At 36.8% G+C, this 72,089-nt stretch overlaps 4 protein-coding genes across 5 annotated transcripts; 1 reads left to right on the forward strand and 3 right to left on the reverse strand.

The window, feature by feature from the left end:
• Window positions 1–349: 349 nt before the first annotated feature.
• On the forward strand, window positions 350–22,107 carry syt14a (synaptotagmin XIVa). 2 transcript variants are annotated; one of them, XM_041813386.1, is made up of 9 exons: window positions 368–385; window positions 2,770–2,817; window positions 7,036–7,188; window positions 9,449–9,676; window positions 9,806–10,077; window positions 10,164–10,610; window positions 15,326–15,515; window positions 18,443–18,499; window positions 21,423–22,107. In XM_041813386.1, exons 1-9 carry the CDS (start codon window positions 373–375, stop codon window positions 21,734–21,736), a joined length of 1,722 nt encoding a protein of 573 aa, XP_041669320.1. In that variant the 5' UTR covers window positions 368–372; the 3' UTR covers window positions 21,737–22,107. The 2 variants fall into 2 exon arrangements, with proteins under 2 accessions (XP_041669321.1, XP_041669320.1); XM_041813387.1 differs by lacking the exon at window positions 18,443–18,499 and having other exon boundaries at window positions 350–385.
• A 9,104-nt stretch (window positions 22,108–31,211) lies between these two features.
• Window positions 31,212–40,329, reverse strand: gnmt (glycine N-methyltransferase). The gene is made up of 6 exons (XM_041813091.1): window positions 39,967–40,329; window positions 38,217–38,344; window positions 37,952–38,065; window positions 37,674–37,816; window positions 35,060–35,181; window positions 31,212–32,680 (listed from the first exon to the last, which is right to left on the reverse strand). The coding sequence occupies exons 1-6, from the start codon at window positions 40,170–40,172 to the stop codon at window positions 32,509–32,511; spliced, it is 885 nt and encodes a 294-aa protein (XP_041669025.1). The 5' UTR covers window positions 40,173–40,329; the 3' UTR covers window positions 31,212–32,508.
• A 14,217-nt stretch (window positions 40,330–54,546) lies between these two features.
• LOC121526764 (complement component C1q receptor) lies at window positions 54,547–57,277 on the reverse strand. The gene has a single exon (XM_041813489.1). It carries the CDS (start codon window positions 56,065–56,067, stop codon window positions 54,907–54,909), a length of 1,161 nt encoding a protein of 386 aa, XP_041669423.1. The 5' UTR covers window positions 56,068–57,277; the 3' UTR covers window positions 54,547–54,906.
• Window positions 57,278–57,588: 311 nt separating this feature from the next.
• On the reverse strand, window positions 57,589–59,510 carry LOC121526763 (complement component C1q receptor). The gene has a single exon (XM_041813488.1). It carries the CDS (start codon window positions 59,503–59,505, stop codon window positions 57,793–57,795), a length of 1,713 nt encoding a protein of 570 aa, XP_041669422.1. The 5' UTR covers window positions 59,506–59,510; the 3' UTR covers window positions 57,589–57,792.
• Window positions 59,511–72,089: the final 12,579 nt, after the last annotated feature.

Genomic DNA, 72,089 nt, shown 5'->3' on the forward strand with positions numbered 1-72,089 from the left:
GAAGACAGCTACTCTTAATGCTCTTCAGATGAGGCTGAACATTCAGCTTTGGGGCCCCCTAGTGGCTGGTGGGGCCCTGTGCATTTGCATAGTCCGCATATAGCTAGAAACAGCTCTGTATATATAAATATATATATATCTACAGAGAGGGGAGGATTGATTTATTTAAAGAAAAACCACCCCAGAAAACGGTGCTTAAACCCTTCTTTTTGTCTATGTGTGCAGGTGCCTGTTTCTACTGAGCTCACTTCAGTCTATCGTCATACATTCGGTTTCCTTAACGACTCCTATGGACTGTACCACCCTAGCTCATCCCAAAGCCCCCCCCCCCCCTTTACCAGCCGCTTTGGTACAGGCCAAAAACAGATCATCATGGCGATTGATGGTAAGTTGGACCATCACGTCCGTCTATTCCGTACTGTCCTAAAAATAATGCTGCGTGTGATTTCTAGAGAACGATGCGTGCTTTACTGTCAGATAGTGAATTTGATGTCACGCTTCTTTGTGAGATTTCAGACGTAAATGTCTCCCGAAGTGGCGTTTGAGAATTGCGTTTTTAGGAGGTTTCTGAGAGGAGAGCTCCTCTATTTCTGCTCTGGTTTGATTTCTAACAGAGACTGGAGGCGTGGGCTCATTGCTGCTTAATGAAAGCACAGTTCTGCTCAGTGTTTCTGTCAGAGACGGCTGACTGCCGTCTGTTTCCATTCTGTTCAGTCTCATCTGTGGCTTAGAGAGGTTCATACAGTCAGGGGCGTCAAATAAAAACACAAGGGGGTGGGTGGGGGTGGAGTGGGCTCTGAAAATGGGAAGAATGATGCCATTTTCTGCATTTTACCCATAAACAAAAACACAAGGTGCATTCATGCTCAATCAGTGAGGGGAGAACTCCAGAATAAAAGCTACAATAACACATTCTGTTTGCATAAGCTGAGGGTTATCAGATCACTTAGTTTCCATTTCAGGATCCTAACCAGTTAACAAAATCATTCAAACAGCTCTGTTTTAGTTAGATCATCACTGCCATTACCACGTTTATGTCATTGTTATTTATAGAATAACACCTGTATCTGATGAAGATGACCATCACATCCTCAGTACAGGCCTGAGAACAAGTCAGAGGTTTTAATGGCTTTGGGGGTAAAATAATAAAGGAATATCTTAAACCACCCAGCAGTAGTTTCAAATACTAGTCAGGCTTGACCAGTTTTAACACGAGTGGTGACTTCATCTAACACAAGGATGTCAAACTCAAGGCCCGGGGGCCAAATCCAGCCCGTGGTACAGTTATAGCCGGCCCATCAGATTAGATCCTATTCTTATTATAACTGGCCCTAAAATATGAGGTCTGCAGATTTCCTCCAGTATAAAAATGTAAACTTAACCTTGATGATATCAAACATCCCTAAGTCATAAACATGTAAAAAAAAAAAAAAAATAAATAAATATATATATATATATATATATATATATATATAAAGAGTAAAAAAAATTAGAAAAAACAACTGTGGGAAATTCATTTTTGTTTTCATTTCATATTTTCAATTTGCATAGCACAATTAGGACTTCTATCTGTTATTTGGACTATTATCTTATATTTTGAGCTTTTACATTTATTATTTGGACTTTTAGATAATATTTAGGCTTTTTCAATTTATTATTTTGATTTTTTTAATCTCATTTTGACCTCTTAAATTTATTATTTGGACTTTTAGATAATAGTGAGCCTTTCTCAGTTTCTTATTTTGATTATTTATCTCAGATTTTGACCTTTTAGGTTCATAATTTTAAATTTCAAGTCATATTTTGGCCTTAAAAACATGATTGTGACTTTCTTTTTTATATATTTGCCTTTTAAAAGCATTATCTTAGCATCTAATTTCATATTTTGACCTTTTGCACTAATAAGTTTGACTTTTTCTCTCAGATTTTGAGCCTTTTAATATCATTTTGACTTTTAAATCTCTAAATTATTAATCATTTGTGCTTATTTTCTCTCCATAATGTATAACTGGTGAAAATGAGGTTGACTGTCTGGTTTAATGTGGACCGTGTTAGGCCCTTATGTAGTCCTGAATCCAGAATCCGCCCCCTGCTGTGACTGAGTTTGACACGTCACTGCTGTGATGTGTTTCCAAGGTCCTCTTCTATAAAGTTGAAACATATTTAACATATTTCAGACATATTTAAATGTGTTTTAATTAGGGCTGGGCAATTAACTGCAAATTAGATTAAATCTTAATATGGCCTGCTGCAATTCTCAAATCGCAGACAGTGAAATATTTCTTTAACCTGAACTTAATCAAAATGCTGATTTAATACAATTTTTTTGCAGCAGAGATTTTTTGTTCTACACATTATACATATACGCAAGTGTTTATTTTTCAGAATAGTTTACAAAAATCCTACTTGTCCTGTTCATGAATATGATTTTCTTAATGAAAATGAGAATAACACAAATAATGATCATTCCCTCAGTGTAGAAATAAATGTCAAATAAGCGTTATGAGCCAAATCATTCATAGAATATTCAAATCTTCCATCCCTAGTTTAATGTATCTAACATTGTGTTGGTTATAATATAGGATGATTTATTGCTTGAATTTGTTGAAAAATACAAAAGATGAGGAACCTAAAATAATCACATGTCAAATTGCAATACTGGGGAAAAAATCCCAATGAGATCATTTTTCCAAATGGTTCAGCCCTAGTTTTAATGCTTGTTTTGTTTTTCTTCACCTTTATCAAAGCATTGCTTCATTGTCTTTCCAGGCGGTGAGCGAAACTGTGGAGTGCATGAACTGGTCTGCGTCAGAAAAGGTAGGACCAATCAGATGTCTGGAAAATTGACCTTTAGCCTTTTATGGCTCCTTCACTCTGCCTTCATCACCATTTATCATAATTAATGCCCTCTGTCTTCTTTTCCACCATTTTGAAGTTATATTATCCTTTTTTTAAATCAAGTACAGGCAATAAATGACAGAAAATTAGACTAAACACGACACGAACACTGACGAGAAAAGAACAATACAGACACCAAACAACATTAACACTGAGGAAAACACTTTGAAACTATTAAAAATCATTTAACAACATAAAAGAATCCCTTCAATAAATCTGTAAACCATCCATAATTTTGGCATGGGTATCAGAACATACAATACTGTTATACACTATATTGCCAAAAGTATTCACTCACCCATCCAAATCATGTAAATCAGGTGTTCCAGTCACTTCCATGTCCACAGGTGTATAAAATCATCACCTAGGCATGCAGACTGTTTCTACAAACATCAGTGAAAGAATGGCTCGCTCTCAGGAGCTCAGTGAATTCCAGCGTGGTACTGTGATAGGATGCCACCTGTGCAACAAGTCCAGTGGTGAAATTTCCTGGCTCCTAAATATTCCACAGTCAACTGTCAGTGGTATTAGAACAAAGTGGAAGCCATTGGGAACCGCAGCACCTCAGCCACCAAGTGGTAGGCCACGTAAAATGACGGAGCGGGGTCAGAGGATGCTGAGGTCATAGTGCACAGAGGTCACTGAATTTCTGCAGAGTCAATGGCTACAGACCTCAAAACTTCATGTGGCCTTCAGATTAGCTCAAGAACAGTGGTAGAGAGCTTCATGAATGGGTTTCCATGGTAACAGCTGCATCCAAGCCGTACATCACCAAGTGCAATGCAAAGCGTGGATGCAGTGGTGTAAAGCACGCCACCACTGGACTCTAGAGCAGTGGAGACGCCTTCTCTGGAGTGACCAATCGTGCTTCTCCATCTGGCAATCTGATGGACCAGTCTGGGTTTGGCGGTTGCCAGGAGAACGGTACTTGTCTGACTGCATTGTGCCAAGTGTAAAGTTTGGTGGAGGGGGGATTATGATGTGGGCTTGTTTTTCAGGAGCTGGGCTTGGCCCCTTAGTTCCAGTGAAAGGAACTCTGAATGCTTCAGCATACCAAGAGATTCTGGACAATTCCATGCTCCCAACTCTGTGGGAACAGTTTGGGGATGGCCCCTTCCTGTTCCAACATGACTGTGCACCAGTGCACAAAGCAAGGTCCATAAAGACATGGAGGAGAGAGTTTGGTGTGGATCAACTTGACTGGCCTGCACAGAGTCCTGACCTCAACCCCATAGAACACCTTTGGGATGAATTAGAGCGGAGACTGAGAGCCAGACCTTCTGGTCCAACATCAGTGTGTGACCTCACAAATGTGCTTCTGGAAGAATGGTCAGAAATTCCCATAAACACACTCCTAAACCTTGTGGAAAGCCTTCCCAGAAGAGTTGAAGCTGTTATAAGTGCAAAGAGTGGACCACCATCATATTAAACCCTATGGATTAAGAATGGGATGTCACTGAAGTTCATATGAGAGTCAAGGCAGGTGAGCAAATACTTTTGGCAATATAGTGTATTAAAACAAAATAGCACCTCAAGTATTGTGGATTTAATCCCACTTTCCACTAAAAATATTTGTTCTCAGCTCATTTGAGCTCCCTGTATGTTTAAAGGGTGTTCAGCATTCATACGTTCATCAGGAGTGATTAAGGTCAAAGGTTAGAGCATTATTGTTTCTTTATGGTAATCATTCACGCTTTGTTGGCACTTTCAGTGAACTTTCAGCCACTGCAGCGTCTCCTAGCAGCCACGGTGATGTAGAATAAGTTCAGCACTGCTCCTTAATGTCTTATTTCATCCCAGATCAGAGATAGTGCTGTCCAATAAATTGAGTCTCAATTTCAGTCACAATTTTGGCCAGATTTCTGTTTTTTTCACATCGTTATTTTCTCATTTATTGTTTGTTTTTTAAAGTGTTTAACACATGCGATGCATATTTTTTAATAAATATATTCATAATATTAATAGTCATAAAATACACTGATATTTCATGCATACTTTGATGATGTGGCCTTCTTGTGCGCCGCTGTAGCACCATGCTTACTTCTGTGACAAATTAGAACTCTTGACAGTCCAAAATGTGGAAATCTTTTAAGTCCACTTTCTTCCCATTGTCAAAAACCTTTTCTTTTTGCAGATTTATAAAGATTTATAAAACAAGTACAGAGAGAAGACCTCTGTCAGAAGCTAACAGTAGTTCATTAGTCACTTTCAGCGCTATGGGGGGTCTAAATCTTCATTGAAAGTCCTGAAGTCAACTGCTGTTTTGTAGAGAGACGTTTAAATGATTAGCCAGTACTTTCTCAAGGATCTTAGCAATAAAAGGAGGATTATGGGTCCATAATTAGCTAAGGTGACTGATTAAAAAAATGCAATATTTCTTATTAGAGTACTCGATTAACGCCAGAAGAATCGATAGAGTACTCGATTACAAAAATAATCGATTGCTGCGGCCCTAGTTTTTAGTGGAGGTTTGATTACAGCGACTTTAAAGACCGCAGCGTATATCCTGCCAGTATTGATCAATTACAGAAAACAGGTGTTAGCCAGAGAAAAGGTTTCCTGAAGCTTGGCTGGGATAGGGTCTGAAAAACAGGTTGATCATTTGGACAAAAAAGACATTTAAACTTTGTTCTTGGACGATTAAACAGTGAGAAACAGTCGACGTAGATGTTTGGTTTTTAAATCAAAGTTACTGTACCAGAGATCGAGGATGATTGTGCATCTAGGTCAGAGAAGAAGCTACTTAGAGTTTGTCTCTATTTTGTTTTAATCATTAAACTGTCCTTGAAATCATCACAGCTAAGAGTTGAATGAATGCAGGGTTCAGTGGAGGTGTGACTGTCTGTCAGCCTGGCTACAGCGCTGATTGTTTTTATTCTTTTCAACTAGAGTCAAGGCAGCTGCAGGGCATTCCTGCAGTTATTATGATTATTATTCCAAGTACACACCATTCTCCTGTCTTATTACCACAAGAGTACCATATTCTGAGTTGAACCAAGATGCTCCTTTAAATCGATTAAACCCTCCTGCATTCTTAAAAACAGTGTAACACCATGTGTAAAAACTACCCTCCAATAAAGACTGCCACAAAAAGATTATGTACGAATGTATCGTTCCATTTATGGTTTCCATTGTATAAATACTTTAAGTCCTCACCATGTATACTGAAAATTATGTTTCAAAATTTTAACCTCATAAATGCCAGTTTTTGTGATGAGAACTTGATTTTTTTGTCAAAACAAAAAAACACAAAAAGTGAATTATTTTCCATCACATATATGCAAAATTGATTTATTTGGGTGGAATTATCTGAGCCGGGAGTGTCAAAGATTGGCGTAAAGATTGATTTTTAACCATTTATAATATTTGTGTAGTATCTGATTGTATAAAAAGTGTGACACCCATGTCCCTAAGGGTAAAAAATACCCTCTGCCATGGAAAAATATATGTATTAATGTATCATTTCAATTTTTTTTGTCTAAAAACATAAAGTATGTTCAGTCCTCACCATTTATAATGAATATTTTTTCTGTTTCAACATTTTTATGCCAGTTTTTGTGATTAGTACTCAATTATTTTTCAAAAAATGTGTTCAAGCAAAAGCTATAATCTCTGTATGTGAAACTTCAGTTACTTTTAGCTTTTTTGTAGCAAGGTGAACTTGCACTATGTAATTTGTGTTGTCTCTATCAAATAAACTTGATAAATAGAATAAAAGAAAGAATTCAAAAAATGTGTTTATAATGGGAGTAGATGGGGTAAAAATACCCTTAGAGACACAGGGGGGTTAAATGGTGTCCCATTATTTTGAAGTGTCAGGTTTCATCATAAAAGTATGATTTAATCAAGTCACCACCACCACCACCACCACTACCACACACACACACACACACCCACACACACACAAACACACACACACAATTGAACAATTTTTGAATTCATCTGGAATGCATTTAATTCTTATCACAGCATAATGTTTAGGACCATAATCATTACCATGATCATCAGTGTAATTTAGAAGCTACAGTCATGTTAGCCGTACTCTTAATGGTTTACTAAAGAGATAAAATAATTTGCCATTCGTTCATTGTTTTCCAAAATGCCCAACAGCACCTGTCTGGTTGAATTTCTTTTCAGTGTCTCCAGAGTTGGTAGGGTTTCTGACAACAATAGGACTCTTCCTCGCACTCATGACCCTCCTCTTCTGGTATCTCAACAAGAAGCTGGCACTGGAGAATCCAGGACGACTGAAGTGTCTCAATGACTTCAGGAAGGAAAATGAGCTGGGAAGTAAGCGGAGCATTCTCTTGATTTTTTTTTCTCGCTGCACATTTTACCAGAATAATCTTTATAACATCGTCAGTCAGGGAAGAAACGGGAGGAAGAATTGGCCCTGACATTTTTGGCTTGAAGCGACCTTCACAATAGTAACTGCAGACATCATTCACTGTCAGACCAAACAGCTGAAACATGTTAAAAAATGAGTTGTGTTAACTTAAAAATCCAAAATACCTATTTCAATTCTACTCAAATGATTTTTTTTTTTTTTTTTTTTTGTGCTTATAGATTTGTACATTGTGGGGACAAAATACAGAATGTATATCTATTACCATGTGAGGAAGCAAACATACAAAAGAAAAACAAAAAGAAAAAGATCATAACAAGACAAGACTAAGGCTGAATCCCAACTCTCCCCTTAACCCTCAATCTTAACCCTTTAGTCTCAAAATGCACGTTCCCGCGAACTGCGAGGGCTGTCCCAGTTTGAGGGTCAAGTTTGAGGCGTTATCTCCCTCCGTCCTGAGACGTTCCTGGAGCTCCCTTGGTATTGAGGCTTATCACTCAAAGAAAGATGGCGGCGAATGCGGAAAAGAAACCAAGCTACAAATGTAAATTTCTTTGTTAATAGAGATCTAAAAATTATGAAAACCACTCCAATATCTTAGTTTAATGATATTTTATGGATTATTTGCCTTTTTGTAGTGTAACATTTACTTTTATTTTTATGATTGTAAGCCGGTGTTCTGCTATTTTTTGCTACCCATCAAAAATTGCTACTTTGTGGTTCTGCACATGTGCATGCATGTGCCCTACGCCGTCAGCGTCACGCCCAGGGGGGTTAGGGTAGTCTATAGGCGTAGTGCATAGGTAGCAAAATCTGACAAGGGAGCAAACTATGTCAGAACACCATTTACCGTGCAGTCGCGGACAAGCCTACGAGTTACAGCTGGTGTCTGGTGTTAGCTAATGGCTGTGTTATATGGTGACTTTCAGCTGAATATGTCCGTGGTTGTGGTGTTTATACATGGTATTTGGTTGAATATTAACATGTTCTCGCTCTTGGGTGTCCCATTTCTAAGTCACAGATGGCCCTTACGCTTGGTTTAGAGGGCGAGTTAAGACTTGAAGGTTAAGATTTGAGGGTTAAGGGGAGAAATGGGATTCAGCCTAAGTGAACGAGACCTAATACTTGAGGCAAACAAAACAGGAAAGTCAGACAGGACTGATATGACTAAACCAAAAGGATAATGAAAATAAAATGAACTTGTAATACAGGCTGTACTGTGATTCAAATAGAGTTGTTACTAAAAAGAAGGGGGGACATAAAAATGTTTATTCTTGATGATAAGAAAGAAGAGAAATAGGAATTCTAATAATAACAATCAACCACTCAAACAGGGGTGTCAATCTCAATCACAGAGGGGGCAGGCTTCTGAATTAAGGTCTAACCTGAGGGCCTAACAGGGTCCACATTTAAACAAACTTTCAACCTAGTTTTCACCAGTAATACATTATGGGGGAAAAATAAGTACTGATGATAAATGGTTTTAAGATTTAAAAAGTCAAAATGATGTTAAAAGGCTCAAAATCTGAAATAAAAAGTCAAACTTATTAGTGCTAAAGGTCAAAACACAAACTTAGATGTTTGTGTATGTGCATGTGCACATGCCCAAACATGTGCATGTGTGTAATGTACTTTATATTCTGAATGAAATATTCTAGCATCTGTTTTACAACCCTGCTATGTACATATCTGTATATATCTGTGTATGCTTATATTATGTACAAGGATGTGTCTATTGTTGGAAGTAGGAAATAAGAACATCAAATTGTCATCAAAGAAGATACTGCCTTGAACATAGCAGTTTTCATTTTCTACACTGCCTTACTTGTTACTTGTTTTTTTTTTCCATTGTTTATTTTAATCTTAACCATTATCACTACTGGTTAATAGTTATGACTATTTATGGTGAGGTTTAATTTAAAGTCCTTCTTGGGTTTCCTTACCTCACCAGTACAATCTCTTGTGTACTTTCCTTGGGAAAAATGTACATAAATCGGAAATTGTAATTTTTTTTCTTGTACAAACATAAATAAATAAAAGATAATGCTTTTAAAAGGCAAGTATGTAAAAAAGAAAGTCACAATCATGTTTTTAAGGCCAAAATATGACTTGAAATTTAAAATTGTGAATTTTAAAGGTCAAAACGGTTGCTGGCAAACTGACCTTTTTGCAAAGTAATCATCTCAACTGTCTCTATTTGAACAGACAAGGCTCACTCTGATGCCGATCTTCACGGTTCAACCTCGGACAGTGAGGATGAACTCATTTCTCAGTATCAAGAAGCAGTCAGCCGTTCCCAAGGCCTCAGAGTAGGAGCAATGGTGGCTTCTACTGTGAAACATGCAGATGGTTTTCGCTGGCATTGCCATCTGAAATACAGCCCTCTGACTGCTGATTATGACGGCTACAGCAGTGAAGCTTCAGTCTACAGTGGTACGTTTTACAGCAGTGCATTTGTTTCATTGGCTAGAATTCCTGTTTAGAGAAGAGAAACAATATGTTTCTGTATTTTGAGATCTTAGCCATTGCTATTGATAACATCTATCTATTATCTGCATCTAGCTAACTGCATTCAGAGGATGAGACAAACTCCCCCGCTGGATGAGCTTCAACCACCTCCTTATCAAGATGAGAACGGCTCTCCCAGGATGTCCTGCACACTGTCAGACCTAGGAGATGCAAAGTGTTATCTATCCCATACCAGTGGAAGTCCCCACCTTTCCTTTGGCAAATGCCCGAGTGAAGGAAGCGATGGTCTTGAGACCGACAGTTACCTTAACAAGGGCTATGAAGAAGATGCACCCAGTGACAGTACGGCTGTCCTCAGCCCAGAGGTAAACACTGAACAGTTAGAAGAGATGTGTTTGAAGTGCATATGTTTGTGCTTGCTAAGCATTGAACATCTTCTTGGTCTCCTTAGGACTTATCAGCCCATGGATCAGCTGCTCAGCTACTGAAAGGCTATGATCTGGATCCACTTGACAAATACGGCACTCTGGATGTCATGTTTGACTATGACTGTGAAGACCAGCAGCTAGCAGTGACCATCATGGCGATATCAGATCTACCCACCGTAAAGCACACCAGAAACATCTCCTGGCAGGTCCATCTAGTGCTCCTGCCCACCAAGAAGCAGAGGGCAAAGACGGGAATCCAGAGAGGCCCGTGCCCAGTCTTCACAGAAACCTTCCTGTTTAGCAATGTGGAGTCAGAGATGATAAGCAATTATGCCATCCGATTCCGTCTTTACAGTGTGCAGCGGGTGAAAAAAGAGGTGTTTGGGGAAAAGCTCTTCCATCTCACCAAACTCAACCTTCAAGGCAGAATTTCTGTGCCAGTTATATTAGACCCCTTCTGTGCTCTCCTGGTAAGTGGGATCAAGCAGGTATGGCTCTCAAGTTTTTTTTTTTTTTTTTACTAAACTTTTGTTCTTTGACTGGTATTCCATCTGTTTGGAAAGCATTTTTACAATGAGGTTATACAGTCATAGACGAAAGTATTGCCACCCCTGGAATTTTTCCAGAAAATACACCATTTCTCCCAGAAATTGTTGTAATTACAAATGTTTTTGGTATACATGTGTTTATTGTCTTTATGTGCATTGGAACAACACAAAAAATCTGAAGAAAAAAGACAAAATTGACATAATTATACACAAAACTCAAAAAATCAAGGTTGCACACCCTTGGGAAAAAATAACTGAAACCAATCTCTTCCTCTAACCATCAACAAGCTTCTTACTCCTCTCAGCTGGAATTTTGGACCACTCATTTTTTGCAAACTGCTCCAGGTCTCTCAGATTTGAAGGGTGCTTCTTCAACAGCAGTTCTGAGATCTCTCCATAGGTGTTCAATGGGATTTAGATCTGGACTCATTGCTGGCCTCTTCAGAACTCTCCAGCTTTGTCTCCAACCATTTCTTGGTGCTTTCTGAGGTATGTTTGGGGTCATTGTCCTGCTGGAACACCCATGACCTCTGACCCAGACCCAGCTTTCTGACACTAGGCCCTACATTGCGGCCCAAAATCTTTTGATAGTCTCCAGATTTCATGATTCCTTGCACACAGTCAAGGCACCCAGTGCCAGAGGCAGCAAAATAACCCCAAAACATCTTTGAACCTCCACCATGTTTGACTGTAGGTACTGTGTTCTTTTCTTTGTAGGCCTCATTCTGTTTTCTGTAAACAGTAGAATGACGTGCTTTTCAAAAAAGCTCTACCTTAGTCTCATCTGTCCACTAAATGTTCTCCCAGAAGAATTGAGGCTTACTCAGGGACATTTTTGCAAACTCCAGTCTGGCTTTTTTATGTCTCTTTGTCAGTTTGTCAGGGTTCTCCTGGGTCTCCTGCCATAGCGCTTCATCTCATTCAGATGACCACGTATGGTCCCAGCTGACACTTTTGCACCCTGAGTCTGCAGGACAGCCTGAATCTGTGTGGAAGTTGACTGAGGATGTTTATCCACCATTCCAACTATCCTGCGTTGCATTCTTTTGTCAGTTTTTCTCTTCCGTCCACGTCCAGGGAGATTAGCCACAGCTCCATGGTTATAAACTTCTTGATTATATTACACACAGTGGACAAAGGAATCTCAGGATCTCTGGAGATGGCCTTTAACCTTGAGATTGTTTTTTGCTTCTTAAGTCCTCAGACAGTTCTGGGCTCTTCTTTCTCTCCTCCATGCTTGGTGTGACACACACAGACACACAACACAAAGGTTGAGTCAACTTTTAGACATTCTAACTGGCTTCAGGTGTGATTTCTAGATTGCAGCTCCTGTTACTGCCACAGGTGAGTTTAAATGAGCATCACATGCTGGAAATCAAATGCTTTACCCACAGTTTTAAAAGGGGGACAATCATCATTTTTTGAGTTTTGAGTAAAATTATGTCAATTTTGTCTTTTTTCTTCTGATTCTTTGTGTTGTTCAAATGCACATAAAGGAAATAAACATGTGTACACCAAAAACATTTGTAATTGCAACAATTTCTGGGAGAAATGGTGAATTTTCTGGAAAAATTCCAGGGGTGCCGATACTTTCGTCCATGACTGTACATTAGGAACAGATTTAACACATGTCAAACCTACTTTAAACGTCATTTCTTACTCAGAAGCGTCAGCTGACCGTTGGGACGTGTCCTTAGGTGTGGTCAACCTGATGGAACCTGGGAAGAACAGCATATAAGGACACGTCACAGCGGTCAGCTGATGCTTCTGAGGAAGACTGCAGATGACAGTCAAAACATGTCAGGGTAAAAAAAAACATCTCATACAATTAGTTGTCTGAAAAAAGAAACACAAGAATAACATTCAGAATAAGAAAACAAAATGAATTTGCTGGATTTAGTGTCAATATTGCATCAAAAACGACTAAATGAATCGGTCCACAGACTGAAATTTGTATGAAATAGAATAAAATAAAGTACTGGGGGGCCTCTGCTCCTCCCTTAATGTCCAGGTGGTGTAGTGCAGCGCTGCAAAATAATGCAAGTAAATTCGGTTTAACCATAGTAAAAATGTTGATCATAAATGGGAACATTATGGTTCAAAGTACGTTAAAATGCATAGACATTTGTAAAACTTAGGCAACATTTTTTTGCTTGGCTAGCTGGTTAAGGGGGCCCTGTATAAAATTCTTTCTGAGACCCACAATCCTTAGCTACACCCCTGCTGAAAACAGAGGAGCATTTTTCCAAGTCAACATCAGATTTTGTGAAACTTTAAATATTAACAATTACCAACTCCATTTCTCAGATCAGAACGTTCAAACCGATAATTTAATGATGAAACGGTAGCCAAAAGTCTGAAAGAATCCTTCATTTTTCTGCTCCACTGCTGTGATTTTGGAGGATCAGTGGTCTTTTTTAAGGTGGAGGTCACAAAAATAACATCAGTGCTAAATTTACAACTCACAAAAATAACATATAAATGATCAAATGTTTCTATTACTTGATTATCACTCTTATTTGCACTTCACAATCTTTTTTATCACTGAATATTTTAATCCAACTGCATTTTTGATGCTTAATAAGTAAAATCACAGACATTTTCATTGCCTTATTTTTTGTCATTACTTCCACCCTTGAGGCCCCTTTACTTAAATTATAAAGGATGAATAAAAGACGTGTAAAGTTTTGAAATTTGTCATTTTATTTCATCAAATCACAAAAATTTCCAACAAATTAACCTCAATTTAATCAAGTCACTTTATGCTTGATCTCCTTATTTTTCTATTTAAATGCATTTTTAACTTTTATAATTCATTGCCTTCACTTTTTCGCTTTATCACGCAAACTTTTATGAAATAATTTTCACCCCTCATAGCCAACAGTCAACATTGGACGGCACAGTTTGGACAAGCCAGCCGGAGAACTTCATAAAATATGGGAGAAAATTTCCATTGGGAGAGAGTCTGTTTGGAAAAGTAGACATTTCATCAATTTCTAAACTTATTTTCCAATTTTTTTTTTTCGGGGGGGGGGGGCGCTACCGCAGGTCATTCATCCCCACTGCTGCCAGAGTCTTCAACACCATCAAGGGAAATTTGCACTACTTCTCATAAACATGAGTGTACATAGATGTATGTGTATATGCTGATGTGTATGTATACGTATAGACATGTACAAGCATGTATGAAGGACCGTTCGAGACGTTTTTCTTTCATTCATGGACCTTTCAAATACAAATATTCTTCTTTCACATTCGGGGCGGAACAAAAAATGAAAAATTATGATATTTTGCAGTGCGATAATATATTGATATTTTAAAATGCAGTATCGATATTTATCAATTAATAATTCACTTTGTTGGTGCGGTAGTTTGTGTTGTAATTTCACCCTCTGACCACTAGTTTATTTGACGAGACTTCTGGTCTGAGTGAGCCGGTTGCTCTTGCCTTCTGCTGCATTCATAGCAGATATTTGGACTTTTACTGGCTTCCAAAACATTAAAGACAGTCCAATTTGAGGGAGGGAGCCTGAACACACCCTCGTGTACATCTTTATTTATTACCTCCGCCAAGGAGGTTATGTGATCGGGTAGGTTTGTTCATTTGTTTGTTTGTTTGTTAGCAACATAACTCAAAAAGTCATGGACGGATTTTCATGAAATTTGCAGGAAATGCCAGAAATGGCATAAGGAAGAACTGATTAGATTTTGCGACTGATCCAGATCACCGTCTGGATCCAAGATTTTTTTAAAGGATTCTGTACTATTGGGAGATAGGGCTAATGGCGGAGGTCTGCGCTGTTACCACTTTACACCAGGAGATGGCGGACATGAGTAACTTCAATCCCAGCAGCATTTGTGGGTGTGTTTCCAAAGTTTTGGAGTTTATAGAGTTTGAAAGACGCACGCCCGGTCGAGGAGACGAGTCAGTGCGTAACAGAGAGAAAGACAGAGAATTGTAGTATGAATACTCACAATACTGGGAGGAATAGAGGAATATTCACCCTCTGCCATGACATCCAGTCGTCCGGTGAGACCACGGGTGCTTCCACCATGACAGTCCACACATCACGAAGCCAATGCTTTGCCTCACTGTGTCTCCACCCCACTGGGGAGCGAGTAATTGGCGAATTAGATCCTGGGAGTGATCCGGATCACCGTCTGGATCCAGGAATGTTTTTTTTCTTCACTACTGGGAGAGAGGGCTGATGGTGGAGGTCTGTGCTGTCTGAGTGCTTTTCTAGTTTTTTTGTTTGTATTTGTTTTTTTCTTGTAAAGTACATGTTTCTCCAACTCCAAGGGCCCATGGCTAGCTTCTGTCTTGGTACTCTAGCTGGCTTGTCTCAACAAGGGCTGTACTCATTTATCATAAATTCTTCTTTAATATATAGAACTTATACCTTTTTAAGAAAAATTGGTTTATTTCTACTAAAACTTAGCTGTTAAAGTCTTAATGACTGTTTTGTTTACAGTTTTAAAGTTCAGAAATTATATCCCAATCTAAGATACAGTTTATCAGAACTGCATACAAATGGGTAAACTGATACCTTAGTTCCCTGCAGGAGCGTCTAAAATAACGCAGTTCTCCATCATCAACAGGTCCTAAACACTTTCTGCTTGTCTTCAAACATTTTCAGGGTGTTGAAGCCCAGGTCAGCCTATCAGATATGACATGCAGTGAAAGCGCCTCATCATTCCAGTCAGTCAGTCACATTTCTGCACCAGAGATCCTTGTTGGCCTGGTGTACAACGCCACAACAGGGCGCCTCTCTGTGGAGGTCATCAAAGGTATTCATTTCAAAAACCTGGCAGCCAACAGGCCACCCGGTGAGTACTTTAAAGGTTTTAGTTTGCTTACTTAGGACCAGAGTTAAGGAGGGTTGTCATCATTTGTGTCAGGAACATTAGGCTTGCTCATGGTCGGCTATATTATGTGATCAGTGATAGTAATGTGATAGTCAAGTCATTTTAATCTGCTTCTATAGAAATAAATAATAATAATAGCTTTATTTATAGAGCACCTTTAAAATAGATGTTTACAAAGTGCTTTAACAGATGTACCAAGAGCAACAACTCACAAAATAAACAAATTAGCAATAAACCAACCAGAGAAAGTCTTTAGAATCAAACAGAAAATCAAAATGAACTGAAACAGCAACACTGAAAGGAAAGGGAAAGACAAAAATGACCTTGAAAGCAGTTAAAATAGAAAAATATCCAGGAAAAGCCAGTATGATACGATATGAAAGCAAAACTGGACACACACATATAAGATGACAACATCACATCATTAGCGATAAAACAAAAATAAGAAGATTAAAAGCAGATTAAAGAGAAGGAACAGGTAATATATTGAAAATAGAGGATATTAAGAATGCAATGTAAGGAAGAGTCAAGGATAAAAGGAGAAGGAACAGCAAAATAATTAAAGGAGTGATTATAAAAATAAGTTAAAGGAAGTTTCACATAAAAGCAATTCTGTAAAAGTGAGTTTTAAGGAGTGATTTGTTGCTGATTCTGCTAGCCTTATCTCCTTGGGCAGGTTGTTCCAAAGTTGAGGAGCCCTGACAGCAGCAGCCGTGTCTCCTTTAGATTTAAGCTCGACTTTGGAATGACCAGACTCAACCTCCGGTGAACGTATGCTTCGCGTTAATGTGGTATTTTAAGCTGGAAGTGCTGCGGTGAAAAGAAAACTCCTTCCTGCAGAATGTGCATAATACTTTATGTCGATCGGCTGTTCCGTCTTTTTTTTTGGTACTCAGATTTCCCATCGAGAGGGCCAACGTGCTGTTAAGCATCTTCCATATCGAGTTGGTTGGTCACTACCGGATCAACAGCCCATTTGCGTGGCGGCATGCTCGACAGTAACCCTACTCAGACAAACTACCCGAAATGCGTTGCCAGAGACGTTTCAGGGATTTTGAGTCATTCTGCGCTGTAGATGGGTTAACCCTTTAAATCCTAGCGCGTCGCCGACAACGTGCTGTTGAAGCACACTTTACATGACCATGATTGCATGACTGTTTGTGTTATCGGAAAAATTCGAACAGAAACTGTGCTTCACAGCCAGCATGTGGTTGTTACTGTAATTTCCCCTTTTCTCACTAAGATTCTGGCATAAAATTCCCCCATTTTTTGTGTTTTTTCATTTTAAACTGTTAAAACAGTCTTCACTTGCAGTAAAATGTGTTTTATCCATGTTAATTATTTTTCCACCGTCGAGTTATGATCATAAGGATTTTCTCTGTTTTTTAAACTTGTTCGGCTGGGAGCTCCTCGTTTAGCTGTCTACAGTCTCATCTACAAACCGGAAGTCCCAACATGCAGAAAAATGTAAATAACTGCCATATATTAAAAGTTCTAAGTATTGTGGACAAATGGGCAAAAGCACGTACTCACAGGACATTTTCTGGGCCTTTTATAGTTAAAATAAGAAAAGAGTCCAGAATCTCAGGTTTTAAAGGGGTTAATTGCGTTAAAATTTTCAATCAGATTAATCATGATGATGGAATAATCCGCATTAATGCGGTAATTTTGACAGCCCTAGTTAAATTACAAAAATATCGCAGTTTATCGCTATCGGCACCCCGGCAGCGCGATACGTATTGTATTGCCAGATTCTTGCCGATACACACCCCTAGTGAATTGGTCAGCATCTCAGTCATATAACCTGGGGCTAAACCATGAGAGCTTTAACAGTGATCAGTAAAATCTTAAAATCAGTTCTAAAAGTGGCAGGAAGCCAGTGGAGGGAGGGAAATAGTATTGTTCTTCTAAATAAAAAAAAAAAACTGAGTTTGTAACTGAGTTTGTATTATTTATATATATATTTATATATATATATGTATATTTATATATATCTCACTTGCAAATCACAGAAACTTCAATTTAATTCAAACTTTATTGCAAACTCAAGGTCATGCAAAAAAACAACACAACAAATAAACAGACAGCCCACACAACTTTTCACACAGTAAAAATTCATAATTTATGTAAATTCTAAGAAAATAAATAGAATATTATCTTAGACTTAAGAAAGGCATCTGTACCAGTGCATGGATAACCGTGATGTGTGTCTGATGTCTGACATGGCCAAGAGGGTTTCACTACCGGAGACGTCAGATCAACAGATACATTTATACATGAGATTTAAAGGTTATTAACTCCTTATATTAATATTAATATTAACATTAATATTAGTATTTGACTTCACTATCTGGGTCTCTTTAATATCCTCCAGGCATAATTTTGGATACTTGCCTCCTCATTCTTGCTCTCTCACAGTTTGCCCTTAAGTGCAGTATACATATACATTTATGTCTATATAATTACGTAATTTACTCTGCTTTTCCATTATTAACAGACATGTTAGATCAAGGTAACTGATTGGAAATTTGTCCTGTGTATGACTTCACATAAATTTATCAACAGAGTTGCTATGTAACTTTATCACTCCTCCTGAATTTGCATTATTGTGACTGGATGCTCTCCTGATTTAAAAAAAAAAAATTCACATGAAACATTCAGTTGAAAAAAGTGAAATTTGCGATCCTTGATTACATCACGTTCTTGTCAGCCTCTTCAGATACTTTAAATAGATTACAGCAGCAAAAAATGATTTTTGTCAAACATTATTTTGTTGTTTTTAATTCATTTATTTACTTATTTCTGTGTGTTTTTTCTGTGATGTCTGTGAATTAAATTCTCTCCCTCCAAAACATTTCTAACATCTCAGTCTATGGTTTTGTTGTCAGATGGGCTGTTCTGTTGTCTGAAACACCTGATAGGTGGGCAGGTTTATATTATCAGAGGTGAGTCTCTGGCCCTGAAAATCTTTCATCTCTTGTTAGGTAATTTATATTTTCATACTATCTCCATGGATGTAGTCAAACTAATGCAAAAGGTTGACAACTGTGAATTATGGTTTTGTTTTTACTGACATTATTTCTGCTTTCTCTGGTAATACTTTGAAGTTGATGATTTTGAGGAAAGGATGTGGCAACTAAAAAACTGACAATAATCTATGGCTACAATTCTGGACCTGTTATGCCGAGAACGTGGTCTTGAGAAGATCAAAATAACATTTTTGTGTGGTTAAAATTCAACTACAGTATGCAGCTAAGTAAGCATTAAGACAGGAGACAGGCAACAACAGCTACGCATCTATAGGAAAGAAATTAGTCTCTAATAACGCGTTTGCACCCCGCACAAAAATGATAAAAAATAAAACTTGTGAAAAAAATTGAAGTTTTGTTACTTATGTGAATTTGATGGATGAACAATCGAGCTTATTTGATATTTATAATTAAGTTACGGTACTGTGCAGAAGTTTTGGGCATGTTTGGGTCGAAATTTGAGGCTGAAGTAAGGCGTGTAATGGCGAGTACGCCCATCTGAGGGCCCCATCGGGCGGGAAGGAGGATCGACACAACCCAGATCATGCTCTGGATGTCTTTGTACATTACCAAGGGCATGGGACAATAATCTGTTGAAAACAAAACAAAAACCACAGCTTTAGGGCGGAGTTATGGGTAGATGTGGCGCTTAAACATAGCCTAGGGTACTGTTAGGGCGGGTAGGAGGGTTGCCACACCCCCCTGGTTGTCGTGTGTATGTTCTAAGCACCTGAGAACTGTTGGTGGTTGCTGGGCGTAGTACCAGGGGTGCAAAGGCCCAGACTAAAGAAATGCTGTTAAGCTGGACCTTGGCTGCTGAGTGACACGTGTACATGTCAGATGTGTGGACACTGACTCTAGCCGCCCTCCCTCCTCTCTTCAGCCCGGGGTTGTGGAACATCAGGAGCTGTGAAGAACCGTTAGCGCTCTACATGCCTAAAACTTCTGCACAGTTCTGTACATTCAAGCTTCTTAGTTGCCGGAGGGTGGCTCCAGACTTACATTTACAGCTGGAGAGTATAGACAGCTATTTTCACTGGTTCCCAGTCTTCATAATAGCAGTCTCCTGGCTTTAGCTTTATGTGTGGCTCATCTAACCCTCTACAAAAAGCCAGTATGCTTGTTCCCCAATGCAGAAAATAAAAATGTCTTTTATTAAGAAGTGATATTAAATATAGTTTAGTGGAGATAAACTCACTTCCACTCTTTCTGAAATGTTATCCATGAAGATAGTAGTTTGTTATAATTTTTGGTGCCTTTTAAATGTGTGTGTCTTGTTTTGCATGCAGCCTCTCTATAACCTGTCTTGTGTTTTCTGTCAGTAATGCCTGCTGGCCGTTCACATTTTCACCTGGAGGTGAAGAAATGTGAAGATTCACACTTTGGTTTGATTAAAAGCTGATGGCCTTTAGTATAAAATGCTGAATAATTATTTGATTATTATTAATTAATTACAGGCTTTGTTGTTAATTATGATTATTTGCATATATGATTAATATGAGAGGGATTGCATTACAGTTGTATTTGGTTATATACATTTATATATATATATATATATATATATATATATATATATATATATATATGTATTATCTATTACTCTGCTCTCCACATTATTAAGAGTGAATTCACAACTAGTTTGTATCCATTACATTACTGTTTTCAGTTTCGATCTCTACCTCTGTCCTCATCCCTCTGGGTCAAAAGTGTGTGTAGGTGTGTGTTGCTAGTGTGTGTTTGTGTATATATATATATATATATATATATTTCAAAATTTTAAGACCAGTTGAAAAATTGCAAGAATTTGAATTTTGCACTGTTGGATCTTAAGAAGGTTCTAAGTAGATCTTCAAAATGCAAAGAGAAGAAATGGGAGTGAGACAAAAAAAACTGAGTAAGTTATTTATTGAAAACAACAAATAAACTGAAATCAGCTGTCCATCAGCTGATCAAAAGTTTAAGACCATAGCTTAAAGAAAAACCAAAACCCCTCATCAGAGAATAAAGCTTTCTTTCACCTTTCAGTGTCCCATTTTTGGCGCTCCCTTGCAAAGTCCAATCAGGTGATTTAGTGGCGTTGAAGGAGACGAGGCCTTTGAAGTCGTTTTTTGTTTTTTTAAGCCCCTCCCTCTCAGATGCTGATGGTTATTGGGCGGTAGCACCAGTAACAGCCTTAATTTGGGTCAAGGATCGTCCGGTGTCTTGACGGACAGCCAATCAGATCCTCCAGCTCAGCGCCAGTGACATTTTTTTGGGTCTACCACTTGACTTTTTTGTTCCATGACCCTCAGGATCTTTGAAGAAATTCACAGTGACGGTCTTACTGCGTCCCACCTCAGCAGCGATGGCGCATTGCGAGAGGCCTTGCTTATGCAGCTCAGCAATCCAACCACGTTCAACGACAGAAAGATTTTTTGCCTTTGCCATCAGGAGGTCATGACAGTGAGAATACCTGACAGAAATCACACTGAGTCCACGTTTGTGCAGATTTTGGCTTTTAAAGGCCGTGGTCTTAAATTTTTGATCAGCTGATGAACAGCTGATTTCAGTTTAATTGTTGTTTTCAATAAATAACTTACTCATTGTTTTTTTTTTGTCTCACTCCCATTTCCTCTCTTTGCATTTTGAAGCTCTACTTGGAACCTTCTTAAGATCCAACAGTGCAAAATTCAAATTCTTGCAATTTTTCAGCTGGTTTAAGCTTTTGATCAGGAGTGTGTGTATATATATGTATATATATATATATATATATATACATACATATATATATATTTATATATAAATTAGCCCTGTACAAAATGACTCCTGTAACTCTCAACCTAACATCTCTCTCACCTAGATACATTTGTTAAGCTGACCCTACTTAACTCCATGGGCCATGAGATGTCCAAATGTAGGACATCCATCCGTCGTGGTCAGCCCAACCCAACCTACAAAGAGACATTCGTCTTCCAGGTAGCCCTTTTCCAGCTTTCAGACGTCACACTGGTCTTCTCTGTCTACAGTAAGCGCAGCATGAAACGTAAGGAGATGATTGGCTGGATTTCGCTTGGCCTCAACAGCTCTGGAGAGGAGGAGCTTACTCACTGGACTCAGATGAAGGAATCAAAAGGACAGCAGGTTTGCCGCTGGCACAGTTTGTTGGAGTCTTAGCAAAAGAACATTAAGGGAAGGGACTGGGAGTGCAAAAGGATGGCGCCCAGTGCAGTTAGCGCAAGTTCAATTAGGCAGACTGTTTGATTCCATTCTTCCTTTTATTTATCACTAATCACTCATTCATTTGTCCGGTTACCAGCTGGTTATGGGCGTTTACTCTCTAAAGTTCTAACCCTCTCTAAATCCCATCCTGTTCTCTCCTCTACAGTCTGTTATTTCAGTGTGACTGCTGCAGCCCTCCTCCACCCCTCCTCATCCGTGTTTGGGTCCAGCAGTGTTGCCCACTCCTCAGTAAGGAAAGTGAGAGGGACCTGGATGCAGCCGAGGACCTTCACTTCATATCAGAGGTTGGACGAGTGCAGCCATATCTCGTCTTCTAATACCGGAAGTCACCTGAACTGAAAGTCTTCTTCGTTGTTTTCTTCATTCATCGCCGCCATGTTAATATAGACAAGTCCGCCACATAGGGAAATACAAGTAGACAAAAAATATGTGATTTTTCAGACTAACAAGCACAGCGATTACATAACATTAATTTTAATGAATCGATTTATCATACAAATTCACCGATCACTGAGCACAGACGTGATATGTGACGGGAAATTGGCTGGCTGGACGTCAACATCATTACCATGTTGCCAAATCCGCTACGTCCTTCGATACAGAAGACAAGGACTGTGCACGTTTTCAGAATAAAGCTTAAACGATCAGATATAACACCTATACATATATGAAAATGTATTATATATAAAATGATTTTATTTTAAATCATGGTGTACATCTTTTCGTTTAACTGAGAAAATACAAGAAAGCGGATTCTGCTTTTGTTTCCCTGTCAGTTATTATTTTAATATGAATCATTTATTATAAATGATTCAGTGACACGTGGAGTTGGATCATAAATTGATTCATTAAAATTAATTAGTTAATTATTTATGTAATCACTGTGCTTGTTAGTCTGAAAACTCAAGCAGATGAAAAAGCTACTGTACTTCCTTATTTGACGGACTCGCCTCTATTAACATGGCGGCGACACACGGAGAAAACCATGAAGAAGACGTTCAGTTCAAGTGACCTCTGGTATTAGAAGACGAGATATGGCGGCGATTTTTGGACTTCCGGTGTGAAGTGGAGGTCCTCGACTGCATCCAGGCACTCTTGAAACCAGGAAGCATTGTGACCATGCACCTCCTGTATGAAAACCCTTACCTATAATATGCAGAGCTTAACAAATATATTAGCCCACCCTAACCCTAACCAAAGTCAGGTTTCTGCCACAGCTGCCCTAAATTAACAGCATTGGTAATTACCAAAATCATTTTTGATGTTTCTGCAATGGTTAATACACCAATATGTAGAAGCTCTTTAACCCAAATGATATTTTTAATGCTAAAATAGAATTATTATTGTTATCCATGAATTTTCAAATGTACTGATTTACAAAAAAACTGAAAAAATAGTAAAGCACATTAATATTTCTTGATTAATATGTCAGATTATAGTTATTTACTGTAATTTCTGAAGAGAAAAATGAGTTTTAGTGGTTGAATGTTATGCTTGATTTATTTCTGACTTCTCAGAGAAGCCCAGTGAGCCGACTCATATTTGGGTGAATTCAGTTTGAAATTCCTCATTCCTGTTCAAACTGGTAAAACGTGGAGAGCTGACTGAAAATGAAAGAGTCCGCATTAAAGCACTTCATGATGCTGGATGGTCTCAGATATGACAGCTGGTCTGATACATTTGTTAAGTGCTGTATATATTTGTCAGTTTAGCCTTCCAGGGCTTTTTTCTTCAGAAATTAGCTGGTTTTAGTTGTGTGTCCTCATTACCTTCATGCCTCTTATTTTACATAAGTCTACGATGCTGAATCATACCATTACACTACTGTCTGAAGCTGAATTATTTAGGGAAATCAACATTGAAGGTCATGCTTCTAACTTCTTAATGACTTTAGTCAAGTTTCTGACATAGAACCTGTCCCACCTGACAATAGAAGCTGAAGCGTTGATAAAATGAAGTTCAGTAGTATTCTTTTACATAGGTCTATTTTACATAGATATCTTTAAAAACTCTAGTTTATGGCATACTCATACATGCTTTATATTATTGTGTGGTTGTTGCGTGGTTATGAATCGCATCCATTATTCTGACATAGGACAAAATGCCAAATGTATTGATTGAAAATTCTGAAACATTTATATGGGTAGGCTATTTCTTGAATATATTCCTGCAACACATCACTGCAGTAAAGCTAAAAGGTCAGAAATAAAATCACCTTTTACTCCGGTGCTATTGAGCGCTGTTGCTGCCTTTTTCAGTTCATAAATAAGTGGACCTGGAAAAAGTACAAAGCCACAAAAGACAGATTACCAAAAGCACCCTTCAGTTTGAGAGAGTTCAGACATTTTTATAGGAGCCAAAGTGACAAACTAAGAGAGTGTTTACAGGAAAGTTTGTTTGGATTAATAAAATAGCCTACATCTGAATATTTTTACATTTAAATCCTCTTCTTACTTTCTGTTTTGTATTTGTGGCAGTAAAACTCAACAAGAAAGCTACACAGTAAAGCTAGGTGTCGTTGATTGCTTGAACAGTTCAGATTTCTTTTTTTATTTAATTTTGAGGGAAGAAATTCAAGCACAAGATTTTAATTGATACAGTTTATTCTCTAAAACCAGTGATGGGGGACAGACTGGAGGTGCTTTCTAAAAGGAGTCCAGGATTTTTCTAGCATGCACAGCCTGAAAAGCACATGGTGTAATGCACAATTAGTAAGCTTCAACCTTAAACCTGCTGAAAGTAAAAATCCACTCGTGTAATGGTTGTTCTTATTTTAACTTTAGAAATAATAGACCTGATTTGACTTTAAGTAATGAAATTCTTATTCTCAGTGTTCTACAACCTGCAGGAAGGTCAGAATGTTCTGGATAATTACAAACTTCTATAGTCTTTTATAATACGTGCCTATTTGAAAACTTCACTTGTGATAAAATTCATTTTACAGAAGTTCATTCAGTTATTTTTGAATTATAGATTTTTTGATTTCACTCAATCTTGTTCAAATCAGATCTTGCAACAAAAATAAGGGCAAAGCATTTTAATCTTACAAGCATCTTAATAGCTAGATTTTAAATTAAGTCAGTTACTACAAACCTGGAAGAAGGTTGACCAAATTATTTTATAGTAAAGTCCAAAGCATTCAAAGCTTGCTCTAACCTTCTCATCTGTTTTGCCAGTCCACGGTTCTTATTTCTTGAACCAGTACAGTTCTGCCAATGCTATTTCAGTTCTCAAAGCTTGTTTTAAATGGGTGAGGGTTTTTTTTTAAATGTGGAAACTAACTTTTTACAAATGGAATAGGTGCCTTACTGTTTTTTACTCAGCAACCTTGTTGTGTTGAAGTGTCTTAATTCACTTGGAAATCTGCTTACCTTCTGTAAAGTTGACTCATTGTCGTACAGATTTGTAAATGGCTGAAAAACGTTTGAATGTGATGATGATGTCTGAAACAGAACTGAAAGAAAACCTTCCTGTGTTGGAGTATTTTTTCCACATACACTAAAACATCTACTCTGTATTTGTTACTGTCATTAAAGTTTTTAGAAATTCAACTTACTGCAGCATCAACCAATGAGTAGAGTGAGTATTATCACGTACTGCTTATATTTCATTGGAAGATCTGAAACACAAAACTCAGAAGTTCAATGATTAGTATGAAAGAGTTTGAAATCTTTCCATGTCTTCAGTGTTGAAAGGCGAAGATGGAAGTACACTTTATAATGGTTATGGGCTTGACCTGAGATCTCCAACAAGCATTCATTCTAACAGGCTAATATTATTAATATAACAGCCTAATATTCTAATTCAATGCTATTGCAAATGTGACAAAGTTTGACCACCAGCCCAGAGTTTGTTCAGGTCAGGACATTTTTAAATTATCTTGAGTTTTTTTCATGAGTGATCATGTAAAAAAAAAACAAAAAAACAAAAATACAAAGATCTTCTGTGTGCCACTTATCAGAAGAGAGTTCAACCTTTGCTGCAAGAACCTTTAAGAGCAGCACAGATGAGTACTGCTTTCAACTGCCATAAAGACATACACTATATTGCCAAAAGTATTCACTCACCCATCCAAATCATGTAAATCAGGTGTGCCAGTCACTTCCATGTCCACAGGTGTATAAAATCATCACCTAGGCATGCAGACTGTTTCTACATGTGTGAAAGAATGGCTCGCTCTCAGGAGCTCAGTGAATTCCAGCGTGGTACTGTGATAGGATGCCACCTGTGCAACAAGTCCAGTGGTGAAATTTCCACGTAAAATGACGGAGCGGGGTCAGAGGATGCTGAGGTCATAGTGCGCAGAGGTCCCTGAATTTCTGCAGAGTCAATGGCTACAGACCTCCAAACTTCATGTGGCCTTCAGATTAGCTCAAGAACAGTGGTAGAGAGCTTCATGGAATGGGTTTCCATGGTAACAGCTGCATCCAAGCCATACATCACCAAGTGCAATGCAAAGCGTGGATGCAGTGGTGTAAAGCACGCCACCACTGGACTCTAGAGCAGTGGAGACGCCTTCTCTGGAGTGACCAATGGCGCTTCTTCATCTGGCAATTTGATGGACCAGTCTGGGTTTGGCGGTTGCCAGGAGAACGGTACTTGTCTGACTGCATTGTGCCAAGTGTAAAGTTTGGTGGAGGGGGGATTATGGTGTGGGCTTGTTCTTCAGGAGCTGGGCTTGGCCCCTTAGTTCCAGTCAAAGGAACTCTGGATGCTTCAGCATACCAAGAGATTCTGGACAATTCCATGCTCCCAACTCTGTGGGAACAGTTTGGGGATGGCCCCTTCCTGTTCCAACATGACTGTGCACCAGTGCACAAAGCAAGGTCCATAAAGACATGGAGGAGAGAGTTTGGTGTGGATCAACTTGACTGGCCTGCACAGAGTCCTGACCTCAACCCCATAGAACACCTTTGGGATGAATTAGAGCAGAGACTGAGAGCCAGGCCTTCTGGTCCAACATCAGTGTGTGACCTCACAAATGTGCTTCTGGAAGAATGGTCAAAAATTCCCATAAACACACTCCTAAACCTTGTGGAAAGCCTTCCCAGAAGAGTTGAAGCTGTTCTAGCTGCAAAGGGTGGACTGACGTCATATTAAACCCTATGGATTAAAAATGGGATGTCACTGAAGTTCATATGAGAGTCAAGGCAGGTGAGTGAATACTTTTGGCAATAGAGTGTAGCTCCTGTTTGTCACATATTAACATTTACATCAATGCTGTGAAGCCGCCCCAACAGAGCTTTAAATTTATTTTCGTTAAGGTGCAGTCCTGCCAGAGAAAAGTGGAAGCATCTAAAAATAAAAAGGCGTAGCTGTTAAATATATTTCAATAGGTGGGGCACGATAGACTCAGTGGTACCTCACTATATTATATGTACTATATTAAACAATTATCATTCAGTGGCTCTTTCAGTCCACATTTGCTTTCATCCCCAACATAAATACACAAAAATTCCAGCTGACTGAAGGTCATTACTCAGGCTGAAATAAAATATATATATGAAATAAACTATAAACTATAAATAAACTAAAACCTGAGTCCTACTTAGCAAACAGTCAGTGGCCTCAAAAGTTGGGGAGCAGCCCCTGGAATCTGAAGAATCTATCTCAAGAACTCAATCAAGTCAAGGATTAAGTAAAACGCCTTTAGTTAGCTCGGGGCATTTCTGAGGATAAAAACAAAAAATCTAAGACAAAGCCGACGTAGTTTCGACCTACACAGGTCTTCATCAGAGCATGGTGACACAGACACAGGTGAGATTCATTTAAAACATCAGCTCATGGATACAACTCATTCATTTATTTATTGGCTATCTATTTACTTTAAAGGTGGGTCTCTGTAGATGCAGGTTTCTACTATTAATTTAATGTCATCTATAGTTTTGACTATTATGTTCCCTAGAAATGGTTTGAAATCAGTCTCCTCACTGATAAGCCATGGCATCAAATCTTAAGGTCCAGGAAGTCTGAGAGGTCACCACCTCTAACAGACTGCTCCTCCTGCTCTAAATCCTCCACCTTCAAAAGACTGACCGGGGGTGTCAAACTCAGGGCCCGGGGGCCAAATCCGGCCTGTGGTACAGTTATACCTGGCCCACCAGATCAGATCATATTTTTATTCTAACTGGCCCACCAGTTAAGGTCTGCAGATTTCCTCCAGTACAAAAATGTGAACCTAACCTTGATGACTGAAAATGTCCTTGTTAAATCGTAAGAATTAAAAAGAGTAAAGAGTGAAAATAATTTGATTAAAAAAAGTCAGCGATGTGGGAAAGAAATTTGTGGGGGTTTTATTTTGTATTTTCTAATTTGCATCTCACAATTATGATCTAAAGCTATGGTTTTGACTTTTTTTTTACATCATATTTTGACCATTAAATTGATGCTTTTAATTTTCAAGTCATATTTTGATTTTTTAAATTCATGAATTTGAATTTAATTTTACCTTTTGACATTTTCAACTTCTAACTTTGAATTTTAATCCCAAATATTAACCTTTTCGATTAAAAATCTCAAATTTTGATCTCATCTTTGGACATTTATAATTCAATATTTTTAATATTATCTCATATTTTAACATTGAAAGCTCATGATTTAGAATTTGATCTTATATTTTGACTTATAAAACTCTTGATTTTAAATTTTATCTCATATTTTCACCTTACTAATCTCAATTTAGATTTTTTTTTTCTCATCTCTTGACATTTTCAACTCCTTAATATAACCTTTCATCCCAAATATTGACACTTTTGATTAAAATTCTAAATTTTACTATCTCTTATTTTTCACCTTTTAAACACAAGGTTTTGAATTTTATTTTGTAACTGTTAAAAATCATGATTTTCACTTCTGACTTTTTTAAAGTCGGAAGCATTCCTTAAAAATGTTACAATTTTTTCCCTATAATTCATTAGCAGTGAAGAAGAGGTTGACAGTTTATGGGAAATTTTGACCCATTAGGCTCTAGGGTTAGACCCAAATCCAGAATCTGACATCCCTGCTTTAAATGTTTAATGTTGGTTTAATGTACAATCTGACCCTCCCTGAATGCACAGCTTTAACAACTACAGGGCAGTACGCCATAGTCTTGGTGAAGACTCCATTCTGATTGGCTCTGGAAGTTCCTTTGTGTCCATTAACTCCTGATATGAGGACACCTATGGAACCTATAGAAGTAGCTCTGGTCACTGTTCCAAATGAATGCACAGCAGCTGTTAGAGGATAGGAGTAACCATAGCAACCTGAGGCAGTCATATTTTCAGAGAAGTGAAGGTAAATTTCTCTGAGGACAGAAAATATCAAATTAAATACAAAGACGATACTGGCATGTCTCTACCCTGTGATTGGCCAGATAGGCACGTTCCATAAATCCCACGTAGACCTCGTTGTAAGATGATTTCTACACCAGACTGAGGGACAGCTTTTCCCTGTCAACTCAGAGCACAAAGATCCTCTATCACGGGGATGTCAGACGCAATCACAGCAGGGTCCGGATTCTGAATTCAGGTCTAGCCTGAGGGCCTAACTGGGTCCACATTAAACCAAACTGTCAACCTCTTTTCACCAGTTATACATTATTGGGAAAATATAAGCACAGATGATAAATTGTTTGAGATTTAAAAAGTCAAAATGATGTTAAAAGGCTCAAAATCTGAGAGGAAAAGTCAAACCTATTAGTGCAAAAGGTCAAAACACAAAATTAGATGTTAAGATAATGCCTTTAAAGGTAAAATATAAAAAAAGAAAGTCTCAATCATGTTTTTAAGTCCAAGAATGACTTGAAATTCAAAATTGTGACTCTAGAAGGTCAAAATATGAGATAAAAAGTCAATTATAAATAGAAAAAGCCAAAATATTAGACAAAAGTCAAAATAATAAAATGACAAATGAAAAATATGAGACAAAAATCAAAGTAATAAATTAAAAAAAGCCTAAATATTAGCTTAAAGTCAAAATAATAAATTTAAAAGGTCAAACCATAAGATGAAAGTCTATGCTTTGTGCTGTGCAAAATTAAAAACATGAAATGAAAACACAAATGAATTTCCCACATTTCTGTTGATGTAATAATTTTTACTCTTTATATTTTTTACATTTCTATGACTTAAGGATATTTGATATCTTCAAGGTTAAGTTTACATTTTTATACTGGAGGAAATCTGCAGACCTCATATTTTAGGGCCAGTTATAATAAAAATAGGATACGATCTTGTGGGCCTGGTATAAGTGTACCACGGGCCAGATTTGGCTCTCGGGCCTTGAGTTTGAGACACCTGCTCCATCAAGTCGTATCATAAGCCAGTGTTTATATTTTTTCTCTTTATTCACTTGTCTCTCCTGATTGTAGTTTTTTAAAATCTTCACACACCCTCAGCCCCACTCACATCAAGCCACACTCACGGTTTTATCGTCCACAGTACATTTTGTTCTGGCATATTACAGCAAAAACTGGAGGCAAAACGAGTCATGTTGAGGCAAACAGGAAGGGTTCCAAAAGTATTTATTTTTCTCTTTCCTTCACATGGAAACACTGCAATTTGGTATTAAAGCACAACATATTTTAACCTGATAACAGTCTTTTTTATTGTTTTCCTGAGAAATTTTCTTAGGTTTTTAGCAACGTTTTAAAATCTCAAGTACCTTGTAAAATTTGATGCATGCCTATTTATTGGTAGCAGAAAATATAAAGGCAGTTTTTGGCTCAGATTAGAAACCTAAATTCAAACACAGCGAGTACCTAGAATTCTATCTAAGAAAGAAAACCGCTAGAAATGAAAACATTAAAAAATCTTCAAGCATAAAAAGCTGTTTAAAAAGCTAGCTAAATAGAAATTTTCTTGAATCTTTTTCAGCTTTAGAGAGGTAAGAGGTCATTTGGCTCCAAAATGGTTAAGTATTTGGCCTGGTTGGAGGATTCACAAATGCACAGAGTCATGTGTGACAACCAAAAGCCGTGTTTCCACCAGGGGGTCCGGTTTGATTCGGCACGGTTTGGTACGCTAAACCTCAAAATAGTTAGCGTTTCCACAGACACCCGTGCTCTCACTGGGCGGCTGTAAAGGCATGAATGTGAAGTCCCAGTCAGCGTGGGTCTGCTGGTCCAGCCGCTGAGTTATAGAAGGATGAGTGACAGAGATCAGTAGGGAATAAGAATTAAACAGCTTTATTTCAGCTGAAAGTGCTTTTAAAAAATAACTATATCTTAATGATGTTAACCGCTGTCAGTCCAGGCTGATGAAATACGCGTACAGAGACTTTTGAGTCATTGATAAGTGAATATATCTAGTCTAGAACAGTTTATATGACAAAATATGAAAGTTTAGAGCTGTACTGTGGGAATTCACCACATTAAAATAAACTAAAGGTTTAACTGGTGTTAAAATCAAACTAGATTAAGTCAGAAATCCTGGGTGTGCTGATCTCATTTAAAAATAGTCTGCAGCCTGAAGTTTTACAAACACGTCCAGCAACCACAGAGTGATGTTTTCACAGGTTACCTTAAGTTAGAAGTAGATTAGTAACTAGTTACAGAAGAGAATGAACTGATCTAAGGCTTTGTATTCACAAAACTTCAGCATTAATTTAGTTTCACATCCATCACAAACCAGGCTGATGTGAGCCTTCAGGCTCTGATTTGTGTTCTTAAAATCGGGTCCAGATAAACATCAGGAAAACTGATTTGTGGGCAGATATCAATATCCACAGACAGTTTGGATCTCTGTTGAGTCCAAAAATCCCTGATTTAAGAAGATATTAGTCCGTTATTCTCCTGTTTTCACCCGCTCCTCACAGAGCAGACTTCATGTTTTGCAGCCCGGAGCCGAGCAGCTGAGTCGCGTGCTGACGTGACGTCAGTACAACCCCCTGTTGTTGTGTGTAGCTCCACCTTTTTGGTACGGATAGGTAAGATTGGTGACCCTATGGAAGGGTGCCGAAAAGTGGGACGGTACGGGTCGCTTTTTTGGGACCCTTGTCAACTTTTGCTCTATGGAAACACAAAAAAAGCGTGCCGTTCCGCACCGAACTGAGCCGGACCGCTTGGTGGAAACAACCTAAAAGACTACTACACTCACACAGAACAGAGATGGACTCGCAAAGTTTAAGACTTGAGTGGTAACTAAAAAATAAAACTGTCCAAAAATGTGTCATAGCACGCTAAACTTAACTGGCAACCCACATCAAGTATGCCATGAGGACAACAATGTCATTCTGAAAAATGTGTTCATAGTAGACGTAAAAGTACAGAGAAGCAAAGCAGGGGAAGAGGAGAACATAAAAGGTGCAGCTTTGGAATAAGTGAGGGATACAGTGGTCCACTAGAAATGGATACCATCCTTCCACCAGTGTTTGTTACAGCCCAATTAAAAAGAAGGTGTTGAAAACAACCCCTGTACAAAGATAAGGCAGCATTTATACTGGCAGAGCTACACCAGGGAACTGGAAGGTTCATGATTTAAGGATGAATTGAGTATAAATAATTAATACATTTTCTCTAAATATTATAAAATTATTTTTTTCCAGTAACCTGACAGATTTTTTTGACAGGTAACATAAAAGGAAATATTTATAAAACATTACTTCTAAAATCATTTTTACTGGGATACACTGTGGGAGATATGCCTATGTGACATAGACACAAATATGATTTTTTCTTGCTGTGTGATTGTTCAGTCACACAGCAGGAAAGCTGGTTGGTGTGGCTTTCAGGCTTTCCTCTTACAGACGTGGATGAAATAGCAGGGGGCCTGGGTCTCTCCAGGGACATAGGTCTTAAAGTCTCCATAGACACTGTGCTCCATTTTACCGCTGAAGGCCTCGTTCAGCAAAGCTGTGAAGCTTTCCAGGCGATGAGGATAGTAGGACAGACGGAATTTACTGTGGATGACAAAGTATGCTTGCATTAGAATTCCTCTTAACACAGAACAAAAATCAGAGCCTTTTCACCTAAATCCTGAGTTTTAAGATTAAAATGAGCCAGACGGTTATCAGGTCAGGTATGGGAGCATATGCTGGTTCAGCGCTTCGCCACACCAACCTGCCCTGCTCTGCTCTCCTGATGGTGCACGCCCTGTGGATTAAACACCACCTTTTCCAGTTTTCATAGGTTCAGTGTGAGCAAAAGCAGCACAATTCTTTTGTGGATCTGGTGGAAACAGATCTCCCCCCATGAACCCTTGTCATTTAAACAGTTTATCCTGGAAAAATTAAATGGAAACTTTTGTTTTAATTATCCATTGAAAATAAGAACTTTTTTGTGGCTTTCTCAGTCTGAATATGAATACCTACAATAAAATAATTTACAGCTACACACTGATGCTGGCTGTCATCTGATCGTCCTGAACAAAGCGAAGTCTAAAGTCTGAAAAAATGTGACAAGATAGAAAAGAAATTACAGGTAGGGGGTTAACCAGAAGAAAATTTTGGTTATTGTAGCGTGCAAATTAAGCTTTCTGTAGCAGTTTTAACTTTTAGAGCTCACAGCTATTACTTTTAACCATCATGTCTCTTCTGGACTTTGTCTTTAAAAAGCTTGGAAAACATCAACCCTGTGGTTATACATCCTTTTCTCAGGACAACCTGGGCTTTAAGAATATATCTACTACAGCAGTGGTTTTCAAAGTGTGAGGCGGGCCTCCCCTGGGGGGCGCCACAGAGCTTCAGGGGAGGTGCGGAACCATAAACCAGAAAAAAAAAAGTGATTTGCTTTGTTAACTTCTGCATGGAGCAAAATAGACTTATAATAACATTAAGGCAGTGATACTCAACATGGGATTATTAGCGGCTCTTTGATGTCTTCATTTTAAATATTATTCCCCCAGAAAACCTTAAAAAAGGGAAACTTTTTTGCCCCTTTATACAATTTTTTTTACACTTTTCATCCATTTAAGCATCTTTTTGTCCTTAAATACCACTTTTTCCCTACTTTTTGCCCATTTTAGCCACTCCTTTTTGCCACTTTTTTCCAGACTTGTTCTCCCATCTCTTGGGGACAAACCAGTGAAAAATAAATATTTTCTGACTGTTTTCAAAATATCTACATGCGCTTTTTTTGCCGTTAGATTCATTTGTGCCATTCCTCAAAGCAGTAGAGACGCAACTGGTCAACTGCCCCTCCCACAATGCATTGCAGTAAACAATATGGCGATGCCCATGGCAGAAAGCCGAAGTAAATGATTGAAAACAGATTAATAATGGATAAAAAGACGTTTATTATCGGATCTGACAATGTGGATTCAATCTTTAAAGACCCTGAAAAGTCACTGAAGTTTCTGGCTCGCTAGAACAGCGTCTTTTAGGGCTATGGAGACATCGATGGTAGCAAACGAACGACAAGAAGGTCAGCTTTCAGAGGAAATAAGGAGTAAATGTATATGGCTTATGGTTCAAAAAGTTATATTTATTTCTAAAAACTTGTCACTTCTTGTTATTTACAAAACACCGTACTCAGAGACCCCAGACAGTCGGCCAAGTTTTGGGCTCACTAGAAAATGTTCTGTAAGAGCTACGAATGCATGAAGACATGATTAGAAAGGCACAACACAGAGCTTTCAGATAACGACCTACGACCTACAGTTCAGACATTACCAAGTGATTTATAAAAGGATGTGCCTGCAGCACAGATCCATGAGCTCTAAGGGTTAAACTACAACAGAAAGGTGATCTAATAAGTTCATCACTGCACTGAGAGTTACCTTAAAATGGACAACAATAACTATATTTGAGGTGAAATAATTAAACAATGATTTTCTTTATTATCATCATTATCATTATTAGCTTTTGAGATTAAGTTTAGTAGATGTGAACAACAGAGATGCCAAATACAAAAAAAACACAACAGTTGAAGTACGCCGCTTTAAATTTGTACAGGACGAGAACACATTCTCAGTTACCAAATTTTTTTAACCACTCTGTTTCTTTATAAGAAATGACGTAGAAGGTATGATTAACGCTGAGATGAGCCACAAAAATTCAATATCAAATCAGTTTCATTTGTACGGCTGACAATACAACAGAGATTTTGTGTTTTGCATGACTGAAAATATCAGAACAAATCTGAAAATGACAGAAGTCTGCTGTGGCCATGAAATATTTTAATTCCATAAATGTAAGAACAGGTCCAAATTATAAGATATGTGATTCTTGCACCACTAGTGTGGTTTAAACAGATTTATTTATTCTCAAATGATCCGTGGATTTTACTATCTACTGTTGATGAAGAGGAGACATTGCTGTTCTTCATCACTGCTGACCTACCTTATTTCAGGAAGATCGTGGTGTGTGGCCTTGGGCACATGGATGGTGTAGTCCAGGGTGATCATATGGGGCTTACTGTTGACCCACAGCACTGAGGTGGAGATGTCCTGAGTTAGATCACTCTGAAAGACAGACATGTGCACACACTCATAACATATGACATGAAACCATGAATGAAGGAATGAATCAACATTTCAGCTTTTATTTCCAGGTATTTACATCTGGATCTGATACACAACTTAGAAGAAAGCATTATTTGTAACAGAACATCACATTTTAGGTGAGCAGAAGTATTGGAGCTGTGTACTGCTGCCCAGATGTGTCCTATTATTATTATCGAAGTTAAACAGTAGATCAGCTGAATGTCTGCTCAGCTTCAGATTTGGGTTTTTCCTGTGCAGACTGCATTTATAGTCAGAGGAGCAGCCAATGAAAACCAGAGGGCTGTCTCTGGGTGAAACACAAGCATTTGTGAACAGGTTGCTGTTCTCCTTTGTGTCCTGGAGGCGTCCCGAGGGGAGTCACTCAAAAGCTGGGTGGGGAGCATGTAAGGGGTCCTGAATGCTCTGGCTTGCTAGCCTGGGTGTTTGCTGCTTGTCTATCTAAGGGTTCTTGGAGCTGCTCTAACTGCTTTAGCATCATCAACACCTGAACACCTGTGTCTGCACGGTAAGCAAACTGAAGCGGCTCAATCAGGGTGTCAGTTGCTGTGATGATGTGCTGTTTAATGACCCTCTCTGTGGCCCTCATTACCAGTGAAGTGAGCCACAGACCTGAGGTTGTTCAGAGCACTGATGGTGCTTTTCTTTGGGATGGGGATGCCTGTGGAGCTGTGCTGTTTTCCATGGTATGAAGAGGACAGACTTTCAGGTCAGGTCAAGTGTGGGAGCATATGCTGGTTTGGCACTTTGCCATGTCAACCTTGGTCCTGTACTGCTTTGGCCTCTTGATTGCAATCGTCCAGGTCTGCACCAGGCCCATGCCTCATCTCTCCAGGTATCCTCCCAGCTGGCCCCTCCACGGCGCACAAAGTCACCCCCCAACTTTTGTCCACATGCTCAGATCCCGGGTTTCCCACTTTCTTGCTCAGAGAACCCGTCACCACATGCTGGAGTCCAAAACTGAGGCAGCATCCAAGGCACCCCCAAATGCCTGGATCTTTGTTTTGGCCCAGGAGAGGGAGATTCCCAAATTTCAGCCTCCTCACTCAGCAAGTTAAGAGCCCCCACAATGACATCTATAGTCACTTTAAGAGTCACAGCACCATCAGCAAAGTCCAGATCAGTGATCTGACAACTGCCAAATGATACTCCACTGTTTACTGACCCTGTGACCATTTTCCAGCCCACACTGAAGAGTGTAGGGGATAAGACGCACCCCTGCCTCACCTCATAATTAACTGAGAAGAAATCAGAGATGGAGACAATACACTTCACAGCACTCAGTGAGGATTTGTAGTGCCAGAATGTGGTCTATTGTAGACCTCTTAGGAGTAAAGGCTGCCTGATCAGGCCTCGGCGAAGTTCTTGCACTGATACTGCTGAACAGCATCCACTGTTCTCCATATGGGGGTTTCTAGCTATGCACTTCATGTAAAGTCAAAGCATTCTGCTTGACTAATTCAGGGAGCATCTTTAGAGCAGATTCTTCTCCACTAAATTAAACTGTATATCCATTTATCAATAAAATAGTTTAATGTATGATGAGTGTTCCTGACTGAATGTAGGTTATAATATAGAATGATTTATTGCTTGAATTTGTTGAACAATACATACGATGAGGAAACTAATAATAATCGCATATAAAATTGCGATTGCAATATTGGGGAAAAAAATCACAATTAGATTATTTTTGCAAATCGTTCAGCCCTACTGTACATCCTAATCCATCTTTTAGAATATTTTAATTTCCCTCTAATAAAGACCAAGGAGTAAAAATTTCCTTGAAATGCGCATCCTAGAAACCCCCATACAGAAAGATGCATTTATGACTATGTGTATTTAAAACATTGAAATTATTCAGAAACAATTAACCATAGTAGCATGAGTCTGAATGTAGGGGTGCAACAAGCTTATGCTATGAAGGAGGCGGCTGGGGTGGAGGAGGTGAAGCTGGCTATCAGCTGATTGCAACCTGAGGTATGACTTTTGTGACCAAACACTAAGCTTCATCAATTCTATATAGAATGAACTAATTATTTTTGCTCATATTGCAAATTTGATGTCATTTGATTAATTGAAGGGTATCATCATGTTTATGTCCCTCATTTATTTAAGGAAAACTTAGATAAAACACGAAAAATCTGACACTAGAATGTTTGCCTAATGTGCATAAAATCTCTGCTGCTGCAAAAATTTGATTTATTAAACTGGTATTTCAACACATTTCAAGTTAAAAGAAATTTTGCAACTTGTGCAATTTGTAAATTGCAGCAGGCCATACTGCAGTTTAATCTAATTTGCGATTAATTTCCCAGCCTTAGTTGAAGGTAGTGGTCCTTTCTTATTGTCCTGCATTCATAACACTGCACTAGTAAGAAGCATGACATCTGACTAAAGAGCGTGGCGTTGGTTGCAGCATGCTCATTTGCACCATCTTAAACAAATCTCGTTACCTTATAGTATATATTTTTGCCTTGTGGTGCCCGGCCAGTCTCCAGGATGTAGTCATAGTTGCGATGGTCAATGATGAGGATCCCACCTGGTCTAACCATACTTGCGATGTTCTGTAGGGCCAGTTTCTGGTCACTCTGGTCCCCTGGGAACAATACAACATAACTTATAGGATCATTCACAGTGAAAACTGTCTAAAGTTACATGACATATTTGGTTAAAAGAAAAGAAGTATCAGATTTATAATTAGAATAGTTTTAGAGGGTCTGATGTCTCTCACCTTTAAAATCTGGTAGGTGGGCAAATGAATTGCCAAGGCAGATAACGGCATCAAATCCATCCCCTGGTTTCTGAATATCCTCTTGTAATGTCAACCAGTTGGCCTCTTCAATAACTGCAGGGAAAGCAGGAAGAAAATCTCACACAAGCAATTGTATGAACACTACAGAGTTTGATCTGACATTACATCTAAGAATACAGCCACTCTGATTCATGTGCTGGGAATACTCAAATGAATCACCAAAAGCATGTGAAAAAAGCTGTACCCCATTGGTCAAAAGCTGGTTCTTTTCTTCTCTCCCATCTTGACTTCAGCGCATACTTGAGCATTTTATCGCTGGCATCCACACTCACCATGTTAAAACCCTCTTCCACCAACATGATGGAGTCAACCCTACAGAAGGAGAAATGTGTTAAATATCAAGTTTACCAAAAAAGGCTCATCTAGCTTTGAAAGAACATTTGGTTTACTTGTAAGTAGCAACAAATAACTCAAGAAAAAAAATAAGCATGGTTCAGATAGATTCATCCATGTAACTGTGAATTTAATTCCCTGATTGTGAGCATAGTCTGCAGAAGTTGCTACCGAAGAAAAAACTAGAAAGCTTGCACATTTAGAGGGCCAAAAATAGTGAGGCTATTTGTAACTTCATTTGACTGCTGAGGCATACTACGGGAAGGGTTCAGAGTCAAACGAGCACAAAAGAGTCACACATTTTACTTTACACACTCCTGGGCCTCCACAGCAGTGTTCATTTTGGCAGCTATTTTTAATTTTAGTCTTAATTTTAGTCTCTAATTGAAATGCATTTTAGTTTAAGTCATATTTTAGTCATTTCTACCCTTTGTAGTTTTAGTCGACGAAAACTCAAAAAACATTTGAGTCTAGTTTAGTTTTAGTCCTTACTTTTAGTCCAAGCATTTATTTTCTCTCCTAAATCTGGTACCAAATCATGGTAGTGTGTTCTCTGCCAAACCTGGGGTCCGTGTTTTCTACAGCTGAGAGGCAGAATAGATACAGATGTGTTTTTTTTGACAGATTTACCCACAGTGGAGAAATATCATGGATTTTGAATGTCCAACGAAAACTACATTACATTTAAGTCTAGTTTTAGTCATCCTGATGAAAAACTAAACTTACTTTTTGTTAGTTTTAGTCATCACAGATCTATTTTTTTAGTCTTGGTCTAGTTTTTGTCATGGAAAAAAAGACTGTCCACGAACATTTTCAGTCATAATTTTAGTCGACAAAAATAACACTGCTCCACAGGCTGTGGAGGATTTGGGTCTTTGGATGAGGAACAAAAAAACAGAAGAAGAAAACACGCACTAGTTGGCTTCTGCAGATGCAAAAATGCTTGAATAAATTCTTGATTATTTCAATGATGATCCCACTGCATTGTGCATGTCAAGAATTAAATAAAACTAAAGTTTCAAGAGAAAAGGGTGTCTCTTTGATTTCACTGAGTGCCCTTGCTGCAGTTGCAACACAGAGATAAAGTATCAGCAGAGGTCAGCAGGGTGTAGGGAACCAGTCAAAACTAACCATAGCAAACCAAAACCTGCTTACCAGCCACCCTGCATTAGTTATGACCATTCAGCGAGTAGCTGGGATACACTGATGTGAGACCTCTTACATCTGCTGTACATTAAGACCAAAAAAGTTTAATATAAAATCATAACTGATGGTTTCAGTCATAGACTGCTGCAGATGTTCAGATGTCAGATTGAAATTCCAGGATATTAATTTACTTGCATGCACAATAAAACATATTTGTCATGTATGTCTGCAGCACAAACATCCAGAATAGAAAACATTTTACTCTGAAACGTTTCAGTGAACTTCAACACTTAAAACGCTTGAAAATTATTTGGAAATAGTCTGTAAAATAACCAGAGATTATTTTAACTCTTTGGGCGAGCTTTAAAATCACAGATTTGTTGAATGGAGTTGATTGAGACGTGCTGCCACGCCAGCACTGACATGTCACATCCTGCCACAGCCGCAGACATTACCCTGTTCCACAGGCTACGTCCAGCACTCTCCGCACGCCCTGCCCTCTGAGCAGAGACAGCACCCAGCTTTTGTATTCCTGCGTCCTACTCTGAGTGTCTCCGATGTACAGCTCCCACACCTTGGCTGCTTTGCCGTCAGCATACTGATCAGGAAGACCCTCGGCGGCCACGCCGAGAGAGCGGGTCCTAAACACGCTGTCGACCATGCTGCTGCTTTCACCCGGGACAGACTCGCGAGCTCACACGGTGATAATCAGGAAATAAGCAACAATACTTTTTACATTCGCATGAACCGAGCTTTCTTTGTACAGTAATTTTCTGCACATGCCACTGCAGAGTTTGGTAGATATTCATGTGAGTTACGCAGGGAGGGCAAACTTTCATCCAATGACGCTCCAGCGTTCACTGACGCCTTTTTTCTGATTGGACGGAGCAGACGCAGACACAGTAGCTTGTAGGCGCCGCCCCCTTCCGTGTTTACGTTGCCAGACGTCTTTTAAAGCCTATAATCACCGCCATGCTAAAAAGATGCAATAATGTAGAAAATAATAATCCATCAAATCATGAAAATATCTCCAGCATGGAGAAACGTTTTTAATAGAAACCTTAATGTTTCCGGTAAAGCTGTACTCAGGAAACAGAAGGCCCTTTCAATATTTCACCATTTATCCTTTATTATGTAGCATGGACATAACCTGTAAACTTTAATCATGACAAGAATAAAGTAAAACAAAGTAATGAGGCCCACCTGTCTATAAAGATTTTATCTTAACATGTGGAATCCTTTCAGCGTTCAGTCTACCCACAGCTGTTTAGTTTTCACTCCATCTGAGATAAAGCACCACGATCGGATTACTCAAACAGTCACATTTAGGTTGAGAAAATGCGTTTTTAAGAGGTTTTCCATCAGGGAAATTTCTCTTCCTGTGTGTGAACGCGCGCGTGCGTGTGCGCATACACGTGCCTGGAACTCCCCCTGTTGTGATTGGTCAGTTTACTTCACAAGGTCCGTAACCAGCAGATGTGGGGTTGAGTCAGTCCAAACCAGAGCGATCGAGGTTGTGTAGCTGTAGTCTTATCAACCCAGCACTCCCAGTTCGTGCTCCCTCTGCTGAAAACATGCAGTCTTATTTTAAAGAGAGTTTATGAAGGCTACAGAGCTGACTTCAGCCAAACAGGTTCTCTGTTCCTAGAGCTCTTATATTAAGTTAAAATCTGTAACATTGAAAGCTGTAGAAATGACTGAATCTCTGAAAACAGTTTGAGGAATCTGTGCAGACAGAAGTCAAAGTCTCCTCACAAGGACCCAAGACGTTCAAAACACCTTAGTACAAGGGTGTCAAACTCAAGGCCTGGGGGCCAAATATGGTCCGTGGTACAGTTATACCCGGCCCACCAGATCCTATCCTATTCTTATTATAACTGGCTCTAAAATACGAGGTCTGCAGATTTTCTTCAGTATAAAAATGTAAACTTAACCTTGATATCAAATATCCTGAAGTCATAAAGATGTGGAAAAAAACCTAAAGAGTAAAAATAATTAGAAAAAAGAAATGTGGGAAATTAATTCGTGTTTTCACTTCATATTTTCAGTTTTGCACAGCACAGTTAAGACTGATTTATTATTAGGACTTTTATCTTATGTTTTGACCTTTTACATTTATTATTTGGACTTTTGGATAATATTTAGGCTTTTTCAATTCATTATTTAGATTTTTTGTCTCATGTTTTGACCATAGCGCCTCCTAGTGGTGACAGAAAATATCATGTTTTTACTTTCAGAGGTAAATCTCCTAATGCTGTAATTATTTCCTGCTCATCAAATGTGCTGGGTGAACCCTCAAGACATTGATCTAGATTTAGAGCAGCAGAGGGCGTAGACGTGTCAGCAAGGCGACGGCTTGATGCTTTGCCGTAAAATTTCAAACTGCTACTCAGCTTTTTTTCATCTTAATAAAATTTCATGTGCACAACAATAGTTCCATCCTGAACACATCTGCATTTAAAATTCTGGCCACAGCACCACCTACTGGTAATAGAAAGTTACTGCTTCTTTATAACTATGGTCGATCACTCACATTTGCTCAGGAACATCCAAAGACCTTTACCTTGCACCACCATGAAGACCATGACTTTTGTCCAACACTGTGACTATAATGATTTTTTGATCATCATGAAACAGGAAGTAGTTTTATTAAGTGGTAAACAGGATACTACAGCCATGGAACTTGGTTCATAAAATTCTTACCGCATGAACGAGCTCATTAATATCAATTTTGAAATGAAAAACAAAAAAAAAGTAAAAAATGAAGCTATTTCAAGGATCCTTCTAGATTTAACCTCAGGGAGTCTTCTCATTGAAAGTTGATCTGCAGCTGGAAGATTTGCTGCTGCTTTGTTTGTGCAGAGTACGACCCAGCCGTTACACAACGCATGGCTGCAGACTGACTCAGTGCCGGCATAACCTGAAATATTTCATATTTCAATGAGCCGCCTTTATTCTGACAAAGCAATGTTTTTATGAAATGCTTTAGTCGGTTACGTTGGCTGTAACAGACATGACACATCAGAGAATTGAACAACGTCTCTAAAGAGAGTCATAATTAGGACCTGAGGACAGAAGAGGACTCTGAGAGGAGAAACAGAAAAGTTTAAGTATGACCCAAAGCCTTCTGGGAAACAACGAAAGAATAATATGGTGTGATAACAGCAAATAAAGGTGCCAGAGACCGGGTACCCCACTGTACCTGAAGGTGGCTGAACAGCCAGGAACATTCTAGAATAGTCGTGTGCAGACAAGGCTGTCCATAAGGGGGATAAAGGGGGACGTTTCTGGGACACCGCCAAACTGGGGGCCATGGAGGTCAGAAAACCATGGTCCATTGTAAAGTTAGGCTGTGATATCCTTATTTTATATTTAACCTGAATGATAGCTGCTCTTACTACAACATACACAATACTGCCAAAAGTATTCACTCACCCATCCAAATCATGTAAATCAGGTGTTCCAGTCACTTCCATGTCCACAGGTGTATAAAATCATCACCTAGGCATGCAGACTGTTTCTACAAACATTAGTGAAAGAATGGCTCGCTCTCAGGAGCTCAGTGAATTCCAGCGTGGTACTGTGATAGGATGCCACCTGTGCAACAAGTCCAGTGGTGAAATTTCCTGGCTCCTAAATATTCCACAGTCAACTGTCAGTGGTATTAGAACAAAGTGGAAGCCATTGGGACCCACAGCAACTCAGCCACCAAGTGGTAGACCACGAAAAATGACGGAGCGGGGTCAGAGGATGCTGAGGTCATAGTGCACAGAGGTTGCTAACTTTCTGCAGAGTCAATGGCTACAGACCTCCAAACTTCATGTGGCCTTCAGATTAGCTCAAGAACAGTGGTAGAGAGCTTCATGAATGGGTTTCCATGGTAACAGCTGCATCCAAGCCATACAACACCAAGTGCAATGCAAAGCGTGGATGCAGTGGTGTAAAGCACGCCGCCACTGGACTCTAGAGCAGTGGAGACGCCTTCTCTGGAGTGACCAATCGCGCTTCTCCATCTGGCAATCTGATGGACCAGTCTGGGTTTGGTGGTTCCCAGGAGAACGGTACTTGTCTGACTGCATTGTGCCAAGTGTAAAGTTTGGTGGAGGGGGTATTATGGTGTGGGCTTGTTTTTCAGGAGCTGGGCTTGGCCCCTTAGTTCCAGTCAAAGGAACTCTGAATGCTTCAGCATACCAAGAGATTCTGGACAATTCCATGCTCCCAACTCTGTGGGAACAGTTTGGGGATGGCCCCTTCCTGTTCCAACATGACTGTGCTCCAGTGCACAAAGCAAGGTCCATAAACTCAGAATTCTGACTTTTTCTCACAAGTGCAAAAAAAATCGGGTCAAATTTTCTTTTTTCAGTGGTCCTAATACTCTTCTGCAGTGTTGCCAACTTAGCAACTTTGTCTCTATATTTAGCGAGTTTTTTCAGACCTTTCTAGCGACTCTTTCTCTAAAAAGCGACTAGCGACAAATCTAGCGACTTTTTCTGGTGTTACTTTGGGAGACTCTGACGCAAAAGCACGTATCGTTGTAGCGCCTCTGAGCAGCGGGCGCTGCCGTGGGCCCCTCCCCGTCCCAAAGCACTGAAAGGCAGCCCACTCCTCGCGCAGCAGTCCCTCTCAGCTGCGGTCAGAGCAGGAGATGCTCACGCCTCCATGTCCAGACTACAGATTAACCGCACTGTGAAGACACCTTGACAGTTTTTTCTATTGTCTCTTTTTGGTCCATTTAGATTGTTAATGAAGACTGTATAAAAAAATTGATTTGTTGTAGGCTCTTAAGTGGACCATAAGGTTTAAAACTAAACCAAACGTAAGAAAAGTAAACCTCTAAGAAAATAGAATAATACATAAATGATAAACCAAGAGTTACTCTACCAGAGTATTTCTCGAGTCATTTTGCCTAGCCCAGATAAAGGAGGGTTGGAATTGTGACGTTATAAAAACAAGAATCCACAGAAGCAAGTTCATTTGTTGTTCCACACATAATAAGGGTCTTTACTCACTTTTGGTCTCTCTCATGATGTTTTTCCTCTCTCCTACACAGTGGCAGCTGGTGAAAAATGTCACTGGTGGGGCTGTCCTAAATCTGTTCAACAGCAGGCACATTGTCTATTTTTATAGTCAAAAAGTTCAAGTATAAAAACAACACTTCTTCTTTGCATTTGAACATACAACAATCATTTTATTCAAACATGAAATTGAGTTAACACTTTAAAAACTCATCAGGATATATTATCAAGGGAAGATTCAGTAAGAGACATGCAGCATGTACAGTTGAAACCAGAAGTTTACATACACTATATAAAAAGGCACATAAACTTTTTTTTTCTCACCGTCTAACATTAAATCAGATTAAAATTTTCCTGTTTTTGGTCAAGTAGGATTACTAAAATTATTTCTATTTGCTAAATGCCAGAATAATGAGAAAATGATTTTTTTAGACAATTTTTATTACGTTCTTGAGAGTCAGAAGTTTACATACACTAAGATTACTATGCCTTTAAACAATTTGGGAAAGCCCAGATGATGATGTCATGTCTTTGGAAGCCTCTGATAGGTTTATTGACAACATTTGAGTTAATTAGAAGCACACCTGTGGATGTATTTTAAGGCACACCTGAAACACACTGCTTCTTTGTGTAACATCATGGGAAAATCAAAAGAAATCAGCCAAGATATCAGGAAGAGAATTGTGGAATTGCACAAGTCTGGTTCATCCTTGGGTGCAATTTCCAGATGCCTGAAGGTGCCACGTTCATCTGTTCAAACAATTATATGCAAGTATAAACACCATGGGAATGTCCAGCCATCATACCGCTCAGGAAGGAGACGGGTTCTGTGTCCCAGAGATGAATGTGCTTTGGTCCGAAAAGTCCATCTCAACCCAAGAACAAAAGCAAAAGACCTTGTGAAGATGCTGGCTGAAGCTGGTGAGAGTGTGTCATTATCAACAGTCAAACGAGTCCTGTACCCACATGGGCTGAAAGGCCACTCTCCCAGGAAGAAGCCATTACTCCAAAAGAAACATAAAAAAGCCAGATTACAGTTTGCAAATGCACACAGGGACAAAGATCTTAATTTTTGGAGACATGTTCTGTGGTCTGACCAATCTAAAATTGAACTTTTTGGCCATAATGACCATCGTTACATTTGGAGAAAAAAGGGGGAAGCTTGCAAGCCTGAGAACACCATCCCAACTGTGAAACATGGGGGTGGCAGCATCATGTTGTGGGGTTGTTTTGCTGCAGGAGGGACTGGTGCACTTCACAAAATAGATGGCATCATGAGGAAAGAACATTATGTGGAAATACTGAAGCAACATCTCAAGACATCAGCCAGGAAGTTAAAGCTTGGGCTCAAATGGGTTTTCCAAATGGACAATGACCCTAAGCATACTGCCAAACTGGTTACAAAGTGGCTTAAGGAAAACAAAGTCAGTGTTTTGGAGTGGCCATCACAAAGCCCTGATCTCAATCCCACTGAAAATTTGTGGGCAGAGCTGAAAAGGCATGTTCAAGCAAGGCGGCCTACAAACTTGGCTCAGTTACACCAGTTCTGCCAGGAGGAATGGGCCAAAATTCCTGCAAACTATTGTGAGAAGCTTGTGGAAGCATATCCAAAATGTTTGACCCAAGTCATACAGTTTAAAGGCAATGCTACCAAATACTAATGAAATGTATGTAAACTTCTGACTCTCAAGAAAATAATAAAAAAGATTGTCTAAAAATTGATCTCTCTCATTATTCTGGCATTTAGCAAATAGAAGTAATTTTGGTAATCCTAATTGACCAAAAACAGGAAAATTTGAATCTGATTTAATGTTAGATGGTGAGAAAAAAAGTTTATGTGCCTTTTTATATAGTGTATGTAAATTCTGGTTTCAACTGTAAGTGAGCACATGCTACACTTACCAGTAATGACATATATACAGATAGTGGCATGTATCAAAGAGCTTTGAGATGCAGAGATCCTGACCTCCAGTCATTTTCTGCTTAACAAATGTTTATTCTCAAAGACAATCTGCTGTCCTGTCCTGTAACTTCATCAGCAGAATGTTCTATCAAAGCACCTGAATCTGTGTACAATAAACAACATGCATGAACCATACCAATTCCTTTTACAACACTGTATCAAATAAATCAAACTTTGCCTTAGTTGAAACTGGTTTGAACAAGTAAGTCTGAGTACAACTACTGACAATAATAATAATAAGAGGTCCTGCATGTATTTCTATCAGCTGATTTGTGGTAGGACTCCTTCGTCTTTCTGAGAGGCTAAACTCTTATTAACCCTCTTATTTTGGTCAGAAATGTTGCTTTGTAGTGGGATCCTTCCTCCGTTTAGAGAGAAAAACCTTTCACTGACTCTCCTACCAAAGTCAGAACAGAACAGAACAGAGCCTGAGCATTTAGATAACTGTGTGTCTCTGTGACCACCTCTCAGATCCAGCTGTTTTCAGCAGTATTGTGATGATGAAGACTCACAGTTTCTGTCAGAGTGCTCTGAAGGTTATTGTCCATAAAAGAAGAGTTCAGCTTCAAGTTTGCCATAGTATAATATAGGGCTGAACGATTTGCAAAAACAATCTAACTGCAGACATGTCTATTGAAAACAATGAAATTATTTCTGAAGCCGTTGATCCATAGTAGCATGAATCTGAATATTGGGGTGCAACAAGCTTTAAGCTATAAAGGAGGTGGCTGGGGTGGAGGAGGTGAAGCTGGGGTATAACTTTCGAGATGTAACACTAGGCTTCATCAGTTTTAGATAGAATGAGCTGACTATTTTTGCTCATATAGCAAATGTGATGTCATTTACTTTGTTTAAGGGCATTATCATTTTCATGTCACTTATTTTGTTTGAGAAAAACATACATAAAACACAAAAAGGAGGATTTTTATAAACCATTATAAAAAAAAAACTGACACTTGAATGTTTACATAATGTGCATAAAATCTCTGCCACTGCAAAATACTGATTTATTAAACTGGTATTTTGACACATTTCAAGTTAAAGAAATATTGCAACTTCTGCGATTTGAAAATTGCAGCAGGTCATATTGAGATTTCATCTAATTTGCAAGTAATTGCCCAGCCCTAGTATAATATGGAGTGCACTGCCACAGTTTTAGTTTTATCAAAAGGAACTGGTCTCCCTGCAGCAGAGGTGTGCTGATGAGGGGATGTGTGAAGGAGAACAGCTTCTTGGTATGGATGAAGATTATACCACATGCCTGGAAAAGACAGAACAATTCATATTTATCTTTCACTTCAGAGAAAGATGTTATGACTACACTGATCCTGATTAATCTCTCCTCTTTATCCAAATCAAGTACAACAGTATCAAAACAAACAGCAGCAGCTTTTATTTGGGCTGAAAATGAATGCAAACAAACTGCACATAACCTGCAAACAACTGGTCCCTGTTCACAAGTGGATCTGATGGGCACCAAAATGTACCCTAACATTTCACACATACTGTTGTTCAGAAATAAAACACATCCTTTTTCTATGTTTGAATTACAGCAGCTATTTTTCCTGGGGTTTACTCAATTCTAATGTGACAATACAAAACATACTGATAATTATCAACATCTGATAGCCTCTTTTCTATCATTCAAACTAATATAAATGTGATGATCTCCTTTGATCAGCTTCACCCTCAGTGACAGGACTCACTAGAGCTTTCAGACACTGTCATAACTGACGTAGCTCATTTATCAAACAACGTCTTACTGTAAACATACCAATGAATATTCATTTACCTGATCCAGACGGCTGCTTCAACGGAGACAGGTGGGGCTTCTCTTTAGCAGCTGGCCTCACAGACGTATCTGTGTCCCGTTTCTTCACTTTCTTAGGACTGCTTCGTATTCCCAGTCCCGTTTGTGACAGGCTGATATGACCGCACTGACTCAGCAAACATGAAAACATTAGCATTAGCCACATTAGCCACATTAACCCGCTAGCCGAGCCTCGTCGCGGGTGAATCCGCTACTGAAGCCCTGCGGATAGCGCTCTCCTTTTCCGCCTGCCTCCTGTTCAGTGACGACCAGGTTGATCCGGACCCCGCTCTGCTTTCTGTACTTTCTCCATCAGGTCTCCGTTTACAGCAATCTTGAAGAAGTTTCTGTCAGCCACTACCGGAGAACGGATACGGTCGAGACAGCCGTCCAGTTCCCGTTGAATAACGCGACAAGAGACTAGTCTTGACTTTAACCAATGACTGAGCGATGCCTAACGGATCTACTTCGAGCGCGCCGATTGGCTCATCTGTACGTCACTCACTTATATAGTAAATCAGCCATTGGTGAAGCCGCGCCTTAAACCCGCCTCCTCGGAGCTATTTGGAAAAAGCCCGAGATGAGCGGCGATGACGTCACTTAACGACTTCTGGCGACTTTTAGCACAGCCAACAGCTGCTCTCCTCACTGAGGAGTTGGCAACACTGCTCAAAACGCTTCGCCAGTTCCCGCAGCATGCGAGCATCAGCTGGGGGGTTATGAATTAAAAAAAAAATAAAAATAAAAGATAAACCCCCCTTGTTGACACGGTGTTATTACGGCAGTGTGATTAGTCCAGGGGTATCGCTACTTGCCCGCCAACCCAGAGGCCCCGGGTTCGCAACCCAACGGCGCCACGTGGGAGCCGGGATGCGAACACGTGGGCGAGGAGGTTCGCCGGCTGGAGTGAGGTCGAGCTCAGCACGGAGCTGCTGTATATCTCCCCCGGTATCACTGCGGCCTCACACTGTTTTTAACTTCTGGAAAGAAAACTTCATCTCATCATCTTCTCATTTTCATTCCAATCATGTTTCACTTCATTATAGTGGAAAAAGGAATGACAGATAGTCACAGTCTCACAATCTCATATTCAAATGTTAGATTTTGGACTTTTTCTCTCACAATTATGGCATTTTATGCTAATGATGACTTTTTATGTCATAATTAGGACTTGATATCTCTTCATTTTGAACTTTGGTCTTAGAATTTTTTTTATCCTTACCTCATAATTATGACGTTTATTTCATAATTTTGACTTTTTGACTTTAATCTCATGAAATTATGAATTTTTATTCATACTTAAGAACAGGTAATGGTGAACACTAGAGGGCAAAGAACACTGAATTCAACTGCTGAAGCTAGCACACAAATACTTTGATTTCTTGTCTTTCTTTCCCAGTTTCGTCTCAGTTTTCTGTCACTTGGATTGGAAGTTAAAGGTGGCAAAATGGCCCATAATGGGGGCAAAGGGGCAAAATAGGCATAAAAAGGCAACAACCAGAAGAAAACACGGAAAAAATGGCCGAGAAGTGACAGCGAATGAGTTACAGGTGACAAAAATGGTCAAAAAGCAGCAAAAACGAGTGAAAAGTGGCCACACACTACGGGGGACCAAAAATGACAAAAGTAAAAATAAATACAGAAATAATTAGGGATAGAAATAAAAGAATAAATAAATGATTTTTTAAGCAAAAATGTGGAAACATATGTATTTATTTGCCTTTTTTGACATTTATTTTATTTTTTAAAATTTGATTTAACCTTTATTTAAGCAGATAAAAAACCCACTGAGACAGAAATCTCTTTCACAAGGGTGACCTGGCCAAGAGGTCAGCAGCACACGTCATAATAAATAATACATATTCAAGAGACCGATAATACACAATAACTTAGAATTGGAGCTACATCACATTTTAAAGTGCAAGAACAGTGGTCACAGTAACAACACAACACAAAACACAAGCACTGTTCCATGGACTGGCGTTGTCTATCATTTAAGACAGAGTGACTCATGACTCATTTATATGCTTACATGTTTGTTTATTTCCATATGTATTTCTTCATATTTACTTTGAAGCCCATTTATTTATTAACATATGTGTACAGGTCTTGAAATTGCACTTGATTTAAATGAACAAGTTGGTTAAAAAGGCTTTGAAAATGTTGGCGTTGTTTTTGTGTAAACTCGTGTATTTTCTAAAAGGAAAAGTCAGTGAATGAACCAATATCTGTTGAGCTAATGTGCTATACTCAGTTTGTCCAGGAGATGGTGCTCTGCAACACAGTGACAAGAAGTCTTGCTGTGGCCAAGGGTCAAAGAGCCAGGAAGCCATGAAAACGTCAGAACAAGTATGCAAGGGGACTTAAGGAGAGTATTAAGAGAAAAGCAATATTTCTATTTTGCAAGGGACAGAAGTGCAGTGGCAGAAATGGGTAAAAAGAGGCAAAACTTGGTCCATATTGATGAAAAGTGGCAAATAAAGTAGAAAAATTTGGTGTGAAAACTCATTTCAAAAATATTCTTCCCTTTTTAAAGGCATCTGGCGACCCCCTCTAAATGTCCCTCGCCCCCCTGGGGGGTCCTGACCCCCACGTTGAGAACCACTGCCGCATGCTGGTGGAGTAGTTTTCTCCTCATCTTGTAATGTGCTTGGATGAACACCAGGTGGCCCTCTAACAAAAGAATGGCAACAATGAATGCCACACAATAAACACATTTCTGTTTAATCACATGAAAAGTAAAATCAGACATCAATCATGAACTGACATTTTTACAGCAGCTGACCCACATTAGGGTAAATAGGTTATATAATATAAGGTTATTAAGGTGAATATGTAGAAAAGAAAAAGCAGGTACTCAGCAGCCAGCATTTCCCTCATTTGTGTTGACTTATCTAATATAAACCGGTTCATAGAATAGGAACATCTACAACAATTAGACTTTCAACAGCTTAAAGCAGGGTGTCAAACTCAAGGCCCGGGGGCCAAATGTGGCCCACGGTCCAGTTTGACCCGGCCCACAAGATCATTTCATATTTTCATTAGAAGTGGTTCACAGAAACGAGGTCTGCTTCTCCTCCAGTATAAAAATGTAAATTTAACCCTGAAGATTAAAAAAAAAATCCTTTTAAAGTTATAAAAATCTGAAAAAGTAGAGAGCAGAAATAGTTCGATAAAAAGTCAGGAATGAGGGAAAGAAATTAATTTGTGTTTTCATCTCATATTTTCATTTTGCATCCCAAGATTAGGAGTTAAACTCAGGATTTTGACTTTTTATTTTTTACATTTTTCTATTTTAAATCATACTGTGACCTTTTAAACTCCTAACTTTGACTTTCAATCCCATATTTTCACTTTTTAAACCCCTGACCTAGAATCTTATCTCATATTTTGACCTTTTAGAGTCAAAATTTTGAATTTTATCTTCTATTTTGACCTTTAACCCATTAAGGCCAGAAAATTCTCCTTTTTTGGAACTGAAATTATTATTTCATTTTCTACTGAAATCCAAAAAATCCACATTTCCATGAAATGTAACGTATATATTTTTATATCTTATTTGATACGTTAGGTGTTTTTGCTAACTGATAATCCACTTGAGGGAATTTTTATCATTTATCAGATTGTATCCAGAAGTTTTTTTAGTGATTGATGATCATATTGATTAGATAGAAGTATCATAAAAGTATGTATCAAATATGATAGAACAGGCTTTAAGGGGTTAAACTCATGATTTTAACTTTCTATCTCATATATTTGCCTTTTCAAACCTTACGTTGACTTAATTTTGTATTTGACCTTTAGGACTTATAAAGTTGACTTTTTATCTCAGATTTTGAGTCTTTAACTCGTTTATTTATTTATTTATTTAGCATTTATTTGACATGGACAAACAGTAACATTGATGTTGTGATATTGTTTTGACTTTTTTAGAAATCTTAAAATCATTTATCACCGCTGTTTAACGTCCCCTATAGTTCCTTTCCTGTAAGAACGCGGTTGACAGTTGTGGTTAAATGTTGACCCTGTTAGGCCCTCAGGTTAGACCTGAATCCAGATTCTGGCCCCTGCTGTGGCTGAGTTTGATCCCCTGCCTTAAAGAAAGGAACCCTCAGCTTCACCTGGGGAAAAACATGTGAAGATATTTAAACATTTAGATTTTTCTGATATTATAAATCCCATTAAATGATCTAGAAAAATTAAAAAACAGATCAGAATTGAAATTTCAGCTGAAATTGTGGGGGGATGCTGCGAGCTGAATTGTGGAAGAACTGCTGAAAATAGCCAAGAACAACAAAAATAGCTGAAAATAGCATAAAAGTAGCTTAACCCTCCTGTGTCTCTAAGGGTATCTTTTTTTTTTTTTACCCTTTTGGACTTTATTTTGTGGATATCTTTGGTTGTGTTGATGCATATGGCATAGATTTTGCTGAGGGTGTGTATTTTGGGATGAATTTTGGTATTTCAGGGAAATTTTTTTTAAAGACTTTAATTTACTGTGTAAAAAATAGTCACACCTGAGTCCTTAAGGGTATTTTTTACCCCATCTACTCCCATTATAATCACATTTTTTGAATACGCTGCCATTGCAGTTTGATTTATTTTTATTTTTTATGATTCCTTGGTGTTGAAATCCCTTCACGTTTTTATTTTTCATTGATTTTTACCGGGTGCAGATATTTTCTCATATGCTGTATAGCCACCATTGAGAGGCCATGTCAGCATTTTTACATTATCATATTATATCAAACACTGCAGGCTAATAAAATAAATATTTACAACAAAACTTATTTGGGTGTGTTCTAGGGATGCCATAGTGTGGTGTGAAAGTGTGCATCGAGAAATTGATATGTGTGTGTGTGTGTGTGTGTGTGTGTGAAGCCCAAACACAGCCACTAAAATCATGGTCAGTACAATGTGAAATGATGAACCCTGTTTTGCCATGTTTGCATGTTTTTTCAGATGGGTGTGTTTGTGTGTGTGTGCGTGTGTGTCAGTGTGAAAGGGGTTGAGTGGGTGTGTGGGGGTGTGTTTGTGCGTGAGTGTGTGTGTGTAGACAGCTACAAATGCTTATTTTATTCAAACATTTTCAAAGCCCTCTCCAAGGAATCATAAAAAATAAAAATAAAAATAAATCAAACTGCAATGGCAGCGTGTTCAAAAAATGTGATTATAATGGGAGTAGATGGGGTAAAAAATACCCTTAAGGACTCAGGTGTGACTATTTTTTACACAGTGAATTAAAGACTTTAAAAACATTTTTTCTCTGAAATACCAAAATTCATCCCAAAATACACACCCTCAGCAAAATCTATGCCATATGCATCAACACAACCAAAGATATCCACAAAATAAAGTCCAAAAGGGTAAAAAAAAAAAGATACCCTTGGAGACACAGGAGGGTTGAAAAACAATGAAGTACTGATCACAAAAACTGGCATTTAAGGGGTTAAAATTTTGAAACATAATGAATATTCATTATAAATGGTAAAGACTGAAGTGACTTAAAATATTTATTAAAAAACATTTGAATTAACATTAATACATATATCTGTTATGGCAGAGGGTATTTTTTACCCTTAGGGACCTGGGTGTCGCACTTTTTATACAATCGGGCACTATGAAAATATTAAAAATAGTTAAAAATCAATCTTGATGCCAATCTTTGACAGTCCTGGGCTCAGATAATTCCACCCCCCAAAAATCAATTTTGCATATATGTAATGGAAAATAATTCACTTTTTGTGTTTTTCTTTTAACAAAATATCAAGTTCTCATCACAAAAACTGGCATTTAAAGGGTTAAAATTTTAAAACAACAATCATTTTCATTATACTTGGTGAGGACTGAAGTTACTTTGGGTATTTATGAAAAAAAATGGAATGATACATTAATACATAAATCTTTCATGGCACTCTTTATTGGAGGGTATTTTTTTACCGTCAGGGACCTGTGTTGCACTTTTTTTTAGGGACCAAGGGGGTAAAATGATATTCACTAGCTCAAAAAAGGGTAACAATAGCTGAAAGTAGCCTAAAAAAGCTGAAAATAGCCTTAAAATGGCTGAAAGTAACCTTAAAATAGCATAAAAATAGCTGATTTTGGCCTAAAAGTAGCTGAGAATTGCATTCAACGGCTGAAAAAAACACAGAAATAGCTGAAAATAGCTGTATTTTAAAAATTATAGAAGTTATAAATGAGAAAAGTCATAGCAGTCGAATGACAAAGAAACTGAATTTTTAAAAGTTTAAATAGTGTCGATACGACAAAGTATGAAGGAGGAGATAACCGGCATGGAAGAATAATAATAAACAAAATGGCCGCTGCGAATATCAACAGTGTGGATGCTTACTCAGCATCCCCACTAATTAATGACTCCAGTGGATCAGTGATGTGGTTCCCTTCTTCTCACACGTATAAGGAACCCAATGGCTCACTCCTTCCCTGAAATAACTAAACAGCACCCTGCATTTATGATGATTATATCAATGATAAAGTACAATTATTTTTACAGAAGGATTTATTTTCATCTGAGAATCTCCCACCAGAGAAATGTAGTGAAACTACACAGATATCCCAAAGTTGAAGTGGGGGCAGCAGAGTTATCTTAGCACTCTCTGTTATCCACAGGTTCAGGTGACTGCTGAGTGACGTTTCGTCCTCTATTCCTCTGGTTCCTAACGACATAAAACCTTATGACAATTATTAACACAATTACAGCCAGAGATAGAAAAATCCACATCCAGATGAAGCCCCCAGCAGCGGCAGAAGAACCAGTAATTGTGTTATTATTAGCAGCTGGTCTCACAGAACCGATGGCAGTTGGGGTTGTGACCACAGTACTTCCATTGAGTGCAGCTCTAACGCATTTGACCTGATTTTTTAACATGAATCCTTCTCCACAGGAACACACAAAACCTCCGAAAGTATTTTTACACTTTTGATCACACCAATGATGTGAACATTCATCAATGTCCTCACAGACTTTCTTTGCACCATCAGATACCATCAGGTAGCCTTCAGCACAGAAACATGAGCTATCGGCGAGTCTCTGACACACTGCAGGGCATTTCTGTTCTGAGCAGAACATTCTGCAGAGGTGCGGGTCCTTACTGTCTGGGATATATCCTCTGAAACACGAGCATTTATACCCTCCTTTAATATCAGTGCACTTATGCTCACAAGGAAAGGTGGAGCATCCTTTAGAACTCTGGAAAACAGGCGACTCGGATAATTTCTGTGTCTGGCATGCGTCTTTGTGCTTCGTTTTGCACAGATACCCATCAGTTCTGTCCGTGCACAGCCTCTCCGTCAACTGTCCATCGTTTGAGAGAGACACACAGTGGGGAGAGCAGACTTGAACGTTGTCAGTCCAAGTGAAAGAGGATGGAATAAAGCGGCTTAACATGCTGCCAGAGGTCCACTCGAAGTCTCTTAGAGGAGCTGATAGGTTGCTGCAGGTGCCAGCTGGTAAATGGAGTCCAATCCAGAAGTTTCCGTGTAGTTCCTCAGTGAAAATGTCAAAGATGTTCTTATCTGTCTTAGTCTGGAATGTCATCAGTTCTCCATTTCTGCCGTGGCATGCTTCCACGGCTGATTTAAAGTCCATCCTGTCTTGGTTTAAAGTCATGCAGTCATTCCCAGCACAAAAGGGTCTACAGGCGCCAGTCTGGCCAAATCCTGCCGTTAAAGATAACAAAAACACCGCCAGAGTAGTCCATGTGGTCACCTTCACTGGCAAAAATACTGCAGGCTGCAAGCAGATCATGGTGTTGAGAAGAGGTGTCTGTTAGTGTTGACTGAGTAAAGTTACAGAGAATTTAAAGTCGGGGCAACCTGTTCAGGAAGCAACACCCCACAGCACAATGACAAGACAGGAAGGAAACCAGATAAAGTAGGACTGCTTTTTCCATGTTTGTAAAGGACGCATTCATCAGGATGTAAATAAGAGAGCAATTTATTCTGATGTTATCCAAAAACTCAAGTTTGTCATCAGATAACATGGAGAACAGCCTTTATAATCCTTTACATGTGCCTATGTCAGAACGGGGGGGGGGCACCAAGGACTGCAACTTCTAAATGAGATTAAAAAAAATTCAAGACTGCTCTGGCCACATCAGGCACTGCTTGGTTTCTGACTAACAATACACAGACATCCATTCAGATATAATGCAGATACATTACTATAATACAGGGCTGTCAGACTGACTCAGAGCAGGGCCCGGATTCTGAACTAAGGTCTAACCTGAGGGCCTAACAGGGTCCACATTAAACCAAACTGTCAACCTCATTTTCACCAGTAATAATTTATGGGGGAAAAATAAGCACTGGTGATAAATGACTTTGAGATTTAAAAGTCAAAATGATGTTAAAAGGCTCAAAATCTGAGATAAAACTTCAAACTTCTGAGTGCAAAACACAAACCTAGATGTTAAGATAATGAATTTACCAGATAAATATATAAACAAGAAAATCACAATCATGTTTTAGGGCCAGAATATGACTTGAAATTGAAAAATGTGAACCTAAAAGGTCAAAATATGAGATAAAAAAACCAAAATAATAAATTGAAAAAGCTTAAATATTAGCTAAAAGTCCAAATAATAAATGTCAAAGGTCAAATCATAAGATAAAAGTCTAAAAAACAGATTACAGTGCTGTGCAAAACTGAGAACATGAAATAAAAACAAAGAAATTTCTCATATTGCTTTTATATTTGATTATTTTTACTCTTTATATTTGATATTTATCAAGGTTAAGTTTACATTTTTATACTCAAGGAAATCTGCAGACCTCATATTTTAGGGCCAGTTATAAAGAGAATAGGATCTGATCTGGTGGGCCGGGCGTAACCGTACCATGATTTGGGCCCCAGGCCTTAAGTTTGACACCCTTGCTATAATGCATTAAAAAAATAACAACTGGAACCAGCAGACATAGATATGTACGACCAGATGTGCCCCCCCCCCCCCCCAAGTCATTTAAACTCAAATGCTTCTTTTTTTACAAGTTCAGTTCTGACCTGTTAGCAAAGATGCTAACAACAACACAGGATCAAGCCATAATCGCTAATGTTGCTAATGTTAGCAAAGATGCTAACAACAACACAGGATCAAGCCATGATAGCTAATGTTGCTAATGTTAGCAAAGATGCTAACAACAACACAGGATCAAGCCATGATAGCTAATGTTGCTAATGTTAGCAAAGATGCTAACAACAACACAGGATCAAGCCATGATAGCTAATGTTGCTAATGTTAGCAACATAGTCTGAGTCTGACACCCCGGCTTTAATGGGTTAAAACCTGAACTAAAATAAATGCTGTGACTGAGTTTGAAAATTCTTTTATTTTAAATATTTTCGATGCCCTGATGTTTGCACTCCTTCATTACACAAGCAGCAAAGACATTTATTAGAGATGCTATGACCTGGGCTTGAGAGGTCGTGACATCAGCACATTTAAAACTATCATTTAGCGTCATCAGTGAAGTGTCATAGGTCATCAGTCAAAATAGACTCGTACAGTTTCTCTAAACGTGGATCAAATCCAGATGACACCCAGCAGTAGCCATCTGTGGTGGTGTTTTTCTTGGCTGCTTTTTCTGTTTGACTGCATCTAAAAATGGCAATAGCCACGGTCACTGCGAGCAGGAGCAGCAGGGGAATGAGTGAACCGAGGACGCAGATGATCACTTTGGAGTTAGCGGTGTTAGAAACACTCGTCACCAAGGAGACGTTGCTCTGCTGATCCCTGCTCGTGACGTTGGCGAGCTCTGACTCTGAAGGTGGTGCCTCAGTGTGACGGGACTGCTGCTGGAGCTCGTCTGTGGCTGAGGAATCTTTGCTGGTTTTCTCTGTCCCCTCTGAGGTTTGGTTATCTGATGAAGCAGGTGATGCTTTCACCACATCAGGGATGCAAGTAGATCCATCAGCTTCCATGTGGAAGCCTTGCTGGCAGGTGCATAAGAAGCTGCCTTCAGTATTAACGCATTTATAAGGGCAGATGTCAGTGGACTGCAGGCACTCATCAACATCACTGCACCTACCCTCAACCAGCCTGTAACCATGGTTACACATACAGGTGTAACTGCCATGGCTATTTATGCACAAATGCTGCTCACAGATCTGCGACTCGCACTCGTCGATGTCAGCGCAGTTGCGCTGGTTTGTGTCCAGTTTAAAGCCATGTGGACATTTGCAGGAATATCCAGACTCTCCCGTTACAGACCGGTGCTCGCAGGTGTCAAAGCTGCACAGGTCCGTCCTGGTGCAGGTGAGTCCATCCTCGTTCAGGCTGTAACCTTTGTAGCAAATGCATTTAACCCCTTCTTCATCCTGGCGACACTCATGCTCACATCCACCATTGATGACTGTGCAGTTTTGCTTTTCTGTTTGACAAAATGGACCGGGGACTGTCCAATAAAAACCGTCCGTCCCAGTGCACCATGACTCGTGAGACTGGTTATCACCACATACAATCTCTGCATAAGTTCCCAGAGGATATAACTGCATTTGAGTCCTTAATGGCTCCTCTGAGAAGGCTGTTCTGTAGGTTATTTGTCCAGCTCCCAACAAAGCCAGTGGTTTACACATTCCCTTAAAATAAAACTTGCACACATAAAATGCAGTTCTTTTGCAAGATCCAGCAGTCCACTTGAGTTGGTTTGGACCTAAAGGAGAGTACTGAATGCTCACACAGCTCGCCTTTGTGCATGTGGAGTCAGGTTCTTCTACCCAGTTGGAGTAGTGTGATTCTTCCTCTCCAGACACCCATTTAAATCCTTTCAGAGTCTTGTCAGCGAGCACACAGTCCCCTCTGTTCAGTTTTAATCCAATCCAGAATTTCATTGGCTCATCCTGTCTTTGTCTTTTGACCTGTGAGAGAAGTGAACGCAGCACATGCTCTTCTTTTGGCTCTCTGACAGTCATCAGGTAACCTCCATTGTGGTCGCAATTCTGATGAGCTTTCTCGAAGCTGACGTTGCTCATGTGCAGCGTGAAGCAGGCGTTGGAGCAGCACAGAGTCTCATGTTCGGTTCCAGATGAACTCTCAAAGGTTAGGATTAGCTGGAGGACAAAAAACAAGAACATAACTGCAAAATTAGCAAGCAGATAAAGTCCTGAAAGGGTCCTGGAAGTCTGAGGGTAACATCCAGTATGTGACTGTCCATACGGTGCAGAAAAAGTGTTGTGGGTCTGAAACATTCATGCTCTCGTATCCTGTCTGGGACACAAACTAAAGACGGAAACCATATTTAGTCCAGGTTTAGGTTCTCCCCCCCCAGTCCCTCTGACCGGTTCCGTTTTGAAGTAGAAAACAATGGAAGACTCTGTTGTGTTTTGATTGCTTCTCCAGATGTCTCCGGCCTCTTTAGCTTTCAGGCATTCAAGCTGACTCCCTAAATTGTGTTGCTGCACAATACCAGAGCAAGCTGAGGTCAGAGTCTCTGAGCCACTCTGACATTTCAGAGAGGTGCTGTGCAAAATGAATCTGGGCAAAAGTAAAACTAACTTCACTTAATGTTTGATAGCAACGATAAAAATCCAAGTTTCTAGCTTGACAAAAGTAAATCTGATTTTTTCATCAGTTTCTTTTGTTAAAAATAAAAGACACTGAGAATTTTTTCCTCAACAAGAATAATTTAGGTCACTGATCGTCAACTGGCGGCCCAGGGGCCACATCAGGCCCCCCAAAGCTTCCTGTCCGGCCCCTGAAAGATCATCAAATCCAGAATAGGAGGAAAAGAAGATTTTAAGAGTATCCTTTCGCTTTAAATGTCTGCAGCTGTCAAATCCATCCCACAAACAACACTGACATAGTTTTAGAACGACTAAGCATTTGATCTGTTTTACATAAATTTACTGTCATAATCAGTAGATATTTAAAAAAGGGTTAAGGTTGGCAGAAGTGCTGCAAAAATTGGCAGATAAAAGTTGTGAAAAGAGGTTGAATGTGGCAAAAATCGGTAAAAGAGGAAAAAAGGGGCAAAAGGTATCAAAAATGGGTTACAAATGACAAAAAATAATGCAATATAGTAATGAAACAAGGTTAAAAAGTGGCAAAAATAGTAGAAAAATGGCAAAAATTGATAATAGAGTGGCCCAAGGGGATAAAATATGCAGGAAAGGTGGTTTAGAGGGGGATAAAATCTTTCAACCTCTTAAAATCTTTCTTTGGTTTAAAGAGGCAAAAAGGGGCAAGAAGTATCAACAGTGGGTTAAAAGTGGGAAAAACTGGTTTTAAAGTTGCAAAAATGTTTGAAAAAATGTAATGAAAAGGGGTTAAAAAGATGCAAAAATAGAAGAAAAGTGGCAAAGATGGATAAAAGAGTGGCACAGAGGGGATAAAACATGCAGGAAAAGTGGTTCAAAAGGGGTTAAAATCATGCAAAAACTGGGTTAGAGAGGCAAAACGTTCAAAAAGGGGTTTAAAATGTAAAAACTGGGTTAATATTGGTGCTAAATGACAGTTAGGAGGGCCGGTCTCTTGGATTTCCATGGGTCCTGGTGTCAGGTCTGGCTCCTGGTGTCCTGCTGCGTTATAGATAACAGGGATAGATTCTGTAGCTTAAAGGAAAATACAAATACTACAACAATAATATTTCAGTCAGACCAAACTGTACATTTAATTTTGTGGATTTGAAAGTCCGGCCCCCAGAGTATCTGTTGAGACTAAATCTGGTCCTCGTGCAGATGGACCTGATGACCCCTGATTTAGGTCATGTAAGCCAGTCTTTTGTTACCTTTACTCAGTTTCATTCTGTGTTTCTAAACTACCAAAACTACATTACCCATGAATCAGTGCCCCCATGATGCATTGTGGGTATTTCAGATGAGTGATAATGTTGTTTCTAACAATCAGGAATAGATGAACTGCTAACTGAAGACATGGCAGTGATGATTGATCGGATTCTAATCTGGGGATATGTAGGCATAATTTTCCCATGATGCTCTGGGGCAGAGTGTTTCTATGTGTTTAGATGTGATCAGGTGAGTTTAGTTGTTGAATGCTGTCCAGAGATCACTGCTGGGATTCCTCTGTTCATCTTTCTGATGGATTATTGTTGATTTTGATGGTCGACTCGTCTGAGCATGAGTGAAAAGAGGACGTCCTGAACATGACCCTGACTGTCTGACTCATATTTGCAGTCACAGATTTAAATGTTCTCTGATCATTTCATTGATAAGGGAAAATCAACATGTGGAAATAAATGCAGACACTTCCTGTGCAGGCATCATTGCATTGTTTCTAAAGAATACCGCTAGTGGGAGGGACTCATTAATATTGTTATTCATGTTATTGTGTTAGTCTGCGCTGAAAGCATGAGTCATTTTTACAAGCTGAGAATAAATGACTACATGTATTTCAAAGAAAAAATGAAGTTAAAGGTCAGTCTTGTTGAATCTACTTGAAAATGTAAGTAAATTTCACTATTTTTGTTCTTGAACTAAAACAGAGTAGAAGTTTTTACAAAGATTCATCTGGATCATAATCATAATCATCATAATAATCATAACCAAAAAATGATGCCAGAAGTTGCTGAAGTTTTCCTCAGTAGATGGGCTGAATGTTTTTATCAGTGTGGATACACAGCAGTGACCACCCTGCCCCACCTCATCAACCAACACACACTCTCTCCTGCTTACTTCACACACTATCTTCATTCAGACTCATACAAGTTTGGATTGCGTTTATTTACCATGCCTCTAATATCTAAAGTTTTTCTTCCTTTCTTGGCCAGACAAGCCTTATTTAGACTTAAATGTTTCTATGAAGTAACCAGGCCTTTAGAGCTGCACGAATATTGTCACAAAGTGAAATACAGAATCCACACAGACACACACAGACACATCTCAATAACCTGAGAGTACAAGGTTTGTTATAGTTCACTGAAACTAACTAAATAACCAAAACTACACTTCAAAAATCATTATAGTTCACTGAAACTAACTAAATAACCAAAACTACACTTCAAAAATCATTACAGTTCACTAAAACTAACTAAATGACCAAAACTACACTTCAAAAATCATTACAGTTCACTAAAACTAACTAAATAACCAAAACTACACTTTAAAAATCATTACAGTTCACTAAAACTAACTAAATAACTAAAACTACACTTCAAAAATCATTACAGTTCACTAAAACTAACTAAATGACCAAAACTACACTTCAAAAATCATTACAGTTCACTAAAACTAACTAAATAACCAAAACTACACTTCAAAAATCATTACAGTTCACTAAAACTAACTAAATGACCAAAACTACACTTCAAAAATCATTACAGTTCACTGAAACTAACTAAATAACCAAAACTACACTTCAAAAATCATTACAGTTCACTAAAACTAACTAAATGACCAAAACTACACTTCAAAAATCATTACAGTTCACTGAAACTAACTAAATAACCAAAACTACACTTCAAAAATCATTACAGTTCACTAAAATAACTAAATAACTAAAACTACACTTCAAAAATCATTACAGTTCACTAAAACTAACTAAATAAGTAAAACTACACTTCAAAAATCATTACAGTTCACTAAAACTAACTAAATGACCAAAACTACACTTCAAAAATCATTACAGTTCACTAAAACTAACTAAATAACCAAAACTACACTTCAAAAATCATTACAGTTCACTAAAACTAACTAAATGACCAAAACTACACTTCAAAAATCATTACAGTTCACTGAAACTAACTAAATAACCAAAACTACACTTCAAAAATCATTACAGTTCACTAAAACTAACTAAATAAGTAAAACTACACTTCAAAAATCATTATAGTTCACTGAAACTAACTAAATAAGTAAAACTACACTTCAAAAATCATTATAGTTCACTGAAACTAACTAAATAACTAAAACTACACTTCAAAAATCATTACAGTTCACTAAAACTAACTAAATAAGTAAAACTACACTTCAAAAATCATTATAGTTCACTGAAACTAACTAAATAAGTAAAACTACACTTCAAAAATCATTACAGTTCACTAAAACTAACTAAATAAGTAAAACTACACTTCAAAAATCATTACAGTTCACTAAAACTAACTAAATAAGTAAAACTACACTTCAAAAATCATTACAGTTCACTAAAACTAACTAAATAAGTAAAACTACACTTCAAAAATCATTATAGTTCACTGAAACTAACTAAATAACCAAAACTACACTTCAAAAATCATTACAGTTCACTAAAACTAACTAAATGACCAAAACTACACTTCAAAAATCATTACAGTTCACTGAAACTAACTAAATAACCAAAACTACACTTTAAAAATCATTACAGTTCACTAAAACTAACTAAATAACTAAAACTACACTTCAAAAATCATTACAGTTCACTAAAACTAACTAAATGACCAAAACTACACTTCAAAAATCATTACAGTTCACTAAAACTAACTAAATAAGTAAAACTACACTTCAAAAATCATTATAGTTCACTGAAACTAACTAAATAAGTAAAACTACACTTCAAAAATCATTATAGTTCACTGAAACTAACTAAATAACTAAAACTACACTTCAAAAATCATTACAGTTCACTAAAACTAACTAAATAACCAAAACTACACTTCAAAAATCATTCCAGTTACCTGAAACTAACTAAATAAGTAAAACTAAAAGGTCAAAATCATTCCAGTTACCTGAAACTAACTAAATAAGTAAAACTAAAAGGTCAAAATCATTCCAGTTACCTGAAACTAACTAAATAAGTAAAACTAAAAGGTCAAAATCATTTCAGTTAACTAAAACTAACTAAATAAGTAAAACTAAAAGGTCAAAATCATTTCAGTTAACTAAAACTAACTAAATAAGTAAAACTAAAAGGTCAAAATCATTTCAGTTAACTAAAACTAACTAAATAAGTAAAACTAAAAGGTCAAAATCATTCCAGTTACCTGAAACTAACTAAATAAGTAAAACTAAAAGGTCAAAATCATTTCAGTTAACTAAAACTAACTAAATAAGTAAAACTAAAAGGTCAAAATCATTTCAGTTAACTAAAACTAACTAAATAAGTAAAACTAAAAGGTCAAAATCATTTCAGTTAACTAAAACTAACTAAATAAGTAAAACTAAAAGGTCAAAATCATTTCAGTTAACTAAAACTAACTAAATAAGTAAAACTACACTTCAAAAATCATTACAGTTCACTAAAACTAACTAAATAACTAAAACTACACTTCAAAAATCATTATAGTTCACTAAAACTAACTAAATAACTAAAACTACACTTCAAAAATCATTATAGTTCACTAAAACTAACTAAATAAGTAAAACTACACTTCAAAAATCATTACAGTTCACTAAAACTAACTAAATAAGTAAAACTACACTTCAAAAATCATTACAGTTCACTAAAACTAACTAAATAAGTAAAACTACACTTCAAAAATCATTATAGTTCACTAAAACTAACTAAATAAGTAAAACTACACTTCAAAAATCATTACAGTTCACTAAAACTAACTAAATAAGTAAAATTACACTTCAAAAATCATTATAGTTCACTGAAACTAACTAAATAAGTAAAACTACACTTCAAAAATCATTACAGTTCACTAAAACTAACTAAATAAGTAAAACTACACTTCAAAAATCATTACAGTTCACTAAAACTAACTAAATAAGTAAAACTACACTTCAAAAATCATTACAGTTCACTAAAACTAACTAAATAACTAAAACTACACTTCAAAAATCATTATAGTTCACTAAAACTAACTAAATAACTAAAACTACACTTCAAAAATCATTACAGTTCACTAAAACTAACTAAATAACCAAAACTACACTTCAAAAATCATTACAGTTCACTAAAACTAACTAAATGACCAAAACTACACTTCAAAAATCATTACAGTTCACTGAAACTAACTAAATAACCAAAACTACACTTCAAAAATCATTACAGTTCACTAAAACTAACTAAATAAGTAAAACTACACTTCAAAAATCATTATAGTTCACTGAAACTAACTAAATAAGTAAAACTACACTTCAAAAATCATTACAGTTCACTAAAACTAACTAAATAACTAAAACTACACTTCAAAAATCATTACAGTTCACTAAAACTAACTAAATGACCAAAACTACACTTCAAAAATCATTACAGTTCACTGAAACTAACTAAATAACCAAAACTACACTTCAAAAATCATTACAGTTCACTAAAACTAACTAAATAAGTAAAACTACACTTCAAAAATCATTACAGTTCACTAAAACTAACTAAATAAGTAAAACTACACTTCAAAAATCATTATAGTTCACTGAAACTAACTAAATAACTAAAACTACACTTCAAAAATCATTACAGTTCACTAAAACTAACTAAATAAGTAAAACTACACTTCAAAAATCATTATAGTTCACTGAAACTAACTAAATAAGTAAAACTACACTTCAAAAATCATTACAGTTCACTAAAACTAACTAAATAAGTAAAACTACACTTCAAAAATCATTACAGTTCACTAAAATAACTAAATAACTAAAACTACACTTCAAAAATCATTACAGTTCACTAAAACTAACTAAATAAGTAAAACTACACTTCAAAAATCATTACAATTCACTAAAACTAACTAAATAACTAAAACTACACTTCAAAAATCATTATAGTTCACTAAAACTAACTAAATAAGTAAAACTACACTTCAAAAATCATTACAGTTCACTAAAACTAACTAAATAACCAAAACTACACTTCAAAAATCATTACAGTTCACTAAAACTAACTAAATGACCAAAACTACACTTCAAAAATCATTACAGTTCACTAAAACTAACTAAATAACTAAAACTACACTTTAAAAATCATTACAGTTCACTAAAACTAACTAAATAAGTAAAACTACACTTCAAAAATCATTACAGTTCACTAAAACTAACTAAATAAGTAAAACTACACTTCAAAAATCATTATAGTTCACTGAAACTAACTAAATAAGTAAAACTACACTTCAAAAATCATTACAGTTCACTAAAACTAACTAAATAACTAAAACTACACTTCAAAAATCATTATAGTTCACTAAAACTAACTAAATAACTAAAACTACACTTCAAAAATCATTACAGTTCACTAAAACTAACTAAATAAGTAAAACTAAAAGGTCAAAATCATTACAGTTCACTGAAACTAACTAAATAAGTAAAACTACACTTCAAAAATCATTACAGTTCACTAAAACTAACTAAATAAGTAAAACTACACTTCAAAAATCATTACAGTTCACTAAAACTAACTAAATAAGTAAAACTACACTTCAAAAATCATTACAGTTCACTAAAACTAACTAAATAAGTAAAATTACACTTCAAAAATCATTATAGTTCACTGAAACTAACTAAATAAGTAAAACTACACTTCAAAAATCATTACAGTTCACTAAAACTAACTAAATAAGTAAAACTACACTTCAAAAATCATTACAGTTCACTAAAACTAACTAAATAACTAAAACTACACTTCAAAAATCATTATAATTCACTAAAACTAACTAAATAACCAAAATTACACTTCAAAAATCATTATAGTTCACTAAAACTAACTAAATAACCAAAATTACACTTCAAAAATCATTATAGTTCACTAAAACTAACTAAATAACTAAAACTACACTTCAAAAATCATTATAGTTCACTAAAACTAACTAAATAACTAAAACTACACTTCAAAAATCATTACAGTTCACTAAAACTAACTAAATAACCAAAATTACACTTCAAAAATCATTATAGTTCACTGAAACTAACTAAATAACTAAAACTACACTTCAAAAATCATTATTGTTCACTGAAACTAACTAAATAACCAAAACTACACTTCAAAAATCATTATAGTTCAGTAAAACTAACTAAATAACTGAAACTACACTTTAAAAACCATTATAGTTCATTAAAACTAACTAAATAAGTAAAACTACACTTCAAAAATCATTACAGTTCACTAAAACTAACTAAATAAGTAAAACTACACTTCAAAAATCATTACAGTTCACTTAAACTAACTAAATAACTGAAACTACACTTCAAAAATCATTACAGTTCACTAAAACTAACTAAATAACCAAAACTACACTTCAAAAATCATTACAGTTCACTAAAACTAACTAAATGACCAAAACTACACTTCAAAAATCATTACAGTTCACTAAAACTAACTAAATAACTAAAACTACACTTTAAAAATCATTACAGTTCACTAAAACTAACTAAATAAGTAAAACTACACTTCAAAAATCATTACAGTTCACTAAAACTAACTAAATAAGTAAAACTACACTTCAAAAATCATTATAGTTCACTGAAACTAACTAAATAAGTAAAACTACACTTCAAAAATCATTACAGTTCACTAAAACTAACTAAATAAGTAAAACTACACTTCAAAAATCATTACAGTTCACTAAAACTAACTAAATAACCAAAATTACACTTCAAAAATCATTATAGTTCACTAAAACTAACTAAATAACTAAAACTACACTTCAAAAATCATTATAGTTCACTAAAACTAACTAAATAACTAAAACTACACTTCAAAAATCATTACAGTTCACTAAAACTAACTAAATAAGTAAAACTACACTTCAAAAATCATTACAGTTCACTAAAACTAACTAAATAACTAAAACTACACTTCAAAAATCATTACAGTTCACTAAAACTAACTAAATAACCAAAATTACACTTCAAAAATCATTATAGTTCACTGAAACTAACTAAATAACTAAAACTACACTTCAAAAATCATTATAGTTCACTAAAACTAACTAAATAACTAAAACTACACTTCAAAAATCATTACAGTTCACTAAAACTAACTAAATAACCAAAATTACACTTCAAAAATCATTATAGTTCACTGAAACTAACTAAATAACTAAAACTACACTTCAAAATCATTATAGTTCACTAAAACTAACTAAATAACTAAAACTACACTTCAAAATCATTATAGTTCACTAAAACTAACTAAATAGTTGAAACTACACTTCAAAATCATTGCAGTTCACTAAAACTAACTAAATAATTGAAACTACACTTCAAAAATCATTTTGGGTTCACTAAAACTAACTAAATAACTGAAACTACACTTCAAAATCATAAGTTCACTAAAACTAACTAAATAATTGAAACTACACTTCAAAATCATTAAAGTTCACTAAAACTAACTAAATAACTGAAACTACACTTCAAAAATCATTATAGTTCACTAAAACTAACTAAATAACTAAAACTACACTTCAAAAATCATTATAGTTCACTAAAACTAACTAAATAACTAAAACTACACTTCAAAAATATTACAGTTCACTAAAACTAACTAAATAAGTAAAACTACACTTCAAAAATCATTACAGTTCACTAAAACTAACTAAATAACCAAAATTACACTTCAAAAATCATTATAGTTCACTAAAACTAACTAAATAACCAAAATTACACTTCAAAAATCATTATAGTTCACTAAAACTAACTAAATAACTAAAACTACACTTCAAAAATCATTATAGTTCACTAAAACTAACTAAATAACTAAAACTACACTTCAAAAATCATTACAGTTCACTAAAACTAACTAAATAACTAAAACTACACTTCAAAAATCATTACAGTTCACTAAAACTAACTAAATAACCAAAATTACACTTCAAAAATCATTATAGTTCACTGAAACTAACTAAATAACTAAAACTACACTTCAAAATCATTATAGTTCACTAAAACTAACTAAATAACTAAAACTACACTTCAAAATCATTATAGTTCACTAAAACTAACTAAATAGTTGAAACTACACTTCAAAAATCATTACAGTTCACTAAAACTAACTAAATAACTGAAACTACACTTCAAAAATCATTATAGTTCACTAAAACTAACTAAATAATTGAAACTACACTTCAAAATCATTAAAGTTCACTAAAACTAACTAAATAACTGAAACTACACTTCAAAAATCATTATAGTTCACTAAAACTAACTAAATAACTGAAACTACACTTCAAAAATCATTATAGTTCACTAAAACTAACTAAATAACTTAAACTACACTTCAAAATAATAACAGTTCACTTAAACTAACTAAATAATTGAAACTACACTTCAAAATCATTAAAGTTCACTAAAACTAATTAAATAACTGAAACTACACTTCAAAATCATTATAGTTCACTAAAACTAATTAAATAACTGAAACTACACTTCAAAAATCATTATAGTTCACTAAAACTAACTAAATAACTTAAACTACACTTCAAAATCATAACAGTTCACTTAAACTAACTAAATAACTGAAACTACACTTCAAAATCATTATAGTTCACTGAAACTAACTAAATAACTGAAACTACACTTCAAAAATCATTTAGTTCACTAAAACTAACTAAATAACTAAAACTACACTTCAAAATCATTATAGTTAATTAAAACTAACTAAATAACTAAAACTACACTTCAAAATCATTATAGTTCACTAAAACTAACTAAATAACTGAAACTACACTTCAAAATCATTATAGTTCACTAAAACTAATTAAATAACTAAAACTACACTTCAAAATCATTATAGTTCACTAAAACTAACTAAATAGTTGAAACTACACTTCAAAATCATTACAGTTCACTAAAACTAACTAAATAATTGAAACTACACTTCAAAAATCATTACAGTTCACTAAAACTAACTAAATAAGTAAAACTACACTTCAAAATCATTACAGTTCACTAAAACTAACTAAATAATTGAAACTACACTTCAAAATCATTATAGTTCACTAAAACTAACTAAATAACCAAAACTACACTTCAAAATCATTATAGTTCACTGAAACTAACTAAATAACTAAAACTACACTTCAAAAATCATTATAGTTCACTAAAACTAACTAAATAACTAAAACTACACTTCAAAAATAATACAGTTCACTAAAACTAACTAAATAATTGAAACTACACTTCAAAATCATTATAGTTCACTAAAACTAACTAAATAACTAAAACTACACTTCAAAATCATTATAGTTCACTAAAACTAACTAAATAACTAAAACTACACTTCAAAATCATTATAGTTCACTAAAACTAACTAAATAGTTGAAACTACACTTCAAAATCATTGCAGTTCACTAAAACTAACTAAATAATTGAAACTACACTTCAAAATCATTAAAGTTCACTAAAACTAACTAAATAACTGAAACTACACTTCAAAATCATAAGTTCACTAAAACTAACTAAATAATTGAAACTACACTTCAAAATCATTAAAGTTCACTAAAACTAACTAAATAACTGAAACTACACTTCAAAAATCATTATAGTTCACTAAAACTAACTAAATAACTGAAACTACACTTCAAAAATCATTATAGTTCACTAAAACTAACTAAATAACTTAAACTACACTTCAAAATCATAACAGTTCACTTAAACTAACTAAATAATTGAAACTACACTTCAAAATCATTAAAGTTCACTAAAACTAATTAAATAACTGAAACTACACTTCAAAATCATTATAGTTCACTAAAACTAATTAAATAACTGAAACTACACTTCAAAAATCATTATAGTTCACTAAAACTAACTAAATAACTTAAACTACACTTCAAAATCATAACAGTTCACTTAAACTAACTAAATAACTGAAACTACACTTCAAAATCATTATAGTTCACTGAAACTAACTAAATAACTGAAACTACACTTCAAAAATCATTTAGTTCACTAAAACTAACTAAATAACTAAAACTACACTTCAAAATCATTATAGTTAATTAAAACTAACTAAATAACTAAAACTACACTTCAAAATCATTATAGTTCACTAAAACTAACTAAATAACTGAAACTACACTTCAAAATCATTATAGTTCACTAAAACTAACTAAATAGTTGAAACTACACTTCAAAATCATTACAGTTCACTAAAACTAACTAAATAATTGAAACTACACTTCAAAAATCATTTTGGGTTCACTAAAACTAACTAAATAACTGAAACTACACTTCAAAATCATAACAGTTCACTAAAACTTACTAAATAATTGAAACTACACTTCAAAATCATTAAAGTTCACTAAAACTAACTAAATAACCAAAACTACACTTCAAAAATCATTATAGTTCACTGAAACTAACTAAATAAGTAAAACTACACTTCAAAAATTATTATAGTTCACTAAAACTAACTAAATAACTAAAACTACACTTCAAAATCATAACAGTTCACTAAAACTAACTAAATAATTGAAACTACACTTCAAAATCATTAAAGTTCACTGAAACTAACTAAATAACTGAAACTACACTTCAAAAATCATTATAGTTCACTAAAACTAACTAAATAACTGAAACTACACTTCAAAAATCATTATAGTTCACTAAAACTAACTAAATAACTTAAACTACACTTCAAAATCATAACAGTTCACTTAAACTAACTAAATAATTGAAACTACACTTCAAAATCATTAAAGTTCACTAAAACTAACTAAATAACTGAAACTACACTTCAAAAATCGTTATAGTTCACTGAAACTAACTAAATAACTGAAACTACACTTCAAAATCATTATAGTTCACTAAAACTAACTAAATAATTGAAACTACACTTCAAAATCATAACAGTTCACTTAAACTAACTAAATAATTGAAACTACACTTCAAAATCATTAAAGTTCACTAAAACTAACTAAATAACTAAAACTACACTTCAAAAATCATTATAGTTCACTTAAACT

This window comes from Cheilinus undulatus, linkage group 18, assembly GCF_018320785.1.
Source record: "Cheilinus undulatus linkage group 18, ASM1832078v1, whole genome shotgun sequence".
Lineage (NCBI taxonomy): Eukaryota > Metazoa > Chordata > Actinopteri > Labriformes > Labridae > Cheilinus > Cheilinus undulatus.

Excerpts from the sequence above, each read along its gene's own strand:
- syt14a (XM_041813386.1), top strand. Across the intron at positions 2,818-7,035 it reads ACTGGTCTGCGTCAGAAAAG|TGTCTCCAGAGTTGGTAGGG; the intron begins GTAGGACCAATC and ends ATTTCTTTTCAG. Across the intron at positions 10,078-10,163 it reads CGGCTGTCCTCAGCCCAGAG|GACTTATCAGCCCATGGATC; the intron begins GTAAACACTGAA and ends TGGTCTCCTTAG.
- gnmt (XM_041813091.1), bottom strand. The coding sequence starts at position 40,172 with ATGGTCGACAGCGTGTTTAGGACCCGCTCTCTCGGCGTGGCCGCCGAG. Across the intron at positions 38,345-39,966 it reads GACGTAGCCTGTGGAACAGG|GGTTGACTCCATCATGTTGG; the intron begins GTAATGTCTGCG and ends CTCCTTCTGTAG. Across the intron at positions 38,066-38,216 it reads ACCAGCTTTTGACCAATGGG|TTATTGAAGAGGCCAACTGG; the intron begins GTACAGCTTTTT and ends CTTTCCCTGCAG.
- LOC121526764 (XM_041813489.1), bottom strand. The coding sequence starts at position 56,067 with ATGATCTGCTTGCAGCCTGCAGTATTTTTGCCAGTGAAGGTGACCACA.
- LOC121526763 (XM_041813488.1), bottom strand. The coding sequence starts at position 59,505 with ATGTTTCAGACCCACAACACTTTTTCTGCACCGTATGGACAGTCACAT.